Genomic DNA, 72,089 nt, shown 5'->3' with positions numbered 1-72,089 from the left:
TTGCAGCCAAATTTGCTGACAGTACAAAGATAGGTGGGAAAGCAATTTGTGAGCAGGACATAAGTCTGCAAAGAGATATAGATAGGTTAAGTGAGTGGGTAAACATTTGGCAAATGGAGTATAATGTGGAAAAATGTAAGGTTATCTATTTTAGCAGGAAGAATAGAAAAGCAAAATATGATTTAAATGGAAACAGTATACAAAATGCTCCAGTACAGAAAAATTTGGGTGTCTTCATACATGAAACTCAAAATGTTAGCATGCAGATACAGCATGTAATTAGAAAGGCAATCAGGTGTTGGCCTTTATTGTAAGTGAGATGAACTATAAAAGTAGGGAAGTCTTACTATAACTGTACAGAGCATTGGTGAGATCATACCTGGTGTACTGTGTACAGTTTTGGTCTCCTTATTTAAGGAAGGATATACTTGCATTGGAGGCAGTTCAGAGAAGGTTCACTAGGCTGATTCCTGGAATGAGGGTTTGCCCTATGAGGAAAGGTTCACTCATTGGAGTTTAGGAGTATGAGAGGTGATCTTACTGAAACAAATAAGATTCTGAAGGGGCTTGACAGGGTAGATGGTGGGAGGATGTTTCCCCTCGTGGGGGAATCCAGAACTAGATGACATAGTATAATAAGGGGTCTCCTATTTAAGATGGAGATGAGGAGGAATTGCTTCTCTCAGAGGGTCATGAATCTTTGGATTCTCTGACCCTGAGAGCTGTGGAGGCTGAGTCATTGAAGATATTCAAGGCTGAGATTGGCAGATTCTTGAACAATTGGGGAGTCAAGGGTAATGGAGAACAGGTGGGAAAGTGTTGAGGCCAAGATCAGATCAGCTGTGATCTTATTGAATGGTAGAGCAGGCCGTATGGCCTACTTCTGTTCTTAGTTCTTATGCACTTTTCAGTTTCTGGATGTTTTTCTATAACATCTTTGAGTAAAGATTCCATTATCTATCCAACCACTGATGTTAAGTTAATTCATCTAAAGTTCCCTGGACTTGTTCTAGCTCCCTTTTTAAATATAGGAATCCCATTAGCTGGCTGCCTGTCCTCCCATATTATTCCCTTCTCGAAAGAATTTTTATATATATGAAAAAATTGCCTCTGCTATCTCTTCCCTAACTTTTGTTAATATGTGAGGATACTGACACTGCGTGTACTTTAAAGAGTAGCATAGTAGCATAGAGGTGAGATTGCACATAATGGGCTGGATTTTACTCAAAAGCCGCAGGTCCCGACATGAGGGTCATGAGCGGCTGGCCGCACACATTTGAGCGGCAGCCAGCCAAATAAGGTGAATGAGGGGAGGAAGCCGTCCAATGCAGTAGACAGTGGCAGGGGTAGAGGCATGATGCCAGCATCAGCTGATGCTGCAGCAGGTGCTGACATCATATTTAAAGGGCTGCCAGCCCTGCATTCAACATTTCATTGCCAGGTATAAGGAGTTCTTCGGTTCTGTTCCAGGCTGCCAGGGAAAGGTGGGAGATACTCTTCCCTAGGGACAGGAGTAGGAGGCTGGCCACCTGACCAAGCAAGTCTGACTGCAGATAGGGGAGAAGGTCAGCAGCCATGGGATCACATCAAGGACATGGATCCAGTGCCACAACTGGCTCAATGACCTCAAGCAGGCAGCAAAAATGAATATCTCTTAAAGCCTTCAGCTCTTGAGCCTTGCATTTGTCAGAGGAGGAGGGTGCATTGGGAGTACCCACCCAGACATGAGCAAAGAGTCAGGGCGTACAGACAAGCTGCCTGATGCACTGAAAAGCAGCTTTTTGTCATTGGACACCCTCACAAAGTCCCTGGAAAGTGTCCACATGCAGGTGACATCTATGTACCCATCAGTAACCAATGAACTACACCAGCATACGTCTAGGGTTTGTCCCCATTGGGAGACTAACAACATTCATCTTTGTGCCTGCAGGAGAAGATAGCACACAATCGCAGAAAGCAGGCCAAGAACAGTGGTGAACTGCCAAATCTTTACTTCCTGAAGCCGATGGAGGAGGAGACCACTGAGCTGGCATGGCCACAAGACAGGCAGTGCATTGCAGATGGAGAGACGGGGGCACCTTCACAATACAGTGAGTAAGATTGCCATGGGGCACAAGGGTGCATCAGCAGTGATGGAGCCATGCTGCTCATGAGGCATACGGTGCCTACAGGGGTCTCCATTGTAGGGGTGTTTGCTATTTTGGGAGGTGAGGCCCTTGAACCTCCAATGTCTCTGTTCTCTCATGCAGGTCATGCAGAACATCCACAAAGAGCCTCTGAGACTGTTGGAGAGACTGCGACCTCTGAGGGAGGGGGTGGAGTCTCAGAGGATCCATCATCACCTCATACCATGGCACCCTCCACAGTGCTGATACTCTCACATTGGTGGGTAAACACTTTCTGTTAGATTTGGACACACAACCTGGTGGACACAGCATAGATGCTCCCGAGCAGCTGACAGAGGCTGTGACAGCTCAGGCCTTTGACAGTCGGAGGACTATAGGAAGCCAGTCCGGGCTGAACCCCAGCCTTATGACATGCCTTTGCTATGGCCAGCATCACTGGAAATGATGCAGCTGCAGCGAGACATCAGGCAACATCTGGCGGAGATGCCAGAGGCTATGCGTGCTCAAGTGCGGACAATGGAGGATTCTATCCAGGCCTTGAGTGTTGTACTGTCTCTGACTGGTGTATGTGTGGCATCCTCCATTGAAAGATTTGCAGCTCTCTTGGAGAGCCACATCCAGCAGGATATTCATGCACAACTGCATACCCTCATCTTGACCATGAGCTCAAGGCAGCAGTGGCAAGGCGAGAGGGGGACTATGCACCTGGAGTCACCACAGGTCCTCTGCACTCTCAGGTCAACAGGGAGGCAGACGTCTACCTTGCAAGGAAGGAGGATGGCTGCCAACCGCAGCTGGGGGCTCCTCTCAGTGTCTTCCTGGTTCAGGTAGCAGTTCCTCTGTCCCTCTGACAGTGTTGCCAGATCCTCCTTCATCCCTGACAACAGAGGGTAAAATTACTTCTGTGCAGGAGGCCTTGAACCTGCCAGGACACTCCAGGCCTTAGGCATCCAGAGAACGACCACCAAGGTCATCCCTAGCCAAGGGGCAGCAAGACCAGCAGCCTGCCTCCACTTCAGCTAACGACACAGGGGGAGTGCCACGTAAGAGTGGACACAAAAGAATAAAGAAGAACACCTAGAAGCAGGGGAATTCTCAGGTGAATGTGTAATGTAAATAGAAAGGGTAGCGCTTGGCGTCAAGGATAATAAAGATTATTTTCCAACACACAAGATCTCCTTCCTCTTTTTTATGGCCTTTGGTGCTTCATTTCAACTCTGCCTCTGTCAAGGTGCTTGAGGTGAGGGATCATGCTGCGAGGGGTCAAGTCTGGAGTCTTGTAAGCTGAGTGCCATGCACCTGAACATTGAACAATGGGCTCCTGAAGGAAAGAAGACGACAACAGGGCAGCATAAAGGTAAGTCTTTATTGGTCAATCGACAACTGGCAGTAAGAATCAAAGAAAACACAAATATATAAGGGCATCATGAGCCTCCCTTGCACATATCTCATGGCGTCTCTCCTGTTGTCTATGGAGTCCTTCAGCTGGTGATGCTTGGTCAGTTTCCTCCTCCGTATCCTCATCGAGGAGGCAGCAAAGTCCTTACTATCCTCATTGTTCACTGCCTCCCCTATTTTTTTTAGTTTAGAGATACAGCACTGAAACAGGCCCTTCGGCCCACCGAGTCTGTGCCGACCATCAACCACCCATTTATACTAATCCTACACTAATCCCATATTCCTACCACATCCCCACCTGTCCCTATATATTTCCCTGCCACCTACCTATACTAGGGGCAATTTATAATGGCCAATTAACCTATCAACCTGCAAGTCTTTGGCATGTGGGAGGAAACCGGAGCACCCGGAGGAAACCCACGCAGACACAGGGAGAACTTGCAAACTCCGCACAGGCAGTACCCAGAATCGAACCCGGGTCCCTGGAGCTGTGAGGCTGCGGTGCTAACCACTGCGCCACTGTGCCGCCCTCTCTGTACTGCCAGGTTGTACAGTGCATAGCAGACCACCATGATATGTGAGAACCTCAGAGGGCACTCCATTGGACCAATCTAGGCACCTGAGTCTCATACAGTCATTTACAGCACAAAAGGAGGCCATTTGGTCCATTGAGTCCATACTGGCTCTCTACAGAGCTGTGCTGTCAGTCCCCATCCCTGGCTCAATCACCATAGCCCTGCAAGTCTATTTCTCTCAGGTAGCCATCCAACGTCCCCTTGAAGTCATTGATCGTCACCACTTCCACCACCCTTGTGGGCAGCAAGTTCCAGTTTATTACCACCCGCTGCGTAAAAAAGTGCTTACTCATATTCCCCCTGCATCTTTTGCCCAAAACATTCAATCTGTGTCCCCTAGTCCTAGTACTATTTGTTAAAGGGAACGGTTCGTCCTTGTCTAACTTATTTAAGCCTGTCATATGAATCTCCCCTCAATCCCCTTTGTTCTATGGAGAATAAGCCCAGATTTTCCAATCTAACCCTGGAACTAAAATCCTCCATCCCTGTCTTTGTAAATCTTCTCTGCACTGTCTCAAGGACACTGACAACCTTCCTGAAGTGTGGTGACCTGAACTAGATGCAATACTCCAGTTGGGGCCAACCAGTGCTTTATAAAGGTTCAGCATAACTTCGCTGCTTTTATACTCAATACCTCTATTTATGAAGACCAAGATCCCATATGCTTTGCTAACTACTCTCTCAATCTGTCCTGCCACCTTCAAAGATTGATGCACATGCACCTCAGGTCCCTCTGTTCCTGAATACTCTTTATAACTGTGCCATTAAGTCTATCTTGCCTCACCCTAGTCCTTCTATCCAAATGCATCACCACACACCTGTCACTATTAAATTTCATCTGCCACTTGTCTGCCCATTCTGCTAGCCTATCTATGTCTTGTTGCCAGTGGTTCATATCATATCCTCACTATTTGCCGCACCTCCAAATTTTGAGATTCTATTCTGTATTCCAAGAGCCAAGTCATTTATATATAGCAAAAAAAGCAGTGGTCCCAGAACTGACCCTTGGGGAACACCATTCTCCAGTATGAAAAGCAACCATTTACTAAGATTCACTGTTTTCTGTCCGTACGCCAATCTGTTATCCAATTGGACACTGACCCTTCTATTCCATGAGCCTCAATTTGTTAGCCAGCCTTTTATGTGGTACCTTATTGAATGCTTTCTTAAAATCCATATAAACAACATCCAATGCATTCCCTTCATCAACCTTTTCTGTTACTTCATCAAAAATTTCAATTAGATTAGTCAAGCATGATCTACCTTTTACAAATCCATGCTGGCCATGCTTAATTAACAAAAACCTTTCTAAGTGTCCATTGATACTTTCCCTGATTAATGTTTCTAAAACCTTACCCACAACTGATGTTAAATTAACTGGCCTGTAGTTGCTAGGACTGTCCTTACACCCTTTCTTGAATAAGGGTGTAATTTGCCATTCTCCAATCCTCTGGCAGCTTCCCCCATCCAGGGTAGATTGGTAGATTATGGCAAGCCCTTCCGTTATCTCCATCCCCACTTTCTTTAGCAACCTGGGATGCAAGCTATCCGGACCAGGTGACATATCTACCCTAAGCATAGCCAGCCTTTTTAGTAACTCCCCTCCTCTCAATTTTTATCTTATCCATTGCCTCTCTCTGCTTCTACTGATATTTTGTCAGCCTCCATTTCCTTAGTGAACACTGATTCAAAGTACACATTAAGTGTATTAGCCTTGACCTGCTTCTCTAAGCATATATTAGGCTCTTTGTGCCTAATATGCCCCACTCCTCCTCTTACTACTCATTTACTATTTACATGCCAGAAAAAGATTGTTTTTATGTTGATTGTGATTCTATTCTCATATTCTCTCTTTGCCAGTCTTGTTTCCTCTTCACCTCCCCTCTCAACTAATTGTATACAGCCTGTTTCTCACTTGACGAGTTCACCTGACATGCATCAGACATCCTTTTTTTGTTCCTTCATCTCAATCTCCCTCATCAACAAAGGAGCCCTAATCTTGGTTTTCCTACCTTTCACCCTTGTTGGAATGTTCCTAGCCTTTACCTGAAGCATCCCTTCCTTTCTTCCGATACAGCTCTTCCTGCCAGTCGTTACTTCCATTCTACCCTGGCTAGACCCCTTCTCATTGCATTGAAATTAGCTCTCCTCTAATCTAGACGTTCTACCTTATTTTGTTCCTTGCTTTTCTGCAATGCTAGTCTAAACCTTATGATACAATGATCACTCTTACCCAAGTGCTCTTCCACAAACACTTGGTCCACTTGGCCCACCTCATTTCCAGCACCAGATCCAGCAGCGCCTCTTTTCTACTTTGGCTGAGAACATACTGATCAAGGAAATTCTCCTGAATACATTATAGAAACTCCTCACCCTCCTTTTACTCCCCTGCGAAGTTATTCATCTTGATTAGACCAATGGCCTGCTTGGTGGTCGCTCGCATTGTCCTGTGTCATGTGTTGTACCTCTCCTTTGCATCTGTGCAAGCTTCCTGACAGGCATCAATGCTATTATGCAATCTGAGGCATTCACCATGATCAGGATAATACGTCTGCAGAAGAGTGGTAAGCATAAACTCAGATTAAAAATCGACACTGGAGCAAGTGCAAATATTTTGCCCATCCATATACTGAAGGACATGTACTTAAAGAATTGGGAATCTATGGTACTACCCACTACAGCTAGGTTGATTGCCTACAATGTTTCTCCAATCAAATGCATCGGAACGATAACCTTAGTGCAGCTATGGAAGCTCCAAATGGCTACCACAATTTTTTCATATTGTAGACTCAACTGTACCATCTGTCACAGGACTTGCAGTATGCCGAGGTTTATGAATCATCACAATACATGAATTCAGTAATGCACCGAAGTTGGTAGGAAATACCCAGGTCAAGTGTATTATGTTGGTCCATGTAAAGAATGACACAAAGTCTGGGAGGTTTGACACATGTTACGACCGACTGCTCCTGTCAAAGTCCCCAATCAAAATATACAATTCTGGTTGTGGTGGGACCAACACATTGTTAATTCAATCCTGTCGTTCCACAGATCGGCTAACATATCTTTTAAAACTTTCCAAATTAAAGAAAGACCTAGCCAAATTGTACCATCTATTAACCCCTGAAGGAGGCTATCCAAACCAGGTGTCTTTAAATCAACAAATTAACTCTTCAATTAGAAGAACTAAATTCTTAAAAACTATGAAGATATAAACAACATTTAAAATAGAAAAAAAGAGTCCTTGCAAATTTACAGTCCAATGTTGCTTGAAGTCCTCACAGTATGTTGCTTGAAGTCCTCACGGAATGTTGCTTTCCTTCTCCAGCGAATTTCAATAATTAACGACTTGTAAACTCTTTCAATGGAATCAAACTGATTTTAGAGTTTTTGAGGGATAAAAGATTGTCACAGTCTAACTTCCCTTTCTTCAATTTAAATTACCAGAGATCTCTGTTTTGGCTTGACATTTTAGAATTTTGAGAGATAATAATTAAACAGACTAAATTCCTATTCCTTCAGTTTAAATGGTAGAGAGCTCTTTTTCTAGGTGCTAACACCAGCTGTCCTCTGGGTCTGTCTGTTAGAACAAATTGTCTTCCACTAAAAGCCAGTTCAAAACTGAATTGTAACAAATGTATCGCATGAAACTCATTCCCCGTGGCTATATGTATGGTAACGAGAATGCACCCGTCTCCAAATGGCTGTTTCTAAGGCAACAAAAATGCACTTTCTTATAACTCCCAGGGCTTGCTGGCTCTTAAAGCAATACTGATCCTCTGCAAACCTTAAAGGCAAACCTCATATTCCGAAACAAAACTATAGAACCATGACACACGATATGACCAGGAGCCTCTCCTCAGACTTCAGTTCATTGTAGCAAGTACCTGGAGGCCAGAGGGATTGCTGGTATTGGTGATATTTCCAGGCATCATTTTTCTAAGCTTTCCAAACAAGGGAAGATGTTTATGATAGCAAGATCAGGATGAATAAGCAAACCTCCTCTATGTTTTAGAGAGTGTTAAATTTGCTTACCTGCAAATAACATTTTGTTTTAACCATGTATAGTTAGTCTGAACCGCAACATCATTGTTTATTGTACATGTTTTTATCTTTGGGAAAAAGGAGGATGCCATGGGAATGACCTTAAGAACAGACCACCTTAAGGAAATGTAAGTGAAAATCACAGGAAGAAGTGATGTTGAGTCACATATGAACAGTCAGTTGTGGGTGGAGCCCGACAGAGCAAGACATGTTTGGATGTAGCTCGTGCAGTAACTGTATATATATATGTTCCAGTTAAGTTTTAATAAAACCCACACTTACTTTGAATATTGCTTGCAGTCCTGTGAGTCTTACAATAGATCACACACCAAAGGATCAAGTAATATTACAGAGTGATGAACCAGGTGTAAAGCAGATATCCCTTGTTGCCCAGCAGCCACCCTCTGGTTTGATATGGTGGCTGAAAGAATGATGGAACAGCAATCCAGTGCAGAATGAAAGCATCATGATTGCTGCCAGGATGGTATGCATTCACCAGCATAATGTGCTGAGCCTGGTCGCACACCAACTGCACATTCAGTTGCAGTACATCTGAGTATTGAGATGCAGTACCCACAAAGTTGCATGTGTGCAGTCGAGGGTACCCTGCAACATGAGGAAACCTGCTATCCTGGCAGAGCTATGTTTAAGCTCTATTTGCTTATCTCTACTCAGAGAGAACACAATGAAGTCCCCTCTCCTGGCATAAAGAACCTCTGTTACCTCCATGATGCAGCAGTAGTCAACAAGCTGGGAGATGTTAGATATGTTGCCTGCTCCAGCCTGGAAGGATCCTGACATGAAGAAATTCAAAGCCATGGTCACCATCACAGTCACTGGCAGCACCATCCTTTTCCCACTCTGAAGCTGCAGCTCAGGTTCCAAGAGGTGACAGAGTTCTTTGAGCATCTCCTTTGTGAATCGCAGGTGATGCACACACTGCTCCTGGTTTAGGTGGTGGTAAGAAAAGTACTCACAGAAGACTCTAGGTGAATAAAGCCTCCTGCACAAAACCCTCTCACCTCCTCCTCCTCCTCCTTCTGTGAGCAGCTTGTCCTCTTATTTGCTGCCCCTGCTCCCTCTCCATCTCATGCTGTAGCCCAAGGAGAATTGCAACTATAGTACCATATAGAACGTACGTTCACCTGTGCGAGGTTAAGATAGGGCATTAAATAGAGCAGCAAGGACCTAAATGGAAGTGTGACATCAAATCAACTGACCGACATCATGATCTTCCGACTATGCATGCTACTAAAGTCCATGCTAATGCCCTCACCAAGATGCCGTTTGGCACACACCACACCGAAAGCAACATGCACTGCAGATGCTATTTTGGCACTAAAGCTGCACCCATAGTGTAGTATAAGGACGTAAAGGATTAATACTGAAGAAACTGAGAGGGACACCACACACTGTATGTGTGATGATGTAACAGTCACCTGAGATCAGCTTGAGAAGAAAAAGATATAGCAGCACAAAGAATGCTAGCTTAGGTGGCTTGGAGAGAGGCTATATAATAACTGTAAATAATAAATAGTTAACCTTTACCGGAGTCTCGGGCCGGAATTATTCATTGGGTGGGGGGAGCCCCATGCACCATTCGAAAAGTCGGTGGCGAGCCCGCCTCTGCCGGACCTGGGGAGCCAGACCGGATTTTATGTTCCCCAGGCCCTTAATTGGCGTTGGGTGGGAGTTCCACCTCCTTGCCGACCAATCAGCGGGCCTGCAGCTCTTAGTCCCACCAGCGCCACCGGCAGCAATCGCCACTGCTGGGACTGCACCCAGACATCGGAAGACGGTCCCAGAAAAAAGGTAAGGTAAAAGGCCTCGCTGGGGTCAATCGATCTGGCCCCAGAGAGGCAAGGGCGGTGGGTAAGGGGGACGGGGGGAATGTTGTGCGTTGGGGGCAGTTGGGACTTTGGGAGCGTCCCTCCGTGGGGCACAGGGTGTCTAATCTGGAGGACACCCTCCAGCTCACAAGAAGGCTACCTGGTTTCATCAGGTTAGCTTTTTGAGGCCTCAGACACCTGCCAGTTAAGGATAAAATACCCATGGCAGCGGGCGAAGGCCCTTAAGTTCCTATTATTTGACCACTTAAGGGCCTTGATTGGCCTGGGGCAGGCAGGCCATTTCTCGCCACTGCCGCTCCGCTTAAATTGGCAAGGAGAGCGGGAGGGTGTCAGGAATGCCCCCCCTCACCCCACCTCCCACTCATTTTTGTGTCCCCCCCACACCCTCCGCTACCAGCCCGCTCGTTTGGGCGGTGCAAAATTCTGACCTAAAACTTTCTCTAGAATACCCTACTACACTACTAATACAAACTCAATGACTTAACATGGTGGCAACAGTGAAAGCAACCTAGAGAATTTGAAGATCTCTTTATTTTAAGAAGAAACACCAGGGGAACAACAGAGAAATTTAAAGGACAATAATGGCCGGAAAAAGTAATAAAACTACTTACCTAGAGAAGAGCTTGCCTGGAACTCCGCAGCTGTAGTGAGCCAGAGCACTGACATATAGGCTGCACAGAACATGGTCGCCTGCAAATAGAATCCAGCAATCAGGTGAGTTTTGAAAAGCTTGAAGTAATTTTCTTATGGCATCATGCTCAAAGAGAAATAAATGGTGAAAGCCCACTTGAGCTGAATGCAAGGGCGAAGAACGGGAAACCCCAAAAAAGCTTGCAAACTACCGAAAAGCATGGGAAACCCCCGAACACAGCAGGGACACTCCATTAAGGCAAGCAATTCTGAAAAAAAGCAAACTGAAGTTCTCAAAGAAAGGAGAAAACCCTAAAATAGCCTATTAAAACAGCAGAGAACACTCGAGAGCAGCTGTGAAACCGCCATTAAAGCAAGCTAGCCTGAAAAAAACAGAGTTTCCAAGAGGGGAACACTCTAAAAAAAAGTCTATTCAATAGAAAAAAGGATTCAAAATTGAGAATGCCGGATAGTTTGCAAAATCAAGAGGGACGCAAACATATTCAAAACTGGCTATCATGAAGAAAAATGTTCCTAAGATTTAGAATCGCTTCGCCACTCCATACAAAATTTGAAGTGGAACAAGTGAACACTCCCACCCCACCCCCTGTATTCATTAGGAGCGATTGCGGACAATGTACTTATCTGACAAGGGATCAATGAGGCTAACGATAAATTCGAAGAGGTATTCCAAGCCTTTGATAAATATTTTAATCTCTGTACCAATAAAACTTTGGAAAGAGTCAAATTTAATAAAAAGGTGCAGATGAAAATCTGTAGATTCCTATAATAATGACCTGCATAGATTGGCAGAAGGTTGCAAATACGGGGAATTAAAGGCAGAACTAATCAGAGACTCATCAGAGCTAATCGGCATAGTGATGAATCCATGTCAGACCTACTGCAATCCAAGGAAGTCCTTATACTCGAAAAACCCATTCAAATTGTAAGGCAGGTGGAAGTTTGCAAACAGAATAGGGTCATCCTATGAGCTGAAGACAAGCCATGGATGAGAAGGAGTCCAATTCCCATCCAACTGAGTAAGCCAAAGCCAGGGAAACACTTTGAGGAACAGAAAAAACATACAGGTGAGAAGGGGCATGAAATAAGAAAACCTTACCAATGTTGTGAAGCCAAGAAAACCCACAAATGAGAGCACTGACCACCAAGTAAAGTTGTGTGTTTTAAGTGTGGAAAAACTGGATACTATGGGAAGATGTGCCATAGCAAAATTTCTTCACTTAAAGGTACAAAGCAGAAGACCTTCACACAAACAGCAGTGAATCAAGTACAGCAATACCAATAAGAGGAAGAACCAGGAGAAGTTCTTGGGGGAAATCAGTAATGCAGTCATAAATGTTTTGAAAAATGTTGAATAAAGACTTGAGGGGAGATGTAGTATAAGGATGTAAAGGGTTAATGTCGAAGTTACTGAGAGAGACCCCTCCCACTGTACAAGCAATGATGTAACAGTCACATGAGATAGGCTTGAGAAGAAGAAGGTATCGCAGCACAAAGGATGCTAGCTTAGGTGGTGGTGAGCTGCCTTCTTGAACTGCTGCAGTCTGTATGATGTAGGTATACCCACTGTGCTGTTAGGAAGCGAGTTCCAGAATTTTGACCCAGCAACAGTGAAGGAACAGCGATATAGTTCCAAGTCAGGATGGTGAGTGACTTGGAGGGGAACTTGCAGGTGGTGGTATTCCCATGCATCTGCTGCTCTCGTCTTTCTAGGTGGGAGAGGTTGTGGTCAGAAGGTGCTGTCAAAGGATCCTTGGCAACTTGCTGCAGTACAGCTTGTAAATGGTACACACTGCTGCCGCTGTGCACTGTGGTGAAGGGAGTGAATGTTTAAGGTGGTAGATGGGGTGCCTGTCAAGTGGGCTGCTTTGTCTTGGATGGTTTTGAGCTTCTTGTGTGTTGTTGGAGCTGCACTCGTCAGGCACGTGGAGAGTATTCCATCACACTCCTGACTTCTGCCTTGTAGATGGTGGACAGGCTTTGGGGAGTCAGGAGGTGAGTTATTTGTCGCAGAATTCCCAGCCTCTGACCTGCTCTTGTAGTCACAGTATTCATATGGTTAGTCCAGTTATGCATGCAAAGAACATCAAAGTAAGCAAAGGTTGGCCTAAATATATTTCATGACTGCATCGAAGTAAAGATGCCTCAGACAAAATAATAGATCAGAAAGCCTTCTTGGGGCATCAAAATAGTTTGGTTGGTGTCTGGTCTGCGGGTATTTTGTTATAACATTGGGCCTCAACAACTTCACTCTAACTCTTTAAGTGAAGACACAGGTTCCATGCTCGTGATCACTTTTGGATACATAAGTATTTGGAATTTGCAGCATTATTGCAGCTAATTGAATCCATAAAACTAATGAACTAAGCAAATTGCTGTTTTTGATTTACCAAAATAAAAGATTCACCGCTATGTTAAAGTTATGCAGGAATTTACAAAGCAGAATCAAAACTCTCAAGTTACAATTTAATTTGCATTTGCTATATAAATCAACATTAAAATTACCACTAAGAAATCCTCCCTCCTCACTTTTTTGTTTAAGTCATTGCATCACTGTTGTAAGCACATGTATTTAGCTTAGATTTTAGATAGTGCAGAACGTGAAGTACAGAAAAGCATTTTCTTGTACGTGAGAATAGAATAAATGTTGATTACCAGATTAATCTGTTTGGTCCTAGAGCATTGGCAATATTCATATAGCAATATTCATTTCTAGTAAGTTTTCATTTGATGCAGTATGGATCGCTAAATGCAGAATCTTCACATATATTGGGAGAAAAATTTGTTTTGGCCTATTTTCGGGAATCGGCATCACAATGTACAACCACCCCATACCTGGGCCAGAATTTAACGCAACCCAGTGGGAATCACGGTCCGGGAAAAGGAAGTGGGTGGCAAAGACACCACCACCACCACCCCCCCCACCCCCCCCCCCGCTCTGACCTCAGCTACTGCCCCAATCGCATGCCAGCTATCCAATTAGCGGCTGGCCGGCAGACTTTTGTAAAAAAAAGGGATGTGTGTGTGGGCAAGAAGGTCAGTGTTGGCAGGGACAGGACAAGAGCCAGAAGAAGGTGCTGATAGACAGCTTAAAGGCCTCTGAGACCGTTATTGCAAAGACCTTTAGGTTCTGCACATAATTATCAGAGCACCAGGAAGCAGTGATAAGGACCCTCAAGACCACTCGGAGCACCCATTCACTTGCCACTGACCACATGGGCTACTCACCGGACCCGAAGGTATACCACTACTACACCTTTGGAGGATTTTAACCCACTTGTGGCCTTGGCAGAGACAATCACCCAGGTTTAGTGATGACTATCTGCGTGCCTTCCTCCAGGCTGCTGAAGTAAGGCGGGAGGTCCTCTTCCCTTGAGACTGAAGGAGACCTCACCAGCTTACTAGGAAGGCATGGATGGAGGTTGCAGAGGAGGTAAGCAGCTGTGGGGTTGTTTAGAGAACCTGGATCTAGTGCTGCAAGCAGGTCAATGACCTTCTCCGCTCTGCCAGGGTGAGTGGTAAACTGCAGTCTCCGTTGGTTCATAATCAGATGGGTGGGTGTTGAAACATGGAAGCCCTCCAGATGGAGGGAATGGCTGCAACTCTGTCATGGATCATGTGCCTTGCACATCTAACCTGCACAAGGGTGGAGCCATGTACCAGTCTAACAGCTGCAATGACAATGGCCCCAGAGACAACATACAGCAAGAGCGCTGGGCAGGTCATCTCCAAGTTCAATAATTTAAACGATTCTCATGTGTCTCCGCGGGGGCTCTGACACAAATTTTCAGATCCTCTCTGGCCACAGGAGAGGTGCCAGAGGACTGGAGGGCAGCGAATGTGGTACCATTATTCAAGAAGGGTAGCAGGGATAAAACAAGTAATTATAGACCAATGGGTTTAATGTCAGTGGTAGGGAAATTATTGGAAAAAATTCTGAGAGACAGGATTAATCTCCACTTGGAGAGGCAGGGATTGATTAGGGATTGTCAGCATGGCTTTGTCAGGGGGAGATTGTGTCCAACAAACTTGATTGAATTTTTCAAGGAGGTGACTAGAGGTGTAGATGAGGGTAAAGCAGTTGATGTAGTCTACATGGACTTCAGTAAGGCTTTTGATAACGCCCCGCATGGGAGATTGGTTAAGAAAGTAAGAGCCCATGGGATCCAGGGCAATTTGGCAAATTGGATTCAAAATTGGCGTGGTGGAAGGAGGCAGAGGTTGATGGTAGAGGGTTGTTTTTGCGAATGGAGGCCTGTGACCTGTGGGGTACTGCAGGGATCAGTGCTGGGACCCTTACTGTTTGTAGTGTACATTAATGATTTAGATGTGAATGTAGGAGGTATGATCAGTAAGTTCGCAGACGACACGACAATTGGTGGTGTCGTAAATAGTGAGGAGGATAGCCTTGGCTTACAGAATGATATAGATGGGCTGGTAAGATGGGTGGAGCTGTGGCAAATGGAGTTTAATCCTGAGAAGTGTGAGGTGATGCACTTTGGGAGGTCGAACACGGCAATGGAATATACGATGGATGGTAGGACCCTAGGGCGTACAGAAGGTCAGAGGGACCTTGGGGTGCTTGTCCATAGATCACTGAAGGCAGCAGCACAGATAGATAAGATGGTTCGGAAGGCAAAGAGATACTTGCCTTTATTAGCCGAGGTATAGCATATAAAATCAGGGAGGTTATGATGGAGTTGTATAAAACACTAATTAGGCCACAGCTGGAGTACTGTGTACAGTTCTGGTCACCACACTATAGGAAGGATATGATTGCAATGGAGAGGGTGCAGAGGAGATTCACCGGGATGTTGCCTGGGCTGTAGCATTTCAGTTATGAAGAGAGACTGGATAGACTGGGGTTGTTTTCCTTGCAGCACAGAAGGTTGAGGGGGGACCTGATTGAGGTATACAAAATTATGAGGGGCAATGATATGGTAGATAGGAAGAAACTTTTTCCCTTAGCGGAGAGGTCAATAACTAGGGGGCATAGATTTAAGGTAAGGGGCAGGAGGTTTAGAGGGGAGTTGAGGAAGAATTTTTTCACCCAGAGGGTGGTTGGAATCTGGAACACACTGCTTGAAGGGGTGGTAGAGGCAGGACCCCTCACAACATTTAAAAAGTATTTAGATGAGCACTTGAAATGCCATAGCATACAAGGCTACGGGCCAAGTGCGGGGAAATGGGATTGGTTTGGATGGGTTCTTGATGGTCGGTGCAGGCGCATTGGGCCGAAGGGCCTGTTTCTGTGCTGTAAAACTCTATGGCTCGATGAGAAGAGGGCCCAGAATGCCCAAGCAAGGACACAGACTGGTGTTGGCATTTCCCTTTTGGCCATACTATCACCTGTGGAGGAAGAGGCACTGCAACTGGCTGGTGACCAAGGAGGCCAATTCGTTGTGGTTGGTGAGGCCGGAGCACTTGTTCAGGAGGGTGAGTTCCTCAGGTTACAGGTATAGGATGAAGCAACAGATGATCATGAAGGTTGGTTGTGTGTTCAAAGTCACAGATATGTGGCCACGCTGCAGCCAAAGAAATGTCCTTCCATCTGAAGTGCTGCACAGATCTAATCTTTCTGTTTTCTCCCACAGGTTAATTACAACAATGGCCAGGCGACATCTCCAGGGGACATCCGACCACCTCTGAGGAAGAGGAGCGATACATCCTTGCCCCGCACCTAACACCAGCTCAGATACTGTCACCTAAGTAGGGCAAAGCACGTGTAGACATTTGGGGACATAACCTGGTTCTAGCACCACACAAATGCCAGACCAGCTGTTGGAGCTAGTTTCAGCCGAAGCCTCTGATACTCAGAGGACTGTGTGAGACCAGGCCTATGCTGAGCCCCAGGCTGATGATGAGCCTCTGGAGTTCTCTGTCAGGTGGCAGATGCTGGAGGTGCAGCATGAGGTGCATGAAAAGCTGGCAGAGATTCCAGAGGGTATGCATGCTCTGGTTTGGACGACTCTCATGGAGAGCCAGATCCAGCAGACCAACCAGTGACTGCCAGAGATGTACGCTGACCTGCAGACCATCACATTGTCCATGTATCAGTGGCAATGCGAGGAACACGAGGCACCTGGAGTCTCCACCAGGTTCGCATCCTTCTCAGGCAGCAGGGAGGTCCAAGTGTGCCTCACAACGCCAGAGGAGCAACTGCAGTCTGCATCTGGGGGCTCCTCTCAGGGTGCTACTGATACGGACAGTGGCTCTTCGGCCCCTCTGCCAGTGGCACCATGCCTCAATTTTCCAGGAGGACAGAGGGTGCTCCTGGGACTCTTTAGGAACACCTCATTATGTTGGGGCCCTCATGGCTTCAGACAGCCAGAGGACGGCCGCCAAGATAATCCCAAGCCAAGGAGCAGCTTGGTCTGTAGTCTGCCTCCAAAGCAGCTGGTGGTGAAGGAACACTCGAAAAAGAGTTAAGAAATCACTGTAACAGCACTTGGGCTTCACAGGTGTGAATTTGATTTATGTGGATTTCTGATTCGTGTGTTGAACCTTGTGAATGTCTCAATTCAGTGATGGTGTGCACTCAGATATGTATGTGTGTGATGTGGCGACTCAGGAGGTTGTAGTGGTGGACCATGGTATGTTAGCTGATCACATGGGCCATTACCGAAGTGCTATGCACTAATGGTTAAGTGTTTATGAGGTTCCAGCAGACGTAACTGCCTGCAGTGAGATACCCTTGATGGCAGATACTGAAGGATGCCACCCGAGTTGTTCAGGCACCTAAATCGCAGAACGATGGTCAGCTCAGTAGTGGCTCTGGTTGTGGCATGGCGTTCCTCTGCCTCAGTCTGTGAATTCCTCACAGGTGTCATCGGCCATCTCTTCCTGTCGCCAAGTATCCATCCTTGCAGGCATATAGGGGGGTTGAAAAGTGGTGGCACCTGGGAGCGCCGGAGAATGTAAGCGTCATGACTGCTCCCAGGATAACGAGCAACCACCTGAAATATACTTTTGTGGTGATCACAGACAAGTTGGACATTGAGAGAGTGATATCCCTTCTGGTTTATGAAGGCCCCTGGCTGGGAGCCCTGATGGCCACATGGGTACCGTCACTAACTCTTTGTACCATGGCATTAATTGGTCCTACATGGTCCAAAGTGGCAGATCGTGTACCAAATCAGCATTAGGGACTGTTTGACATCACAATCTGCCCATTCTGCATGCTTCCGGCACATGCACGGCAGACTCAAGGTAGTGCACTGTGCTGGGGGTGGCCGGAAGCATTCCAGCTGCCATTGTTTCACTTTGGGGCCACTGTAACGATGGCACCAGCAGCAATATGAAGACCAATTCCATGGCTATTCTGTGTCAATGAACTGCTTTCTATATTCCAGTTACCTGTGTGTAGTCTTCTGTTGAAATGTTGAAGCAAACAAGAAATGTGACCCTTATAGACCCAAAACACTTAAAAAAATGTGTGCAGAGGTGATCTTTCTGTCTATCAGACATTAAGGTCCTTTGCTGCTGGTACTGTCCTCTTGCAACACACAGACTTTCTGATCTCAGAAATATGACTCACAGCTTACAGGACATTAAGCCACCCAATCATTATGTTGATGATCCTTTCACACCTTGACAAGTAGAAAATGAACTTAGTTTAAAAAAGATGGGTAGGTGGTAATATAAATGGGCTGATCAGAAAATTGCAACAGAGACACACAGAAATCCTGGAAAGATTTCTATTTAATGTGAGGTGGCCTTTATCATTGAGGTATTATTGAGGAAAGTGCCTATCTTTGGCACAACAACACTCCAGTCACCAAGAAACAGGCCTAGGAGGATATAACAAAGTGCTGGAATAATATAAGGTATATAATCATGATAACAGAAGGGCTATGAAGACATAGGGAGGATAAGCGAGAGCAAGAAAGTTATTTCAATGGACAATTTTCAATCTTAGAACTATAGAATCTTAACAGCACAAGAGGAGGCCATTTAGTCCATCATCTCTGTGCTGGCTCTTAAAGAGTTATCCACATAGTACATTCTTTTTATTTTTCAAAACATTACCCACTTCATTTTTAAAAGATATTATGGATTCTGCTTCTATCACTATCTCTGTTATCTAATCCTTTATCCTAACAACAATCTGCATAAAACAATTCTAACCTGACCCTTTATTTTCTTTTGGTGATAATCTTAAATTTATGCCTCTTGTTAATCATCAATAGAAATAATATTTTTTCATTTACCTTCTTAAAACCCTTCATAATTCTGAATACATCAATCTGATCACCTCTTAACTGTCTTCATTCTACTGAATAGAGCCCCAATTCCTCTTGTCTCTCCTCATAACTAAAGCCTCCCATCCCTAATATTATTTAAGTAAATCTCTTTTGCACCCCCTTCATGGTCTTGACATCTTTCCTAAAGTATCACATGTAAACAGAATACAATACTTTAACTTTCCTAACCAATGATTTGTATATGGTTGTCATTACTCTGCCTTTGTACTTCATAGCCCTGTTGATAAAATCAAGGCTCCTATATGATTTTTATATCTTTATCCACTTCTCCAACATTTAAGATTTGTGTATCTGAACCCCTAAGGCTCTCTGCTGCTCTTCACCTTTCAAAGTTTTGTCCTTTAGAGGATATGTTCTACCCGTTTTCTCCTTCCAAAATGTATCACTTACAGTTTTCCACATTTTATCTGATACCTATCTGCCCAATTTATGAACCTGTTTATGCTCTTTCGAAGTTCAGTTAACCACCTTTCCAATTTTTTGTCATCTGCAAATCTTGGTATTATGCCACCCCCAATTCCAGATCATTTACTATTTAATGAACTTCACGATACGTGTTTATATATGAATTGAGAACAGTAATGGTCCCAATACTGACCTCTTGTGGACAGTACCTCCATTCACCCTGTTTTCTGTCCTTCAGCCAACTTATTATTTGATGAAGGGTACACATCTGAAATGTCACAGGCTGCCTTTTCTCTTCACAAACGTTGGCTTCCTACAATATTCTGAATTGCATGCATTAGGACCTTGATGCCTTTTCTATTTTGAGTTCTTTTTCAGTACCACTTCTTTATCTACAGTTATCCCATATAGTTGTTACATCTCCTATTCTTGTACCCTTTCATTTTTACTATTACACTTTTCTGTCAAAACAAAGGCAAAGTATTTAGTATCACTGGCATTCTTTCATGCTCCATAAGAATAATTCCTTTTTCACATTTGATCAGCCCTACTCTTTGTTTAACTATTCTTTTACTTTTTAATGTTTTTATAAAATCCTTTACTATTTCCCTTTATATTACCTGCCAGTTTTTCATTATACCTACTCTTGGCCTTTCTAATCTCCTTTATTGCTTTCTCTCTATATCCTCTATATTTGGATTGATTTTCTTTTGCTTTATTCACCCTAGGTTTGTCATATGATTCCTTTTAAAATCTCATTTTAATTTCTCTGCTCATCCAAGGAGCTCCAGCTTTTGCTGTATCACCTTTACTTCTTTAGGGAATATATCTATTCCATACCTTAATCAATCTAATATAATAGGAAGACTCAAGGGATCTAGAGTCAGAGCTGGTAAATATAACGTATAACTGCTTCATGACCCAATGCATCAGTGAATCCATGAGAGGCAGCGTTCCTTTCAAACTGGTATTCACAAATGACCTAGACCTAGGTACAAAAAGTGGAAATTATATAACCCTTGGGGACAACGACCACAAAATGATTACTAAATATTAAACACCAAGATTCAGGTGTATCATTTTAAAAGGGTTCATTTCAAATCAAAGAGATGAGGGAACGACTTAAGCAAATTGATGAAGCAAGTTGTGAAGAGGACATAAAGAGCCTGCAAAGGGATATAGATAGGTTAAGTAAGTGGGCAAAAATTTGGCAGATGGACTATAATGTGGGAAAATGTGAACTTGTCCACTTTGGCAGGAAGCATAGAAACATTGTATATTACTTAAATGGAGAGAGATTGCAGAACTCTGCAGCACAGAGGCTATCTGGGTGTCCTGGTATATGATTCACAAAAAGTTAGTATGCAGGCACAGCAAGTGATTAGGAAGGCAAATGGAATGTTGTCATTTATTGCAAGGGGAATGGAATATTAAAGTAAAGACGTTTTGCTACAGTTGTACAGGGCATTGATGAGACCACATCTGGAGTACTGCATATAGTGTGGTGTCCTTACTTAAGAAAGGATATAATTGCAGTAGAAGCAGTTCAGAGAAGTTTCACTCAACTGATTCCTGGGATGAAAGAGTTATTTTACAAGGAAATGTTGGACAGGTTGGGCGTTTACAAGAATGAGAGGTGATCTTATTGAAACATATAAGGTCCTGAGACGACTTGACAGGGTGGATGCTGAAAGGATGTTTCCCCTTGTGGGACAGACTGGAACTAGGGAACATAGTTTAAAAATTAGGGGTTTACCATTTAAGACAAAGATGACAAGACATTTTTTCTCTCATACAGTTGTTAATCCGTGGAATTCTCTTCCCCAGAGAGCTGTGAAGGCAAGGTCATTGAATATTTTTAAGGCTGAGTTAGATAGATTTTTGATTGACCGGGGAATCAAAATTTATAGCAGATAGACAGGAAAGAAGAGTTGAGGGAAGAAGAGTTGAGGCCACAATCAGGTCAGCCATGATCTAATCAAATGGTGGAGCAGGCTAGAGGGACCAAATGGCCTAGTCCTGCTCCTAATTCGTATGTTCGTATGTATTATTGGGGGAAGCTGCTCAACAATTTTTCAGAGCTGGAAGACTGCAACACTTTTAAAAGTACATAAATACAAACCTAAACCTAACTAAATTTACACTAATTGTGATTCTAAAGGTGTGATACTAAATGGATTAATAAACAAATCAAAGGTGAAATAAAGACAAAAGATTATTACAAAACTCTAGGGAGAAAGGTTCACTGAGATGAATGTAAGAACATGCAGAAGCACATTAAAAGAGTAGTTAGACTGGAAAAAAAGCAGAGCTATAGTACAAATATAACAGTAAGATATTCTTTCACTATTTCAGTAGAAAGTGGGCTGTCAGGAAAGAAGTGAGAAACCTAACAGATGCAAACAGACTTGGAACAGGAGCTCTGGATTGTAAAGATTCTGAATGATTATATTTAATTTGTGCCCACAGGAGAAATTCTAATGGGGGCATGTGGGCAAATCTTTTCACCAACCTTCCAACATCAAAGATCAAGTTTAAGGGAGTTCCTGGGCTTCTCCACGATGCTTTTTAAAAGCCTCAGAGGAGAACTGGTTTGAGTCCCGATGAAACTCCAGCTCAACTTGATCATCCTTCCTCGGGAAAACGATGCTTCAGTCTCTTGCTGTCAGCTGCACTTGGGATCTATCTAAATGGCCCAACCTACCTTGTTCCAGCAGTCGTGGACAACTACTTTTCACGTGTCTCATTGCCAGATTTGCCAGCAGTGTTCTAGTCTGTTTGAGAAAGGTACTGGTTCTTAAAATAAACAGGACAGAGTAGCAGTGGAAAGCTGATTTAATGTCACTCTTCCAATACCTATGCAGTAAAATAAAAGCACCTTTAAAAGTGTGTGCTTGCCTGAAAAGTTTGGTCTCGCAGTTTTGCTTCAAAACCCTGTTTTCATTGTCATTTGTCAATGTCCAGTACTGATATTCTATCTTTTGAAACTTTTAGAACAAAAGCATCAGGAAAACAGGCATATGAATGCATGATACAGAGCTAGTGGTCATTTTCTGTACTATAAATACTATGTAATATATGATGCTATATCGATAAAAGGGTCCTATATGGCATTGTAGGCTTAGCTGATGACAACATACAGCCATCCTGTAAATATCACTGGACATCTCATGCTGTGAATCAAAGTCCATTGGTACGTTGATGTAGTATGATGCCCTTTCAAATAATAATCTGTCATAAAAACAAGAAATGCTGGAACCACTCAGCAGGTCTGGCAGCATCTGTGGAAAGAGAAGCAGAGTTAATGTTTCGGGTCAGTGACCCTTCTTCCGAAACGTTAACTCTGCTTCTCTTTCCACAGATGCTGCCAGACCTGCTGAGTGTTTCCAGCATTTCTTGTTTTTATTACAGATTTCCAGCATCCGCAGTATTTTGCTTTTATTTTAATACATCTGTCATGTTGCATACACCTCTTTGTGCAGCAGATCCGGGCATAATGCTGTTGTCTGAATTTATAGCCTGAAAGGGTCAAAGGAGGCCGTTCAGAGAAGGTTCACTAGGTTGATTCCTGGGAATTCCTGAGTTAGACAGATTTTTGCTCTACAAGGGAATCAAAAGTTATGGGGGCAGACAGAAAATGGAGTTGAGGCCATGATCAGATCCACCATATTGAACAGTGAAACAGGGTCAAGGGGCCGAATGGCCTACTCCTGCTCTTATTTCTAATGTTCTTATGTTCTTATTTTGAGGTTTACAGTTATAGTGACCTTCACTTTAAGTAAGAGTGGGGAGCAGTTAGTGGGACAAGGGGCAGGGTGGGGGTTGGTGGAGAATGTCAGGAGAAATGACCACTGATCTTTCACAGGTGCTGTGCTCACATTAGATCTGGCAGGTAACAGAGGTGACCACAGCAACAACAGATACACTCACAATTACAGTTTCTGGCCTCAATATGTTTGTATCTATCACTCACTACACTCAGGCTATTTAGCTTGGTGCCCAAACCAATGGGGAGGGAATCATTGTGAAAGACATTATAGGCAGTAGAGACCTCACTTACATGTTTGAACCCTTCAGTAGACAGGCACTTTCCTGTTACGGTGGATTGGGGAGAAGAAAACTTCAGTGGTACGTTATGGCATGTTTTTCCACCACCACATGGTCCCACCTTTCCTTCTACAGTCTGAGAAAACAGGATAGGCCAGGCCAAAATGTCTACTTTGCTCTTTGGAAATATCAGCTGCTTGTTGATCAATAGGTAATTATGGTGCTGCCGAGAGAATATAAAGTAACTCAGAGCAAGTGGAATTAAAGAGAATTATAATGAAGAAAAAAGCCTAAATTAAGAAAAATAATAAATTCACAACTGTGCATGCTATAATCCCTACTTACGTCAAATGTTATTATCACAATTATGTTGCAGTCCACATTTGTAAAGAAGTCCCTTTTTAAAATCCTTTACTTTCTTGATTGCCATTTTATGAATAATGAATGGATGTATAGAATGCTTTATTCATTTCAAACAATAAAGGTTTGCAATAACAAACATTTTTCAAAAGACAGGATTTATTTTCATCAATGTACGATTCCAGATTAACCCTGCGCCACATAGTAGAGAACAAAATACGTACATGTATTAACATGTAGCTCAAAGGTTCACTTACAAGATATGAATTGTTTTCAGTCTAGTTGTGTTCTGTTACTTTCATATCCTCATTAATGTGTACTGTGCTGAAGATATAATCAAATGATTCATTCATACTGCCTCAACTCACCCAAAACTGGTTTAATTGGAGGAATTGTGTGCAACCTGACAATGACTCCAGAATGATGTAGCAATCAGTCTGCAGGTTTTAATGAACTTATGCCACTCTTTTCTACTATTTCCGAAGTAAAATATATTTTTATTATTTGCCTATGGGTTACAAGGAACATATTTTTCCTCATTAATCTTTCATTCCTTGTCTCTTTGGTGGCATCTGCATCTTCCTGCCTTCCCATCTTCAATGGACAGTGTTGTATATTACATCTGCCAACCTCCTGTGAGTTGAGACTATTCATTTCCACCTACCCCTTTCATATTGCTTTTACACAAATCTAATTATGTTACAGCTTGAAGCATACTTCTACAGTATTTCTTTCAACATCATTAGAGGTTGTTATCCTAATTAGGGCAGTCATAGTCTTTGATTCACAGCTAATATTTGGCACTCAACTTCAAAGGACAGAGATCTGTCAAAATGATAACAGATTGGCGCTATGGGGTTCAGAAGGACTAAGTACCAAAACCCTCACATCATTGGAACATAGGTATCGGAATAGGCCATTCAGCCCTGGAGCCTGTTCTGCTATTCAATTAGATCATGTCTGATCTGTAGCTCAACTCCATTTACATGCCTTTGCTCCGTATCCCTTGATACTCTCACCTAACAAAAAGCATATTAATTCCAGTCTTGAAAATTTAAATTTGAGCCAGCATTTATTGCCTTTTGGGGTAACAAGTTATAGATTTCCACTACCCTTTATATGCAAAGTGCTTCCTGATTTCACTTCTAAATGGCCTAGTTCTAATTTTAAGATGATGCCTCCTAGTTTTGGATTCTCCCTCCAGAGGAAATAGTTTCGTTGTGTCTACCTTATCATTTTAAAATGATCTCAATTAGATCACCCCACAACCTTCTTAACTCCAGGAAATACAAATCAATTCTATGCAATCTGAATAATAATTAAGCCCTATTAGCCAACTCCTACTGGAGACTGGCATCCTTTGCTGTTTCTTAACTCTCTCCATAGGTGGAATTTTAACTCCCAAAAAATGGGTAGATTTGGATCAGCTGAGATATGAAAATTTTAAAAATCTCAAACCGGCCTCCAACCTGCCTAATGATGATGGGACAGCAACAGGGACCCAACCTGCTCTCAGGAATTGGGTTGTCCATTTAAACACTAGAATGAGGCTGTTGCTTCACAGTGAATTCTGTTTGGTTTAACCCTGGTTTCCCAGGTTTTCCTAGTCCTGGGAAACCCAGCAGCTCAAGGGATGCGAGGACAGCTTCAGAGAAGAGGCACTGCTTGTGGGCTAGGAGGAACAAGAGTGTTTTCTCCCAGCCCATCAAGCTACTTGGTTCCTTGTCATTGGACACCCCCCCCCCCCACCATTGGAATCCCCCCATACAAAGACCCCCAGGGTGGGGATCAGACATCCCCATGGGTTGGGTGCCAACCCCTGACTGGGAGCCAAGCCTGTCAGTGAGGCTAACTTCTAGGCAGGGATTCAGTCAAAAAGAAAATGCACACAGTGGAGTCAAAACTCCACAGCACGCAGGGAGGATAAAAACACTTCCCCACTTCACCTCCTCCAAGCCATACCCGGCTTGGTAAACCCACCCCTGTCAATAGTTGGTATCGGGGCCAGAGTATTTCCAATGCTTGATCACTCTTACTGAAATTCTTCTTTCTCCTGGTGAAAATGTGTCATTTATCAATATTGCTACTAACATCAGAGAAATGAAAGATGCACCATCATTTTATACCTTGGTAATGTTTCAATAGTTGTATCCAGGACCGTGCTTTTAACTCCAGGCAGATGGTTGGGGTATGAAATAGAAACTTGCATATTGCTCCAAAAATGAAAGCCTTAGCTATTTTAATACCTGGCTCTCATTTAAATCTAGATGGTCAACTTTCCATCCCAACATAGGAACAGCAGTAGACCATTTTGTAGCCCCTCGAGCCAGTACTGCCATTCAATGACATCATTGTTGATCTGCAACCCTAACTATACAATACTGACTTTATCCCTTTATCCCATATCCCTTAATACCTTTGGCTAACAAAAGCCTATTAATCTCATGTTTAAATTAACAGTTAACCTAGTACCTAGCATCAATTGCCATTTGCGGAAGAGAGTTCCAAAATTCTACCACTCTTGGTGTGAAGTGTTTCCTAATTTCACTTCTGAAATGTCTAGCTCTAATTTTTTGACTATGACCCCAGTCCTGGATTCCCCACCAGAGGAAATAGTTTCTCCCGATCTATCCTATCTGTTCCCCTTGATATCTTAAAAACTTCAATCAAATCACCTCTAAACCGGCAGCTCTTGGAGGTGGGACTTCCTGCCTCAGAGGACCAGTAAATACAGTATACTATATTGAAAGAAGTACAAGTAAATTGCTGTTTCACCTGGATGGAGTATTTGAGGCTTTGGATGGTGAGAAGGAAGGAGCTAAAAGGACAGGTGCTGCATCTCCTGCGCTTGCATGGAAAGGTGCCTTAAGAAAGGAAGGCACTGACTGAGGAGTTGGCCAGGATATCGTGAGGGAATAGTCCCTTTGAATGCTGAAAGAGGAAGGGAGGGGAAGATGTGTTACATAGTGGCATCATGATGGATGTGGCAGAAATGGTGGAGGTTGATCCTTTGAATACAGAGGCTGGTGGGGTGGAAAATTCGGACAAGCGGAACCCTATCATGGTTCTGGGAGGGAGGTGAAGGGTTGAAAGCAGAAGTGTGTAAAATCGAACAGACACAGTTGAGAACCTTACATGTATGGTGGGGGGAAATTCTGAGTTGAGGATAAAGGAAGACATATCAGAAGCGTTAGTATGGAAGGTTGCATGGCCTGAACAGATGTGACAGAGACAGAGAAACTGGGAGGATGGAATAGAGCCCTTACAGGAGGCAGAGTGTGAGGAAATGTAGTCAAGATAGCTGTAGGAGTCAGTGAGCTTATTGTGAATATTGGTTGACAACTTATCACCAGAAATGGAGACAGAGAAGTCAAGGAAAGGAAGGGAAGAGTCAGAGATGGACCATGTGAAGGCAAGAGAAGGGTGGAAATTGGAAGCAAAGTCGATGAAATTTTCCAGTTTAGGGTGAGAGCAGGAAACCACACCGACATAGTCATTAATGTACTGGAAACAGAGGTGAGGGAGGGGGCCTGAGTAGGACTGGAACAAAGAACGCTCCATATATCCCACAATGGTGATGGTTCTGCTTTTCCCATTTATACCTCTTCAAGATCCATCTTCTGTTTCTTTACTTTTCCCATTACCATCTCCTTCTGCCTGTAGCATCATCACTTTTGTCTTTTGATCCGTCCTACCCTCCACTCTATCACAGCCCTTCCCTTTTGTTCGTTCCCCCTTCCCCCTGCCTTTCCTGCCTCTCCTCTTGCTTAAAGCCTGTAGATCTCTAACTTTTTCCAGTTCACACAAAGATTTTGCCATGGGCTTCGGAACCCCAACATTGAGACAAAAAGGGTCTCCCGAGGCCGCACTTGCCAGCAGCAAGACCGGCTCAGCAATCTTCTGGGAGGCAGCCTCATAATTCACCATCTTATTAAGGACAGCGGGCAGGCTCTTGATGCTGCAGACCCAATCAGAGGGCTGGCAGCTCTGGAGCCTTGGCAGCCCCAGCAGGAGAGGTGGGTGCTGCTAAGGCAAGTCGGGGACTGCAAGGGCACCTCAAGATGGAAGCACCCATGCTGGACTGCACAACAGTGCAGAAATAAGCAAAATTTAGGCTGGCAGGTCTGTCGGGATGGAGGGGAAACCCCTCTGCTGGATCAGATATGGCCGCAATTGCAGTCTTTCTCGTTCGCAGAGCCATCAATGGGGCATGGAGCCTCTGGCAGCAATGGGCCCCCAGCCTTCTGCAGGGAGTTCGCCTCCATTGAGCTGAGCCCTCTGCACTCAGAGGGGGCGGTGGGGGGAGCAGCTGCTCCACTGGCAGAAAAATGCCGGTGATGCTGCAAAATCTCCCCTGATTTGGTCCTCAACAAGTGTAATTGTCGCCTGCCTCTGTGGAGCGGGCAGCTGATCCAATTCCCAGCCTGCCCCAGGAAAGTTCCCCAGCAGTGGATTTTACTGGCTTCCCTGTATCCAAGCCCACCATCACGAAGGTGGGAAAATTTAGCCCATTAACTCTGCTTCTCTCTCCACAGATGCTGTTTAATCGGCTGAGTATTCTCAGACTTTCAGTATTATTTCAGATTTCCAACGTCTGTAGTATTTTGTTTTTGCTTCAGGAGAACACCCCTGCTCTTCTACAAATAGTGAAGTTGGGGCCTTGGTGTAATGTCTCGCCCAAAAGTCAACAGCTCTAACAGTATAACAGGCCTCCTGTTATAGCAGCAGACTAAATTATATGCTCAAGTCTTTGGACTGGGGCTTGAATTTACAATCTTCTGACTCAGAGGCAATAGGGCTGCCACTGAGCCAAGGTCCTGTAACTAACTACCCTTTAGCATTTCTATCCTTCTTGCTCCAGTAAAGGCCCTCACCACATTTTTGTTTTGAAACTAACTGATCACATACAGGATTTTGTTCACCATTTTTTGCCCACAGGAGACGGGGGCTTGGTTCCTGATCCATCTCTTGTCTGGGTGCTGGCCAGAAGGGCTCATAATCAATGTTCCAACTGCTGAGAGAGAGTTTAGTTTAGTTTAGAGATACAGCACTGAAACAGGCCCTTTGGCCCACCGAGTCTGTGCAGACCATCAACCACACATTTATACTAATCCTACACGAATCCCATATTCCTACCACATCCCCACCTGTCCCTATATATTTCCCTACCACGAGGGGCAATTTATAATGGCCAATTTACCTACCAACCTGCAAGTCTTTTGGCTTGTGGGAGGAAACCGGAGCACCCGGAGAAAACCCACGCAGACACAGGGAGAACTTGCAAACTCCACACAGGCAGTACCCAGAATTGAACCCGGGTCGCTGGAGCTGTGAAGCTGCGGTGCTAACCACTGCGCCACTGTGCCGCCCTGTGTCACAGTTGATGTGGCTTGAGTTAACTAGGGGGTGACAGAGTAACCCCAGTGAAAGCTTGGCCAATATGGAGGAGCGTTATTCAGGGTTGGGTACAAAATTGTTAAAGATAGCACAACTAATTCCAAAATTCAATGAAGAAGGTGTAGAATAATTTTTTTGTGTTCTTGAGAAACTGGCAAGGCGGCTAAACTAGCCAGCTGAGACCTGATCTCTTTTACTACAAAGCAAGCTAACTCAAATTACGAACGGACAAAAAATGCTATCCTCGGGGTATATGAATTAATACCCGAAGCCTACCGCCAAAATTTTAGAACCCTCAAGAAGCAAGATAATCAAACTTATCTGGAGTTTGAAAGAAGTAAGCAGCTAGTTTTTGACCGGTGGCTGAGGGCTCTTAAAAGTACAGCTCAGCTATGAAAATCTCAGGGAAGTAATTCTGTTAGAGGAATTTAAACACTCTCTCCCACTCTCCATAAAGACACATGTAGAGGAGCAGCGGATTCAGAGAGCCCGGCAAGCGGCCGTTCTAGCTGATGAGTTTGCTTTAATTTAGAAGTCGGCTTCCCAGGAGAGAAACCTTCCTAATCACCCCCACAAATCCGAAAAGGACAAACAGTGGGAAGGTGATATCTGCCCAGGCAGTCCTGGGAGAGAAAGGAAAGCAGGAGACACATGGGGCCCTCCTCTGTCCAAAGAGGAAGTTGTTGTGAGCAAGAGTGAGACCCAGAGACCTGTGTGCTTCCATTGTAATAAGGCACGGCATTTAAAAGCTGACTGCTGGAAACTAAAGGGAAAGCCGGTAGGGTTAATCAGGGCACACCCGCTCAGTGAAGGAGAAGGGAGCATGATGGAAAGCACAGCAGAACAAGCTGTGGCTTTAACTGCAGTAAGAGTGAGACCCAGGAAGCTTACGACTGCAAATGCAGGAAAATTTGATAGGATTCCTGAGGGCTATCGGGGTTTTGTGTCTGAAGGGAGAGTAAGCCAGTACTCCTTGAGTGGGGCAAGCAAGCCAATGGTAATTATTAGGGACACAGGGGACACTAGATCTCTTTTATTGGCAAAAGGCCTGACCTTTCCCCCAGAGCGTGCAGTGAACACCAAGATGGCGGTGAATGGTATTGGAGGGCAGCGTATGCCTGTACCTGTACACCTAGTGCACCTGCAGTGTGACCTAGTTTTGGGACCAATGACTATAGGGATTGTCCCTAGTTTGCCTGTGGACGGGGTTGACCTGCTATTAGGTAATGATCTGGCAGGGGTAAAGGTGGTTGCCCTTCCAGTAGTGAAAGAAAGACCGCAGGAGATCAGAGAGACAGGGCAGTGGTAGGAGACAGCACCCTACAGTTTCCCTGAATGTGTAGTGGATCAAGCCGTGATCAAGCCAGTTCCCCCAGAGAAGATTGCATTGGCACTGCAGGCAGATGAGAGGTCTGCCTTTCCGAGACTTTCTTTGGAAAGTTAGGAGACCCTGGGAATGAATTAAATGGATGTTCCCTAGGTGAGGCTCAGTGAGCCGACCCAGCATTACGAGTTAGCACAGGCTGTCCCATCTGAAAGTGAAGCAGATGGAGTCCCATATTTCTACTATTTAAAGAATGAGGTACTGATGAGGAAATGGAGTTCTCCTCACAGACCTGAGAGCAAGGAATGGACAGTAGTTCACCAGTTCAAAGTGGTGCCGCTGAGGTACCGGGGAGAAATATTAAGAAGTGCCCACGAGACTACAGTGGCTGTACATGCCGTTATATGAAAGACCAAAGACCACATAAGACAGCAGTTTGACTGGCCAAAACTTCACAAAGATGTGATGGAGTACTGCAGGAGTTGCCACATGTGCCAGGTTGAGGGGAAACCCCAACCTACAGTGACAACTGTACCCCTAAGTCCTGTACTGGTGTTAGGACAACCCTCTAGCAGAGGGCTGGTGAACCGCTAAGAACAAAAGGGGCAGTCAGGCACACGGCTGGCAAAAGTTTAGAAAGGTAAGGGAAAAAGCAACCAAGAGGGCAGATTAAAGGAAGTCTGGGAGGAATCTGAGATAAAAACCCCTACTGTTCGGTCAACCAATCCTGGAAAATGTGAAAAGTTAGACCCCACATCCTGCTATGTAAATGCAGACACTAGAAGTGCCCCATCAGAGTTGCTAATTGCATTTACAGGAACCTGCAGAGACAAAAAAAGACCTCTGGTGGGGGCAGAGAAACTGTGAGAGTGATGCTTCACCTAGCTGAAGTGCCACAGGGGAGTGCAGTAGAGTCTGCACAAATACCTTCAGGCAGGAGTGTCCTCTAGGACAAAGGGGAGATTAGCAAAGAATCCTCCCCAACAGTCAGAAAAAAGAAAACCACCCATTCCCCTAAAATCAAAAGCCTTTGCATAACTCAGCAAAGCACTGAAGGAGAGTTCAGGATCGACCTGCCCACTACTGACTCTCCTGAAAAATAATTACCTCAGCAGGAACAAAGACCCTAGGCAGCCATGGAAATGGGCAAACAGAAGAGAAACTTCCCCAAAAAAGAACCACATGTTTATTGGGATGCCAAAAATGGGTGGTTTTCATAAGTTTTAGGATTTGTGAATGAACCTGTATCTTATATTTTCTCTCGATCCTTTTAATGAAAAGCGTTTTTTCTCAAATCGTGTTTCATTTCATTGGGTGTGGAGGTGTCATGCTTGGCCCCCACCTGCCAAGAATGAGGCACATTAATTTTGTATGAACATTGATTTTAAACTGTTACTGAAGTGAAGAAAGGACTTGTGAAATAGATCAGCTGTGGCTGGAAAAGACATTTGCATATTAACATTAATATGGTGATTAGAAGGAAAAAGGACCATTCCCTGACACATTCAACACAAAATGGACCTTGATCACCAGGTATTGTGTGAAAGAGGAGCATTCCAGAGACTGCTAAGGTGATACAATCCAAGATGTGGTCAAACCAGTTAGTCACATGATTAACCTGCTTGGCAACCTGGGGTTTTCTGAATTGTACAAACAGTTCAATCGGAGAGTGTCTGTTTGCTCCTGGACTGAGAAGATCTCTCCTATCTGCTCCCATCTCTTTCTCACAAGCCTCTGAATCCATTGAAGACACATGAACCCCAAGAGAGAAAAGTCTCCTACAGCGATCAACGTTTAAGAAGAATACTGGGCCCCAATGAAAAGCAAGATTTACTTACAATCAAGGACTCTACAGTGAGCTCGGAGAACTGTGACAAAAACTCTTCAGATATTACCTCAAACATTTCCACTTTATTTTTCTTCTGCTCTTTTCTGTCTCTATTTGCATGTGTGTATCGCATATGCATGCTAGCGTGGGCACGTCGTGTATCCATAGGCGTTAACCGAATTAAAGATTAAGTTTAATAAATTTCACTTTTCTTCTTTAAACCTAAGAAAGCCTGTTTGTGCTGGTTTCTTTGCCTTATAATTGGAAAGCGGTGAACAAGGATTCACCAAGGGGGAGCTAAAAACACGGTGTGTTTAAAATTAAACCCTGTTATGGTAAGACCAGGTGAAGGCTGAAAGGGAACTCTATATCTCTTTTTCACCGGGTCGTAACACATTTCTAACTTTTCCCAGTTCTGATAAAAGGCCACTGACCTGTTTCTCTCTACACAGATGCTGCCAGATCTCCTGACTATTCCCAACATTTTATATTTTTATTTCAACACCATTGTGGTGGACAGTTAAACAACTAACAGAAGGATGAGGTTCCATGAACATCCTCAGCACATGAGTCCAAAGACAAGGCTGAAGCATCTGCAACCATCTATAGCCAGAAGTGCTAAATGGATGAACCATCTTGGCCTCCTCCAGACGTCCCCACCATCCCAGATGCCAGTCTTCAGACAATGCGATTCACTCCATGTGATATAAAGAAATGGCTGAGCGCAATAGACACAGCAAAGGCTATGGACCTCAAAAACATTCCAGCTATAGTGCTGAAAAGTTGTACTCGAGAAGTAGCCACACATCTAGCCAAGTTATTCCAGTATAGTTACAACACTGGCATCTACCTGACATAGTAGAAAATTGCCCTGTCCATAAAAAGCAGGAAAAATGCAATCTGGCAATTAGCGCTCCATCAGTCTACTCTCAATCATCATCAAAGGAAGTGATGGAAGGTGTCATTAACAATGCTATCAAGTGGCACTTACTCACCAATAACTTGGTCACCAATGCTCAGTTTGGTTCCTCCAGGACCACTCGGCTCCAGACATCATTACAGCCTCAGGCCAAACATGGACAGAAGAGCTGAATTCCAGAGGTGAGGTGAGAGTGTCTGCCCTTGACATTAAGGCAGCATTTAATTGAGTGTGGCATCAAGGAGGACTGGTAAAAGTTAAGTCAATGGGAATCAGAGAAAGTCATACCTAGCACAAAGGATGATGCTTGTATTTGTTGGAGGTCAATCATCTAAGCCCCGCAACATCACTGCAGGAGTTCCTCAGGGTAGTGTCCTAGTCTCAACCATCTTCAGCTGCTTCATCAGTGACCTTCCTTCCATCATAAGGTCAGAAGTGGGGATGTTCGCTAATGATTGCACATTGGCAACTCCTCAGATAATGAAGCAGTCCATGCCTTTATACAGTAAGACCTGGGCAACATTCAGGCTTGGGCTGGTAAGTGACAAGTAACATTTATGCCACACAAGTGCCAGGCAATGACCATCTCCAACAAGAGGGAATCTAATGAACTGTTCTTGACATTCAATGGCATTACCATCGCTGAATCTCCCATTATCAACATCCTGGGGTTACCATTGACCAGAAACTTAGCTGGACCAGCCATATAAATACTGTGGCGACAAGAGCAGGTCAGAAGCTGGGAATTCTGCAGTGAGTAACTCACCTCCTGACTCCCCAAAGCCTGTCCACCATCTACAAGGTACAAGTCAGGAGTGTGATGGGATACTCTACACTTGCCTGCATGAGTCACTTGCCCCTCCAAATCACACATTATCCCAACTTAGTTCTGTATCAAAGTTCCTTCACTGTCGCTGGGTGAAAAACCTGGAACTGCCTTCCTAACAGCACTGTGGGTGTACCTACGCCGCTTGGACTGCAGCAGTTCAAGAAGGCACCTCACCACCACCTTCTCGGGGCAATTAAGGATGGGCAACTAATGCTGGCCTTGCCAGCGATGCTCACATCCCCATGAAAGAACAAAAACAAAATTACCATCACTGATCCCCCCCACCCCCTCCACCAAACATGCTTGGGGTCACCATTGACCAGAAACTTAGCTGGACCAGCCACATAATGTTCTACAGTGATTAAATCATCTCCTGACACCTCAAAGGCTTTATGCCATTTACAAGGCACATCAGGAGTGTAATGGAATACTCTCCACTTGCCTGGATGAGTGCAGCTCCAACAACACTCAAGAAACTCAACACCATCCAGGACAAAGCAGCCCACTTGTTTCAGACCCCATCCACCACCTTAAACATTCACTCCCTCCACCACCGATGCACAGTTGCAGCAGTGTGTACCATGTACAAGATACACTGCAGCATCTTGCCTAGGCTTCTTCAACAACACTTCCTAAAACCACGAGCTCTACTGCCTAAAAGGACAAAGGTAGCAAGCCCATGGGAAACTACCACTTGCAAGTTCCCGTCTAAGTCACACACTATCCTGACCTGGAAATATATCACCGTTGCTGGGTCAAAATCCTGGAGCTCCCTGAACAGCACTGTGGGTGTACCTACACCACAAAGAATGCAGCAGTTCAAGAAGGAGGCTCACATCCCCACTTCTGACCTTATGATGGAAGGAAATTCATTGATAAAGCAGCTGAAGATGGTTGAGACAAGGACACTGCCCTGAGGAACTTCTGCAGTGATGTCCTGGGGCTGAAATGATTGACGTACAACAAATACAAGCATCATCCTTTGTGCTAGGTATGACTTCCCCTGATTCCCAATGACTTCACTTTTACCAGGGCACCATGATGCCACACTCAGTCAAATGCTGTCTTGATGTCAAGGGCTGTTAGGCCCACCTCCTGTGAACGAATAAAAACTAACTCCACTCCTACCAGTGACGCACTGAACACATTCTTTAAGAATTTATGCCTGCTGCATCTGAAATGTGACAAAAACTATTGTGAGATCAGGCAAAAAATCTGCTTTGACAATCCAGCTTTAGGCAAGTATTACGACCGAGGCGGGAGGACTGCATTGTCTTTTCTAGTCCCACTTCTCCACAAGTCACAACATATATTTAAATGTTTACCTGGTTACCGATACAGCCAATCATATACTTTATTTTTTATCCCAGAATAAAATACACCAACCAGGTTTCTTCAATAAACAACAAAATTATCAGTTTATTATGAAACAAGACTTAACCAGTAATGAACCAAAGCATTAACACACAGATTGAAATATGAAAGTTTCCTTTTTAAATTCCCCAATTACACTCACACGCACACTGGAAAAAATGAAGAAATTCTCTCTGCAGAGGTCTGTTACAAAAAAAAGGACAAATAAAGACTACTTTGGCCAAATACTTGCTAATTATTGATGGAAAAAAAGAGAAGATTTGGAAGGATGTCTGTTGTCCCTTTTTGCTCTGGTGTTCGGGTATACAGAGACAGGTCACTGGGATTGTTTCAGAAGCAGCCTGTTCTGGAGTTGTCAAGAATTATTCTAGTAGGCTTTCTAGGAGAAATGTGGCATCAGGATTTTCCAGCAGCACACACTGGAATCGCAGGATTTTTCCCAGCATCTCAAGAGCTATGCAACACCAGGGATTTTAGCTTTCCCACGCTGGATCTTTGTAGGATTTCTTCAAAGGGGTAGAGAAAGAGGTGAGCTGGGTGGTTTCTTTTTACTTGGCAGCAAAACAATAACCATCTTCAAACAGTTCACACCCAACTAAACTGAGAACAATGTCCAAACCCCAAACAGAGAGTCGACCTCCTGACCTCCATAAGTCTTGACATGTGGTTTCTCCGTAACCACTTTTCCCCAGGTAATGAAGGTTTCTGTTGTTGGCTGAGCTCAAAGCACATGACTTCCAGCACAGGTGGTTTTCAAACCACATCTGAAGTGTCCTTTTGGTGAACTTGGTAAAAAAAAACACATCCATGGAATCTTTTTAGTTTTAACACAAGTCCTCAAAATTTTTTTTAAAATGGAAGCACTTTCGTAACAGTAAGAGAGAAGTAGCAGGATGAACCTCATCAGAGAGCCACAGCTGATGGTGAGGAGGAACTGGGGAAAATATTGGCAGCAGCTCTTCAGATGGATGGTTCAATGGAATTGTAATCCACAGGATGACAATGACAATCCAGTAATAGTGGCCAGGATGCTGTGGAACAATAAAGAGATATTTTTCTTTATTCAGAATAAATTTAATATTAGGTGATAAAAACAGAAAATGTTAGAATTACTCAGCAGGTTTGGGAGCATCTGTGGGTAGAAAAAAAGCGTTAACATATCTGATCGATGATCTTTCGTCAGAACTTTAATGTTAGGTGTTATGTACAATATAAAATGAATATTTTAGCTCCAAAAATAATGAATTATTAAATGTATTTAAATTAACAAACTAGTGACTAATGAGAAGGAGTTTGCTTTATCATGCTTCGGCCTCAGTATAAGAGACCCTTAGGACTGAACCTGCAATATAGCAATCCGTAGATTGTTTGTTTAGCATCGAAATTCAGACAGTGCTCCTAGACTGTGAAACTCTATTAGGGGTAAGTGGCTACCATCTAGCCAATTAAAATACATAGTTACTGACATTTCGTACATTGGTACATTTCATTTGGGTGCTTTCACTTAAATGCCATAGCTTTCATTTAAAAAATCTGGTTATATGATGAAAACCCATATTTTTTTTATAAACAGTTGAGGTACTGGGCATATTCAGTATTTAAGAAAGAAAAATTTATATTATATAGTGCCCTTCCATGACATCAGGACATATCAAAGCACTTTCCAGCCAGTGAAGTACTTTTGAAGTGTAATATAGGAAACATAAATGTAAGGCTTGAAAATAATCTCATGAAGTGTGTAGAACTCAGAAGTTTAAATAATATTTTAAAAAGAGAGACACATACCTAGAGAATAATAAAAAGCAGTGAGTTACTAAGCAGCAATTCAATTGATTAATTCTATATTGCTTACATTGAGCAATCTATCAAAGTGGAAAGATAATGTAAAAATGGAGAAAGAGTTATAGGCCGGAATTGCTCGTTGGCTGAGAGACCCCATCCACTGGCCGAAAAGTTGGTGGCAAACCCGCCTACGCGGGTCTGGGGAACTAGGCCGATATTTGTCTGTCCCCAGGCCTTTAATTGGTCTTGGGAGGACTTCCACCTCTTTGAAGCAGAAAGTCCCGCCTAATGGAGCTGCCAGCCAATCAGCGGACTGGCAGCTCTTAGTCCCAGCAGCGCCACCGGGAGCAGAGGCCACTACTGGAACTAGATGCAGCCGTTACAAGCAACAGGAAGGGCGACTCCGGAAAAAAGGTAAGTTTTTAGGGCCTCGCCGGGGACAATCGGTTGGGTCCCGGCAAGGCAAGGGGGGTCGGTTGGGGGTGCTGGCAGGGGGAATGTTGTGTGCTGGGGGCATTTGGGGCTTCGGGGGCTGCCTTCCATGGATCACAGGATGCTCAATTAGGAATGCCGCCCCAGCCCGTAAGAAGGCTGCCTTGTTTCACCAGGCGGGCGTTTTGAGGCCTCAGCCACCTGCCAGCCAAGGGTAAAATACCCACAGTGGCAGGCAGAGGCCCTTATGTGGCAGTTAATTGGCCACTTTAGGGCCTTGATTGGCTTTCGGCGAGCAGGCCATTTCTCGCCACCCCACATAAAATTGCAACGGGAGTGGGATGGGCCAGGAACCCCACCTCCCACTCAATTTTACACCCCCCCTGGCACCCAACCCCCCGCACCCGCACCCTCCCATCGCCCCCCCCTCCCCCGCCACCAGACTGCTTGTTTTGGGGGCGTAAAATTCCGGCCATAGAGTCGGAGAGGAAGGAGCAGAGGCAAAGAGGGGAATTTAAACCCCCACATCCAAAATGCATAGGTATGGGTCCAATGGACTGTAGAAATTTTAAAAATTTCAAACCAAAAACAACCCACCTTGGTTTTAATGATGGCAGACAGGCAACCAAACTACTCATTTAAGCATGTTTATGAGACTGTGTGCCTCAGATTTTATTTCCATTTTAGTTTAACCCGGCAGCTAAAGGAAGGCAAGGACTGTTTCATGGAAGAGGTAAGCGACTTTCCAGCATTGCTTGTGAACAAGGAGGAGCAGGAATCCTTCCCAGAGCCCACCAAGCTAACCTACGTTTCTCTCTGTGATTGGACTGCCTCCCCACTATCAGGCTTTGCCCTCCAGCCATCACCTATCCCCTATTATTTGTGGGAATTTCTTGCCCGAGACTGCCTAAAATGGAAAAGAAGCATCCGCGAAGGTGCCAGGCAGTTCGAACAATGTCAACATGCCCAGGCAGCGACCAAGTGTAAGCGTGCCTCACAAAACACCACCTGCCCCACCTGTGGCAGAGTATGTGGATCCAGAATTGGACTATTCAGTCTCCTAAGGACCCACAACCCTGGAGTGGAAGAAAGGTTCAGAGGGACTGCTTAAGAAGAAGAAGATCCACTCTGTCTGGGTTGTGGCCTCTGCTGCAGCGTTTGCAGCACAACAGGGAGCCAAGCCCATCAATCAGGCTGGTTTCTGGGCAGGGATCTTGTTTTAAAAAAATAGGCACATATAAACCTAGACTTCCAAAACTGCTTCTCCCCTTCTCCCTGCCACTGGCTTGGAAGTCCCACCCCAGTTAAAATCAGGGCCTGTAAGAGAAGATCTACCCAGTACAGAAACAGACAGGAGCTCAGGAGAAAATGAGAAATTATAAATAGCAACTCACAGTCGGTGGAGTTGGGGGTGGGGCAGTTAATTTGTTTAATGGAGAATTATAGGTCAAAGTCCATTCCACCACCAAGGGAGTAAAAAGTAGAATGGAAAATCAAGAAGTGGAGATTAGATGACACCTAGTTTGGATTTTCAAAGTCTGTAGATCATAGGAATAAGGGAGATAAGTGGACATATTAATAAACAGCTGCAGCAGCAGCAAACTAGACTCCAAAACTACACCATTACATCAGTTGACGGTAAGCCGACATGTGCCATACAGCATACACTTATCTCTACTGATGATAAAGTGTAGCAATTTTCTTTTACATTTGTTCCTGGGATGTGAGCATCACTGGCAAGGCCAGCATTTATTGCCCTCCCTAAGTGCCCTTGAGAAGGTGGGGGTGAACCGCTTTCTTGAACCGCTGCAGTCCAAGTGCTATAGGTACACCCACAGTGTATTTAAGAAGAAAGTTCCAGGATTTTGGCGCACTGACAGTGAAGGAACAGCGATTTAGTTGCAAGTCAGGATGGCGTGTGACTTGGAGGGGAACATGCAGTGTTCCCATGCGTCTGCTGCCCTTGTTCTTCTAGGTGGTAGAGTTTGCGAGTTTGGAAGTTTGGAAGGTGCTGTCGAAGGAGCCTTGAAATGTTGCTGCAATGAATCTTGTAGATTCACACTGCTGCCAATGTGTGCCAGTGTTGGGGAGAGTGAATGTTTAAGGAGGTGGATGGGGTGCTGATCAAGTGACTGCTTTGTCTAGGATAGTGTTGAGCTTCTTGAGTGTTGTTGGAGCTAAATAGTGGACAGGCTTTGGGGAATCAGTAGATGAGTTACTTGATGCAGAATTCCAAGCATCTGACCTGCTCTTGTAGCCACAGTATTTTTATGGCTGGTCCAGTTAAGTTTCTGGTCAATGGTGACCCCCAGGATGTTGATGGTGGGGGATTCAGTGATGGTAATGCCGTTGAATGTCAAGGGGAGATGGTTAGTTTAGTTTAGTTTAGAGATACAGCACTGAAACAGGCCCTTCGGCCCACCGTGTCTGTGCCGACCATCAACCACCCATTTATACTAATCCTACACTAATCCCATATTCCTACCAAACATCCCCATCTGTCCCTATATTTCCCTACCACCTACCTATACTAGTGGCAATTTATAATGGCCAATTTACCTACCAACCTGCAAGTCTTTTGGCTTGTGGGAGGAAACCGGAGTACCCGGAGAAAACCCACGCAGACACAGGGAGAACTTGCAAACTCCGCAATTCTCTCTTGTTATAGATGGTCATTGACAGGCACTTGTGTGGTGCGAAAGTTACTTGCCACTTATTAGCCCAAGCCTAAATGTTGTCCAGGTCTTGCTTGGACCAGTAAATGCTAACGGATGGCTGTCTGTAGAAATAATTTTGGTCAATTGTTCAAAAGCGCAATTGTTACATAAATTACATTGGGCTCAGTTATTGCCATCCTATTGGTCATCCTGATTTGATCCTATCAAGTTATTTTTGTGGTACCAAACATCTAATGACGTAGCCATGTTAAATATGGGCAGGACTGATATTATTTTCATATCTACATTATGTATATGCAACTTTGAGCTTATCTGCTGATACTTACAAGAATGAAAATATTGTAAATATAATTAATCACAATGGCAATATAACAAAATGTATCCTTGCAATTCAATAAGACAGAGCAGCTTATTAAAATTATAATTTCTTGTTTTCTCTCTTTTCCCCATATCTTCATTTTTTCTGCCAATTTATGCCATTGCAACACAAAAGGTTATTCCTGTATGTAGGGTCAAATCTTTTGTTATGCTGAACGAGCTTGTGTTTACCACTGTATTTAATTTGACTCCACTGAAAAGAAGAACACTGAGTTTGAACACTGTCGCCTGGATTTTAGCCTGGAGGCGAGTTTTGTGCAGGGGAGCTGTTCTGGGGTTGGGTAACTTTGAAAAATGAGTTTCTTGAATGTCCTGCAGAATTGAACTATAGGCTGATTTAAGTGGGGTTCCTGCCCAGAAGCAGACTGATTGACATGCTGGAGAACCTTTTGGATGGAAGTCTGCTTCACAGGGTCGAAGCCTATGACAGCAGGTAGGTGGGGGAATGAGAGAGATTTTGGGGGCGGTCCAGATCGCGCGGTCACACGGAGGTTGAATGGCATTCCTGGGGGTCCCGATCGCGGGGGTGTGGTGGAAGGTCGGACGTTGTTCTGGGTGCAGGGTGGGGCCCATTGTGGGGGAGAGAGCAGACAGATCACGAGTCAGGGGTTTCCTGGACAACTTCTTGGGCCTGGAGGAAGCACTCCTGTTTCTCCTGGCCCACAACCACTGCTGTAAAGGCACTCACTTCATGGATTCAGCCCTTCTCACCTCCTTTAAGCTGATAGGTTTCCTGAGGCCTGGGAAACCTGGCCACCCAGGATAAAAAATAGAATGACTGTTAAAATGAAAGCATGTAGCCTCATTATAATATTTTATAATATTTAAATGACCGACCCATTTCCTGCAACTGGGTTAGCCGCTTGCCCCACCTCCGTTAAAACTGGAAGTGGCAGGTTTGGTTTTTCAGATTTTTTGCATTTTAACCTCTGACAGGACCTTAACCAACCCATTTTTTTGGAGTTAAGATTCAGCCCTATATGCCAATATTGTATTAAAATGTTGCTTATGCATTGATAATAAATAGGTTTCAAAAGTAACCCATTGTATGAACCATTTTGAGATATGTTGGGCTGGAATTTGTGCTCAGTTTGGAGGCGGGTTCTATGGTGGGTGGGGGGGAGGGGGGCGGAGAATTGGCACAGATTTGTCCGCCATGGAACCCAACACCATAATGCCGGGTTCCAATTTCCTGGGAGATGGCGAAGTTCCATGGTGGCACCTCTGACGCTCTCCGACGGGACCTTAAATATGTTAAATACCATTTTGCATGAATTATAATGTAATTCACTGCGATCCTACTAGCCGTTTGCAATCTTTTGCATGACGTGCGGCACTCACGTGCCTTCACTTTCCCATTTCTGAAAAGCTGGTGTCACCGAGGTGAGAGTCCTCAGTGCCTGCAAAGGTGAGGTAAGTTATGCTTTGTTATCCTGTGCAGTTTATTTTAACATCGGACATTGCCACTAGGTTACTATGCAGATGTGAGGTGTGGTTGGAACTCTGCAAGTGGATACTGTTTGGAGGGGGATGGGGGGAGCTTTGCAAGTGGGTACTATGGGGTGGAGGGGGCGAGGTGCAGGGTTGAACTCTGCAATCCAATATCAGGAAACACCGTAAGTGGCGTCGTCAATGCCACCCCTACCACGTGATTGGGGGGGGGTCAGCCGCCATCATTATGCTAAGTGGCCGTCTGCTGCATAATCGCGGCAGTGAAGCCAGGAATGTCACAGGCGGGACGGCTGACATTTTGTGCATCTGCCGCTGCTCCCGGTGATGCAATAACAAAATCCAGCCCTTTGTTCTGATAAGGCTGTGTATAAATTCAAATATTATATGTATGTTTTGGAAAAAACTGAAACTTTGATGAGTCCTAGACTTTATTTCGGATTATAATTTTTTGGGATTCATTCTACTTAATTTAACATTATGCTAATTCCCCATAATTCCCATAGTGCAACAGTGTCACTCTTTGCAAGCACAGAATACACTTTATGGGACACATTAGCCTGTGCTTTAAAGATGTGGGAGCAAGGCTTACAAACAAGTCATGGTGCGGACTATGAATGGCGAGTCTATCACTAAAAAAGTTCAGGTTCTTTAATAAATTCATTTTTTGAGGTGTAGAACAAATGTCTTCTGTTGGAGGAGATAAATCATCATAAAATTTCCGCAAGGGTTCCTTGATTGTCTGGGAAGATTGGAGAAATGGCCTTAAATGTTGATAGCACAGTTTCTCTGGGGTTTCTGCCAAGTTCAGTCGATAATTGGGAGATTTCTGGGCTCTGGAAATAACTGGTGCAGTTTTTAAATTATGACAACAAAACCTGTCATTCACAGTAAGTACCAACACTATCTCTTTATAAGCCATGCCCCCTCCCTTCCCCTCCTTGTTCTGGTAATGGAAATCGTCCTACAGAACTGAAGGCAATGTTTAAAATTCAGGGAAGCTGTTATTGCACAGGATGAATGCTGTAAGACTTTTTTATTTGTTTTGCATAAAGTAACAAAACATAATAAATCAAAATCATTTGAACTTTTTCTAAGATAGCATCGACAAGAGAAACAAGGTGGTTCTACACAAGGACTTGTAATAGAAAATACAATAACAGTAGTTATTCTGGGTCTCTCGCCTGCTTTTCAATCTCAATCTGAACCCAAGCTGCCAATTCCATGAAATGCTGTATAAATTCCTCATTGCTGATGTTAACATGGGCAGGATTTTCATCCCGATATGGGGAAGAGAATGAGGCGGGAAAGCATTTAAGTTTGCACTGCCAGCCGGCGTGCCGGTTTGCTGGCACTCTCCCGCCCCCATGCAATTTTGCTGGAGGCCAGCTGGGGGCGGAAGGGCTACCCATCCACAAGAGGCGGGTAGCTTGTAAGGATAATTTAAAGGCCAATTACCAATTATCAAAGGAATTTTCAGTCAGCCTGCAGCACCTCCATGGGACGTGGCTCCTGCCTGAAGGTGGCCTTCCAGTGCAAGACTGGGGTGGGGATGGGGGTGGGGAGCAGCACTCCAGGATGTTTTTGAGGTCCCACCACTTCTGGTTGCCCACAGTTGCAGCCGCAGACCACCTGTGGAGGGGCTTCCTCCTCCACAATGGTGGCCCAGCACCTGTGGCCATTTTTTACTGTAAAAGCTTTTAATGTTGCTGAGAACACCCTTCAAGATGGAAGTCCCCTCTCTCTCCCTTACCTGAAATGGCAGGCTGCAGCTCCTTCCATGCTGGAGGGCCTCCTGTTGGCCCTCCAGCTTTGAGAGTCTGCCCGCTATCCTTAATTGAACGGCGAGCACGTCCTCTGGCCACAAATTGGCCAATTCAGCTAAAACCACTGTTGGGTGCCTGCTCCCAAAATAGCACGGGGTCAGAATGCCCATTCGACCCCTCAGGGTCCCGACTCAAAACGCAAAATCCTGCCTATGGCCTTACTAAAAAAAAAAAATCAATCACATTTCACTAATATTAGCTGCTACATTTACTTACAGAACAATTAGTGATTAAACTGGAAAGAATGGTTTTAAAGCACTTTGGTGGCATTCTGAAAAAACCTATCTAAAAACAAATTATTTTTCTACCAACCGTCCACCACTCTTTACTCATTTCTAATTTTTGAAACATTAGCATATAGAGGAGAGTATAGCATCTATTGTTCTTATTTTAGAGCATTAGATAACTGTATAATTAAATTAGTTAATAACTATTTATATATCTCAAGCTGCTTATTAGACAACCATATTCTTGTATCAACATCAGTTATTCTATTAAATCTTACCTACAATTTACTCATAGTTTCTTTATAATGTCCCTTCATAAAATTATCCAACCAGAAACTCAGTGTAAAATCTTATAAGCTGGAGGTAATACTTTACTTTTATCTCTGAAAGCTTTCCCAGCCAACTGTGATCTTCAGAAAATTATAGCCCCACTAAAATATATCTGATGTTGTAAATAAATTCCCTGATGCTAAAATCCTAAATTTGATTTTTCGTAGCTACAGCAAATCACTGCAACAAATCTGTAAGTTGTAAATTTGCTGCATACAAAATCCTTCACTTAACTTCCTTTTATTGAATTCTTCACATACCCGGACTAATCCTTGGTCTGTCTAGAGCACTATCAAATTATGATCAACATTATGGGGTATATTTTCCTTAGACAAAAGTAGCCATGAGTAAAAAATGCTAATGCTGCTTTATACTCGCATCTACCTTCTCTTCAAAATTCATAGACTCTTTGAGATGGAGATTATTATCACATGGACCAGGGGCATAGAAAGTAAACAAGCTAATATACCTTTTATACAATTGAATACTAATATGCAGCAAAAAAAACAACAAACACTGAAAGTACCACATATTTTATATATCCATCACATTGGGTGCAAATTGAGTAAACTGTCTGTTAGTTCAATGGACAAAGTTCAGTTTTATTCTCATCTTTTGCTTTTTGAAATCCTGTTTGCCCTCAAATCGGGCTTTCTTCTAAGATGCTTCAAGTAACTGTGCTGTTTCCAGCTTCACCTTTTAACCTCTAAGGTGTCAAACCAACAATTTCATGAATTCCTTTCAAATAGAGCTTAGATAAAATTAATAGTACTTTATACATGTACACAATAAACAAAAAACTGATGCCTTAAATACTGTGTTGAATATCATGAATGATATGAGTGCTTGACTGCACCAAACATCTAAATCTATGCAATGCAGCAAACCTTTCACATGACAGGCACATGGTTACAAATTCAATCAAGAAAACACACCTATTTGATCTTTGGATCAAAGAACACAGTCTGATCTTTCAGTAAATGAAACAAGTAATTCAAATTAATAATATAGCCCTTACAGTCTCTGTTCTGTTTGATTCTGTCTCAGCTAGTCTGCAGGATCCAATATCTGATGGTGTACTGTGCATCCTAATTACACAAGAAACCTGTTTTGAAGTCCTGGTGTACAAACCCAATTTCAACCATACAATCAATCATAAGGAGTCAGACAAGCATGTAATGCAGGCCTGTGTAGACAGAGGAGAACAGAGAAGATAGAAAATGTTTTCAGTTGCCAGAAGCAAAACGTAATGGGTGCTTAAGAACAATTCCCTTGCTGCTGTAAGATTAGAAATATTTCAGTGCAAAAAAAAGAGGACAAACTAAATACTCAGAAACTATGCAAATAATTGAAAGACAATATTGGAATGGGAAAAGTGGAAATACACTGGTGTAATAGAGTGGAAAAGTTGTTTTGTGCTGATAGGACTTTATTTTGATTTCTGAATCTAAGCTGTCTTTCAAAATCTAGGAAATAATTTATGAAAATCTCCCGCAGCATTTTTAAAGCAAGGAATGTAGAATATTAAATATCTAGTAGACTGGTAAAGACTCAAAATGATAATGCAAATGGCATCATGTACTGTGGCAGAAAACCTCAAAAGGTTTCTGAACGTTATCTGAACCCAGATGAAGGGAATTCAGTTTTTTCCATTAATAATATAAAAATGTACAACTTTAGCAGTTACAGATTATGATTTCTTTGTATTATACCATGCATATGCTCGCCTGAGCACTGTTGCAAGAATTGTGCACTGTGTCACAAAGGAAAAAATATCATAGGTGACTGGGATGTTTGATCTGACATGCTTCAAGCACTGTTGTATTTTGAGTTTTTTTTAAGGACCGAGTTACATCAGAGACTAAGATGCTCAAACAGAATAGAATTTGCTCAGATATGACACCACCAGTGTTATTCACCAGCATCATCTAAGCATGATCCTTTGATCTAGATCCAAATCACCAGCAGCAAGTTAAAGAGAAATGCTACTTGGCTAGTGAATAAATATTCATCAAGACATTTCAGTGTTCCCCTTTTAAACTTTCATGTTGGCACTTCTGAATTATAGCTATGAGAAAAGGCCTCTTCAATGATATGCAGACAATACATGCAGGGTATTTCCAATGTAATCTAAGGACAGAATTTCCTCCAGAGTTATACTAGTTCTCTGGCATTCTGTATAGTCTCCAGTAAGGGTGCAGAAGATCCAAGGCTGAATTTTATAATCTCGCTGCTGAAATCGGCGGTGAAAACAATGGCAGTCTGCCTGCACAGGCTGCATGTCGTGGAGCTGCCATGGTCCTAAGGGCGGCAGCTCATTTAGATTGCTGTAGCAGGCCACCTCCCCACCCCCCCACCAATCAACTGGAGGGGGCGGGTTGTCTGTCCCCAGCAATGGCAACAGCTGCCTGTGCGCAGGTGCTGAGGCCAATTTTAAGGGGCTTTGAGCCCTACCATTATATTTAAATATTTAAAGCGCAAAGACATAAAAATAAATAGACATTTCTTCTGCCCCCTCTCGAACCCTGCCAATAACAATTAAATTAATTACTTGCCCTTCCCCCCACAAAACATTTACCTTGTCCATCTCACCTCCCCCCGTCCCACAAAGTGCATAAACTTTAACCTCAAACCCTTCCCACCATCCTCTACACCAATGATGTTACTGTGACTCTGCTCCCCCCCATCCCCCGCACTGAGAGACCTACCTCTTCCCTTCTCCCCGCAAGTGTTCGGCCTCGTTTCCCCGGACGGGGTTCCGAAGGCACGGGAGTGCCGGCCACTGGGCCAAAGATCGGACTGGGAACTCAGGCAGCGATGTAAGTATAATTAATGCAATCATTTATATTTATCTGAATATGCAAATTGGTTACCATCGCCGAGCGGCAGGGGGGCGGCTACGAGTCCTCGCCGTCGCCATCAATATGGGGCTGGGCCCTCCTGGCATCGGGGTGCATGGCGGCCCTCTCCCGGTGGCATTTTCTGCCTGCACCCCCACCCCCATCCCGCCACGAAACCTAACGTCAACGGGTCTGTAAAATCCAGCCCCCAGTGGGGAATTGTATTACCAGCTCCCCACCTCTAGCTCCCACTTCTGGGATCATCTGCCAGAAGTGACATTGGGCAATCACTACATCTGCCCAAATATGGGTAAGTGTATTAAATAATGTGCATGATAGAATTGTCATATTAACATTGGATATCAGGAACACTGTGCAATAGCTTCAAAAATAATTTACTGCAGCTGCCGACTAGGTTACCTTCCTGCAGGCTATCAAAGCCAACAAAGTAAACTTCTTCTCTCTGATGAGGTGAGCCTTCCGAATCAGGCAAGAATCCTGTGGAGAAATGAGGAATTTATTATAATGTGCCTGATGGTAGGAAGTCAACTATGCAAGGAATGCAGGTGAGAGTGGCTGAGTGGAGCATTTAAAATGCAGGTGTAAGCAACTGAGTGGAGTGTTTTTAAAAAAAAGATTTGCATTTATATAGTGCCTTTTATGACCACCAGACATCTCAAAACACTTTACAGACAGTGAAGTACTTTTTGAAGTGTAGTCACTCTTGTAATGCAGAAAATGTAGCAGTCTGTATGCACACAGCAAACTCCCACAAACAGCAATGTTATCATGACCAGATAACTTGTTTTTGTCATGTTGAGTAAGGGGTAAATATTGGCCAGGACAATGGAGATAGCCCCACTGCTCTTCTTTGAAATAGTGCCAAGGGAGCTCTCACATCCACCCGGGCAAGCAGATGGGGCCTTGGTTTAACGTCTCATCTGAAAGACAGCACCTCTAATAGTGCAGCACTCCCTCAGTACTGCATTGAAGTGTCAGTCTTGATTTTTGTGCTCAAGCCCTGGAGCGGGACTTGAACCCAAAACCTTATTACTTGGAGGCAAGAGTGCTACCAACTGAGACACAGCTGACACTCAGGGTTGAATTTAATGAGACTGTCGCGGGTCCCAGTGGCAGACACGGAAATGGGCGCCGTCACCACTTGTCAAGTGGTGGTGATCACGCAGCGGCCAGCCCATTTGACTGCAGGACGCGTGAGGTCTGTCCAATTGAAGGACGGGGCGGGCGGCAAGATGCCAATGGTGTCATCAGTGCAGACGAACACAGGTGCTATCAGATTACTTGTCCTTATGGTGTATGATCTGTTGTAAGACTCAGAGGACTACAAGTAATATCCCAATAAAACGTGGGTTTTATTGGAACTGAACTAGGTCCTATATATATGTACACACAAAGAATTACTGCACGAGCTAGATTTGACACTTTTCACTCTGCTGGGCTCCACCCACAACTGCCTGGCCATGTGTGACAATACATCGCTTCCTCTGGTACCCTTACTTGTAGCTCTTAAGGTGGTCCATTCTTAAGGTCATCACACAACAGGTGCTGATACCATATTTAAAGCGTTGCCGGCCCACTTAAACTGCTGCTCCACTAACTGACTTTGCTGCTGCTTTGCCTTTGCTGTTGCTGTGCTGCTGTACTGCTGTGCTGCTGTCCCCTGCCTGGAGAGTCCCTCTCCTGCTGTACTGCTATGCTGCTGACTAAGGCCTCAAAAGGCCAGGAGCTGTCCAGAAGTCAAGAGGGACCAGGTCAGGCAGAGGACTTCAGGCAGCCCCACGGTTCAGCAATCCCTCCCTGGAGATTCTCTTCCAGGCTGTAAGGGGAAGGCAGAAGGTCCTTTTATCAAGGGATGGCAAGAAGAGGCCCTCGCACTTAATGCAGGAAGCCTGGATGGAGATCACAGAGGAGGCCAGCAGCCATGGGGTCACCCAAAGCAACTGGGTCCAGTGCAGAAAAAGAGTCCATGACCTACTTCATTCTGCCAAGGTGAGCACTCCGTACCTCTCTCCTCTTTGGGGCTTGCTTGCGGCTCAGTGGGAGGCAGCGTGATATGGGGATGGAGTCACACAAAGGCGACGGCAAGTGAGGTAGGCATCCTGTCAGATGCACGGATGCATCTCGACGACAGGTCACCTTCTTTCACATCTCAGCTAAATGATGTCCCCTGAGAGCAGACATGGGGAGGACCCATGTAGGAAACCCCATCAGGGGACAAGGGCATACACTAGCAGAACTGTTCTCTTGCTCATCCTGCAAAGTCTTACTATGTCCCTATTTCCACTCGCAGGACAAATAGGCCCATAATGCCAGGGAGACCTCATGGACTGGTGGAGGAATAGCTGATATCTGGCCTCTTTCCACGGCTGAGGAGGAGGCACTGGAGTTAGTGGAGACATGGCCGAACCCACAGATGTTTGTGTTCTCTCATGCAGGCTATTATCTGCAGGATGGTCCAGCTGAATGGCCTCAACCTTTGACAGGAAGCAGCAGTCAGAGGATGCACCATCACATGACTCTCCTGCACCTTCCATCAGCATAAATACTTTCACCTCGATGGATTTACACTCAACTTTAGAATCAGGGTCACAAGCTGGTAAGAGCACTGCACACGTGGCTGAGCAGTTGGCTGAAGCTGTGACAGCCAAGGCTACTGACCGTCACACAATCACAAAATCACAGAATTGTTACAGTGCAGAAGGAGGCCATTTGGTCCATCGTATCCACGTCCCATCTCCGAAAGAGCAATTCACTCAGTTCCATTCCCCCGCCTTCTCCCCGTAACCCTGCACATTCTTCCTTTTCATATAACTATCTAATTCCCTTTTGAATGCTTCAATTGAACTGCCTCCACCGCAATCTCAGGCAGTGCATTCCAGATCTTAACAATTCACTGCATGAAAAAGTTTTTCCTCATGCCACTTTTGCTTCTCTTACCAAATACTTTAAATCTGTGCTCTCTCGTTCTTGATCCTTTCACGATTGGGAACAGTTTCTCCTTACCTACTCTGTCCAGACCCTTCATGATTTTGAATACCTCTATCAAATCACCTCTCAGCCTTCTCTTCTCCAAGGAAAACAGTCCTAACTTCTCCAATCTATCTTCATAACTGAAGTTCCTTATCCCTGAAACCATTCTCGTGAATATTTTCTGCACTCTTTCCAATGCTCTCAGGTCTTTTCTAAATTGAGGCACCCAGAATGGGATGCAATACTCCAGCTGAGGCTGAGCAAGTGTCTTATACAAGTTCAACATAACTTTCTTGCTCTTGTACTCGATGCACCTATTAATAAAGCCCAGGATACTCTATGCTTTATTAACTGCTCTCCCAACATGTCCTGCAACCATCAATGACTTATGCACATATACAGCCAGGTCCATCTGCTCCTGAGCCCCCTTTAGAATTGTACCCTTTATTTTATTTTGTCTCTCCATGTTCTTCCACCAAAATGAATCACTTCACATTTCTCTGCATTGTCCTTCATCTGCCACCTGTCTGCACATTCCACCAACTTGTCTATGTCCTGTTGGAGGACTGTGGGCAGCGGCCAAGCCCATGCTGAGCCCCAGGCTGATGACGATCCTCTGGTGCCGACAGCACAGGGCATACTGGAGTTGCAGAGAGAGGTAAGGCAACATCTGGCAGAGATGCCAGAGGCCATGCACAGCCATGAGCGGATGATGGAGGAGTGCATCCATGTCATGATTGCTGCCATGTCTCAGGCATCTGAGTGCATGGCTTCCTCTATCGAGAGGTTGGTGACCTTCATGGAGAGTCAGATCCCACAAATGCGTGCAGACCTATATGCCATCACTTTGGCCATGAGCTCAACAGAGCAGTGGCAAGGCAAGAGATGGATAAGGCTCCTGGAGTCTTCTCCAGCTCCTCATTTTTCTCTGGTCAGCAGGGATGTTCAAGTGAGCCTTGAAAGAGAGGAGGAGAGACTGACCTCCACAGCTGGGGGCTCCCCTCAGGTGGCACTGAATGTGGACACTGGCTCCTCAACCCCCCTGCCAGTGAGCCCAGCTCCAGGAGCCACCATGCATGAGGAGAATCCTGCATCTGTGCAGGAAATCGTCAGGCAGCGGGGGCCCTCCAGGCCTGAGGTATGATGGAATATAGGTATAATAGGCTTAATTAAGTAGAATTTGGAAATAGTGTATTATGCCTTTCAGAGTTAGAGATTGAATGGATGGTCAGTTTTTAGAACTCACTGACATGACCCTTTAAGAAGGTAGAACATTTCAAGGTCCCTATTATGAACCAGAAACAAGTTGGGAAATCCATTTGCCTCTCTGTTGTCAGGGGCTTGGAAGATAAACACACATTGAAATATCATGTCAGTAAGAGGTAGCAATAAACTTAATTGTTTTGTGCAGACAGGTTGGCTCCGGAGGTTGCTTTTGGGTGCCATGGAAAGGGCCATTATAGATAATGAAACAATAAATGGAATGGACTAACAGGAACAAGAGGATAAGTAAGCACAATTATAAACATTTTGATCAGATAAATGCTCACAACTTCAACAGCAAAGGAATTTCAGTAATGCATTAAGTGGAGATGGTAATCAAAAATATGGATTTTAAAAGGAAGCAAAACTCACACAGAAAGGTAACATTTAAATGCTAAAAGTCAGATGACACTTCCGAAACAATATAAACATGAGAGGTTTTTGAAGCAATGTTTAGAAGTGTTGAATCTTCAGACAATGTTTCTCAACTACAGGGAATTTAAGGTAAAAAGTTTACTTTAAATTTTGATGGATATTCTGGATATTCTAAGATATTTTTGTTGTAACATTAGCAAGGTTAAACTTTTGGATTCTATGTTAGAAATAAGATTATGTGTTACATCTCTTAGTAAGATTTGATATTGTGATATTCTTATCCACTTAGAATTGTATTGCATGTTAAATTCTTTAATAAATCTATAAAAGTTAGTAAATCATCTTATGTAGTATTCTGTATACAACTACAAGAACCCTCTCTCTGTGTCTCTTTAAGTGGAGAGATATGTAATGAAGAGAGTTCCCAGACCCTTATAATATCTGGGATATTTATGACTTAGCCATAATTATTAAAATAGGCTATCCGAAAGATGGTAAAATTCTCTGTTGGTTTTCTTTCTTTGAGGGAAAGCTAGTACAATTCTATGAGAATTTGTCTGGTTTGAACTTGATTAAAGGAGATTCATAGGGATGTATTCCTGATTTGGTTTAGTCCCTATAAGGGGTTAAAGTCATAAATCACATCAGAGGCAGCCACAGAATGGCTACCAAAGTCATCCCAGGCCAAGGAGCAACCTAATCAGCAGCCTGCCTCCATCCCAGCTGCTATCGCAGGGGTCCCACCTCGTAGCAGCACTCGTAAATGTATTATGAATAGCACTTAGGCACACTTTGGATCTCACATGTGTTTTACATTTGCCATTTGTATTGTGTTGTAACGTTTTATCGTTATTAAAGTTCACATTCATTATTAAAAATGCTTATACCTTCATGCCTTAATTGTAAGATGCTGACTTCACCCTTCTCCCTCATTGGGCTGCCAGTGTAGGCACAGCCCTCCTTTGGTAAGCATCTCAGATGTGTCAGAACACGTGGTTAAGCTGGGTGCTAGGCACGGAATGCAAATAGGGGCGATAGACCTAATACATTGAGGGGAGTCTTTACACCCTGGTTGGAGCCTTGATGGCCACATGTGTGCAGCCTTGCACCTGGGCGAATCCAGCGATGGTCCCAAATCTGATGGCCCTCTCTGTCTGACTGTCATGGTCAGTCCGGTAGTGCACATAGTCACCAGCCCTCTTGAACAACTGGTCACCTCCTTGATGCAGTGGTGGGCTGCTGCCTGGGAAATCCCACACATCTAAAAGGGCGGCACAGTGGCGCAGTGGTTAGCACCGCAGCCTCACAGCTCCAGGGACCCGGGTTCGATTCCGGGTACTGCCTGTGTGGAGTTTGCAAGTTCTCCCTGTGTCTGCGTGGGTTTTCTCCGGGTGCTCCGGTTTCCTCCCACAAGCCAAAAGACTTGCAGGTTGATAGGTAAATTGGCCATTATAAATTGTCACTAGTATAGGTAGGTGGTAGGGATATATAGGGACAGGTGGGGATGTTTGGTAGGAATATGGGATTAGTGTAGGATTAGAATAAATGGGTGGTTGATGTTCGGCACAGACTCGGTGGGCCGAAGGGCCTGTTTCAGTGCTGTATATCTAATCTAATCTTCCCGGTGGATCCCTGCATAGAGGTTGAGTGCCACTGTGATCTTCAGGGTCACTGGCATAGGATGATCCCCAAATCCCATTGGTTGCAAATGGTCCTGCAGCATGGTGCGTAAGTTAGTAATGACCTCCCTGGAGAGCCGCAGTCTTCGCTGACACTGCCGCTCGGGCTTTTGGAGGTAGCTGATTCGAGCCCAGTATGCTCTCTGGCGCTGGTGTGTCCTTCTTGGCATGGCCAGATGCTGTTGCTCTTGTCATGGAGCTTCATGGGAAGGTGCAGCTGCCTCCGGGCCCTCCCTCTATCGGCGGCGCTGTGCTATACCATGGGCATCCATAAATGAGACCCATACCAGCTGATTAGTAGGCCTCCAGCGCATTGTCCTTGAAGAGACAAAGTTGGCTTTGCATCCTTGCCTTTGCTACTCCCCTCAGCTGACACGCTAATGGCTCTCAGTTCCCACCCTTGCTGAGAGTCAGTCCAGCACCCAGTACTATGGCTATCCAACCTTCTATCCCATTAGTATGGCCACCCGACCCTCACATGCAGTATCATGGCCACCTATCCCCCTCACCGAGTACTATGGTCTCCTGACCCCCTCACCCATTAATATCACCTCCCGACCCCCTCACCCATTAGTATGACCACCTGACCCTCACACCCAGTAGTATGGCCACCTGGTTCTCTCAACCGAGACCAAGCTCACCTGTGCAAAGCGCAGAGCACTGCAGGCCAACTATGACCTCCCCTCCCTGCTCTTCGCATATCCAGTGCTCGTCATGGCTGTCTTCCTGTTGTGGCACTGAGGCCTCGCCTTGGTGCTGCAACCTTTCAACGGTCGGGGACCCGAAGGCCCATGAGGGCTGCTGCCATTCACTTATTTCCAACCCCCCGCCATTGAATCATGTTAAATTTTTATTACAATTATTACAATAACCTGTTCAGCAATTCAAATGACAGTCCCATCGCGTTGGGGCAGCAATGCCACCTTGGAGCTTTCCCGCCGCTGACTAAATCCGGAACTAATGTCAAAACATTGGATTTCCAGGAAGGCACGTCCAATGCTATTCTCTGGCACCACCCACCACCCCCCACTGACCCACCGCTTTCATTCCCACTCCAAACAGCCTCACAAAGGTCCGCCCTCAAAGTGCAGATAAGAGCAGCTGAGGAGAGTGTTTAAAGTGCAGGGTGAGGAGTGCCTGAGGGGAGTGTTTAAAGTGCAGGGTGAGGGGTGCCTGAGGGGAGTGTTTAAAGTGCAGGGTGAGGAGTGGCTGAGGGGAGTGTTCAAAGTGCAGGGTGAGGAGTGCCTGAGGGGAGTGTTTAAAGTGCAGGGTGAGGAGTGGCTGAGGGGAGTGTTTTAAGTGCAGGGTGAGGAGTGGCTGAGGGGAGTGTTTTAAGTGCAGGGTAAGGTGCCTGAGGGGAGTGTTTAAAGTGCAGGGTGAGGAGTGGCTGAGGGGAGTGTTCAAAGTGCAGGGTGAGGAGTGGCTGAGGGGAGTGTTTAAAGTGCAGGGTGAGGAGTGGCTGAAGGGAGTGTTTAAAGTGCAGGGTGAGGAGTGGCTGAGGGGAGTGTTTTAAGTGCAGGGTAAGGTGCCTGAGGGGAGTGTTTAAAGTGCAGGGTGAGGAGTGGCTGACGGGAGTGTTCAAAGTGCAGGGTGAGGAGTGGCTGTAAAACAAATGCAAGGATAATTCTGGAAAAATAATTCTGAATCTGAGAAAGTGACATCAGAGCACAGGGAGGAGCTGAACCAATCCATTAACCTTAAATAAGCAAGCAAATAAACAGTAAAAAAAAATTGAATAAGTAATTTATGAATTAATTTGAAAGTAAGCTAAATCCATCAACTAAATCGAATCTGGATTTTGGATGATTCTATGAGCTCTTGAAATAAACTACTACTAACCATAAATAAATAAAGAATAGTAATTTCAGCCCATGTGGTGTGTCAAGCCTGTAGTAAGTAGAATTCATGGGCAGCACGGTTAGGCTGGATTTTGTTGTCGGGTGCAAAAAATGGCAGCTGCCCCACACGGGAGCCCCGCCGCCATACCGCCACGATTATGCAGCTGGCAGCCACTTAACATATTGACAGTGGCCACCCCACCAATCAGGTGATGGGGGTGTTCACGGTGTCACCTGATGCCGGAGCAGGCACTGGCACCATTTTTAAAAGGCTGCCAGCAGTGCAAACAGTTCAACGTTATGCAAAGTTGACCCCTTCCCCCTATATACTAAATAATGCAGAGTTGACCCCATCTCCCCCCCAAATCCATAAAATATTGCAGAGTTGACATCTATACTCCGAATGCAGAGTTGACCCCTTCACCTCCCATCTATACTCCAAATGCAGAGTTGACCCCTTCACTCCCCCATCTATATTCAGAATGCAGAGTTGATGCCTTTACCACCCCACCTCCCCACCAATAGCAGAGTTGAGCCCTTCTATCCCGCCCCCTCCCCCCATCTATACTCAGAATTCAGCAGAGACCCCTTCCCCTCCTCAGTAGCGCCAGTTTCTCCTGGACAGGAAACCAAAGGTGTGTGGGTGCCACACATTGTGCTGAAGATCGGGAATGGATGGGAAGATTGCGGTGGATGACATGGTAATGTATGCAGATAGGTATTTTAAATATTTAAGCCAGGGAATCAGGCTCCTGTCGCAGAGTGGTGGAAGGGCCTCCACGGAGCTTTCCCATCGCCGGGAAGATTGGGCTCAGCATTCCCAGCATTGAGTTCCGTGGCAGCCACTGCCACTCCAATTCTCCAGCCCCTCCGCACCACGAAACCTGACGCGGGCTGAGAACAAAATCTGGCCCATTGTTTCAGATTGTCAAATCTGCAGGAAATGTCTCTTCTTTGAGTCACTCCAACCTCAGATCCATTGAGGTGGAGTGTGTATTGCAGACACTCCAACACATAAGGGAAGGGTAGGAATTTCTGGATAATGTTGTGATATTGCTTTAACTGCTTGAGTATTAGTTAGCATGCTGTTGAATATGTAAATAGTTCTGTACATATCCTCACAGGAAGTTATGTAAGCTAACATGTGATATAGCAGTTGGAACAGTCAACAGTCAGCATGTATATCTTACATCTCTCCTGTAAGTCTGTTATTTTGCAATAAAGAACCCTTCATTCAACTTACGATTCAGCCTCAGATTGTTTGGTATGTTTGTGATGAGAAATCAATAACACAATGTGGTGGCAACAGTGCACAACAGAATAGCAGCATTATAGAGGTGCTCATCGTGGCAGTAACGGTGTTCGACATGGGACAACGATCAGTAGCGTGACATCAAGGACAATGGTTTCTCCCGTGGAATGCTATAAAGCCTGGGACAACAGTGCAGATCATTGGAGGAAGGAGCGGCGGTGTGACATAGGTGTGACATTTTTTTTAAAAAGCAATTAAAGTGGAAAGCTCTAGCAGAGATTTCTTGTAAACAAGAAGTTTGACACCATGACCACAAAATGCCCAGCGATGAACTGGAAGGTTCAAGATCTCCTGCATGAGTTCAAACTCATCAAACAGCACATGGAGTTATGCTTTTTAGATGTTACAGGCACAGAACTCAACAAGCAAGCGATTAAGATAAAAATTGCTGGAAATACTCAACAGGTCTGGCAGCATCTGTAGAGAGAGAAGCGGAGTTAACGTTTCAGGTCAGTGACCCCTCTTCAGAACTGGCAAATATTAGAAATGTGAAAGGTATTAAGCAAGTAAAGCGGGGGTGGGGCAAGAGATAACAAAGGAGAAGGTGTAAATAGGACAAGGTCACAGAATAGCTGACCAGACGGTCGTGGAGCAAAGGCAAACAATATGTTAATGGTGTGTTGAAAGACAAAGCATTAGTACAGATAGGGTATTAATGGACTGAAAATTGAACAGCCGCAAGAACAAACATGAAAAAAACAGTGGGTAAGCAAAAGGAAGTAAGAAGTTATAGCTGCAAGCAGGCAGTGTACTCAAGCACTTGGAGCAGCAACAAACATCGGTGAGGTAGCCAAGATATCTCGACAGGGATATGTGCAAGGCATGTGGTCTAAAGAGGCACTGTGCAAGACTGTGCAGAAGGTTCAGCAATGAAGCAGTGGTCAGAAGCCACAGCAAGCGACAGCTCAATAAGAAACAGATGCCTCCTAGTGGCAAAAACAGAAAAGAGTTCGCCAAATGCCAGTTTAAACTCAAGCATGTCCATGAAGTAGGCATAGGCCTGGACAGCAAAGAAGGCACTAAAAGTGAACAAGCCTTCCACATGGTGACAATTGCACATCACATGGATGCAGTTACATCGCTGGAAGCCTTCACTATAATCGATATCATGTACCCAGACAAGGGTGGCAAGCACAAGCTACTGGGGCAAGTACCAACATTTTACTACTGCAGATACAAAAGTATATGTACCTGGTGAAATAAGAATCTAGGCTAAAGCCTACAAGAGCTAGGCTCACTGCATATAACGATTCATCAATGTGCTGCATGGGAGCACTGACAATGGAGTGCAGTGTCATGAAAATGTGGTCTGCTGAATAATGATTTTTAATTCATCATTAAACTTTAAAAAGGAAAGCTGGAACCCTAAATTCAACTTTGAAAAAGACAGCAGCTTAGATGGCCATCACAATTTGTATTGAAATACCTCACATTCCAAGGGATCGAGGTGGAGATGCATGTATGAATAAGCCCTCACCCAGAACAATGGTTTGAGCAGTTGAATGAATATTCTGATACCACCCTCATTAACAAGACATTCAAAGCCATCTGGGAACATTAACCCTAGTGGAGACAAACCTCTGGGGTAAACATTGAAACAATGAGACCTGAGAGAGATTGAAATTCTTAAACTTGGATCGCATTAAAGTGAAAAAGAGAATATGCGACAATCTCCTCAGTCTGAGTGAAAATTTGGAGCTACTTCTGAACACATCAGACAAGTTTGAGAGCTAATCAGTGCAAGACCCCAGTGCGGCTGTCTCTCTCTCTCTCTCTCTCTCTCCAGGTAATACTGTAAGTTTCAAACCCCATCTGTGAACTGCAAAACATCCAAGTCTACCACTGCTGCAGTCATAGACTCTGGGGAGAAAACCATCTACATCTCTAGCTCCAAGAAAACTGCTGCCACTGTGCATCAGTAGTGGACAGAGTGAATGTTTGTTGATGGGGTGCCAATCAAGTGAGTTGCTTTGTCCTGGATGGTGTTGAGCTTCTTGAGTGTTGCTGGAGCTGCACCATCCAGGCAATTGCAGAGTATTCCATCACACCCCAGACTTGTGCCTTGTAAATGGTGGACAGGCTTTGGGGAGTCAGGAGGTGAGTTGCTCGCCGCAGGATTCCTAGCCTCTGACCTGCTCTTGTAGCCAAGGTATTTATATGGCTACTCCAGTTCAGTTTCTGGTCAATGGTGATCCGCCAGGATGTTTATAGTGGGGGATTCAGTGATCATAATGCCATTGAATGTCAAGGGAAGATGGTTAGATTCTCTCTTGTTTTATATAGTCATTGCCTGGCACTTGTTTGGTGTGAATGTTGCTTGCCACTTATCAGCCCAAGCCTGGCTATTGTCCAGGTCTTGCTGCATTTGGACATGGGCTGCTTCAGTATCTGAGGAGTCATGAATGGTGCTGAACATTGTGCAATCGTCAGCGAACGTCCCCACTTCTGATCTTATGATTGATGGAAGGCCATTGATAAAGCAGCTGAAGATGGATGGGCCTAGGACACTAACCTGAGGAACACCTGCAGTAATGCCCTGGAGCTGAGATGACCCCTAACAACCATAACCACCTTCCTTTGTGCTAGGTATGACTCCAACCAGCGGAGACATTTCCCCCTGATTTCTCTTGACTCCAGTTTTGCTGGAGCTACTTGATGCCATACTTGGTCAAATGCTGCCTTGATATCAAGGGCAGTCACTCTCGCCTGACCTCTTGTGAAGATGTGTACCAGCAACTTCCAACCACACGACATTACCACCTAGAAGGCCAAGGGCAGCAGATGCATTGGAACACCACCATCTGCAAGTTCCCCTCCAAGCCACACACCATCCTGACTTGGAACTACAGCACCGTTCCTTCACTGTCGCCAGGTCAAAATCCTGGAACTCCCTTCCTAACAGCAATGTGGGTGTACCACAGGGACTACAGCAGTTCAAGAAGGTGGCTCACCAGCACCTTCTCAAGGGCAATTAGGGATGGGCAATAAGTGCTGTCCTAGTCAGCAATGCCCGCATCCCTTAAATGAATAAAAAAAAACTCTGACACAGGCGGCCACTTCTACCAGCCAGGAACAACAGGACCACGAATTCAGCTGAAAGGCAACTGGAGTACCAGACTCCACAGACAGTATATTATTTTTATTTTTTCTGGACTCTAATCCAACCAATCTATTCTTCATCACTCCGTTACTTATTTATGTGTGTGCATGATTCTCATGTGTGTGTGTGTGTGTCTGTGTGGAAGTTGGAGCGTAGTTTATTATTTTTACTTAGATCGGATTTTGATTTTAAATACGATAAATTTACCTCTTTCAAGAACACCTGTCTGATTGGTTATTTTATGATCATAGCACATAGAGGGTTAAATACTTACTGACTTGGTAAGCACATTCACTGTTTAAAACCCTGTTGCAGTCAGACAAGGAGAGGGGCAAGAGGGGAGCCTTTTGACCCCTCCTCACCTGATCATTACAGCAGATACGGAAATTCTGCATGGTCACTACAAGTATTTTATGGAGTTGATGCCAATGGTCCTGCGGTACCAGACTACAATCACGCAGTGAACTCCGCATTGTGGCAATTCATGATATCAGCAATGTGCCAATGCTATACAATCAAACTAATTGTGATCCCTTTGAGCCCATTCAGGATTTACAACAGAAGTATCCGCACAGATTTGATACCATGGGCAGTTTTAGAGGAGATGTTGTTGTTAATTTGAAAGACAATGCAGTTCCCTCCATGGGTCCACCACGGAAATGCAGGGCTGAATTTTACCAGCTCCCCTGACCCCCTACATCGGGGGTTGTGGCAGGGGGCCTGGAAAATACCTCCGAGAGAGGCCTGCCACAGGCCTCGATGCTGGGGAGGCCCCGCCCCATATTATCGGCAGTGGCGAGGCCTCGTGGCAGCCCCAACGCCGCTCGGCAATGGAAACTTAATTTAAATATTTAAATAAATGTTAATTGATGCATAAGTACTTACCTCATTGCAACGGCCATCCCACTCGGATATTCCAGCCAGTTGCCAGAACTCACATGCCTTCGGATCTGAGGCGGAACACTGGTGGGGAGGGGAGAAGAGTGAAGTTTTAGGGACAGGAGGGGAGTGGGGAAAACTCTTGCTATTGGTTGAGGGGATGGTGGGAAGGGGTTGAAGGTCGAAGTTAATAAAGTTCAGAGGGGAAAGTTCAGGATCAAAAGTATCCTTTTTTTGGACGGGAGAGGGCAATCTTTAGATTGATTAGTCATGGGGGGGGGGAGGTTAGGAGAGGGGATTGAAACTGCTAACAAAGTCTTATAGACATGAAGGGTTTGATGCCGTTTAAAAATGGCGCCAGTGCCTGCACGATGGTGCCAGAGGCCATTGCCCAAGATGGAGCTCCTGCCCCCTCCACGTCATTGGGGGCGACGTTCTGCCCCCTCCATGTAAATGAGCTGCCACCTTAAATATCGCGGCGGTTTCGCAGGGCAAATACCACATGTGCGCCTCGCCACTTTTAAAGCTTGCCACCGAGATCGGCAGCGAGCTGGAAAAATCCAGCCCGCAGTGTCCACATCAAGGACAAGCTGAAATCTGAGCTTGACATGATGTAACAGCAAGGGATTATTGATCGTGTCCAACAAGACACTGATTAAAGTAGTTCTATAACTACTGTGATCAAGAAAGTGGAACCATCAGAGTATGTCTAGACCCTAGAAGGTTAAAATGAGCACCCAAAAGATGTTCTAACGAAATTCCCACTTTGGAAGAGGTAAATCCGAGATTTTTGAGAGTCAAGTTTTTCTCGAAGTTGGAAGCAAAGCATGGATATTGGTCAGTTCATTGTTTGGAAGTTTCACAGGAAGGGTGATGATGAAACTCCAAAAAATTACACCAGGATAGCTGCTGCAGAAAATGCCAGCTGCAGCAATTCTACGAGTAATGTGTGAACTTGAGAAGTGAGTGTTTGAGGATAAATGTGGGTGTTCAATTTTTCTACAATCTTATAATGAAATGTTCCTGTCGTCACATTTCATTGCCACGTGGTGCAGAGGTGTCAAGAAAACATGCTATGCCAAATGAGAAATTTTAATTAAACAAAAGCAAAATACTGCAGATGCTGGAAATCTGAAATAAAAACAAGAAATGCTGGAAATACTCAGCAGGTCTGGCAGCAACTGTGCAGAGAGAAGCAGAGTTAATGTTTCGGGTCAGAGACCCTTCATCAGAACTGACAAATATTAGAAATGTAAAAGGTTTTAAGCAAGTAAAATGGGGGTGGGGCAAGAGATAACAAAAGAGAAGGTGTTGATAGGACAGGGTCACAGAGAATGACTGACCAGAAGGTCATGGAACAAAGGCGAATGGTATGTTAATGGTCTGCTGAAAGACAAAGTGTTGGTAAAGAGAGGGTATGAATGATTGTAAAGCACAGAGCACTCCAAGCACAAACATAAAAAAACACATTAAAAAAACAAAACAGTGGGTAAGCACAGTGTAAACAAACTAAGCAAACTGAAAAACCTAAAATAAAACAACCAAATAAAAAAGGAAAAAGAAAAAAAAACAAAGCTAAAAAAGGGGGACCTGTCATGCTCTGAAATTATTGAACTCAATGTTCAGTCCGGCAGGCTGTAGTGTGCCTAATCGGTAGATGAGGTGCTATTCCTCGAGCTTGTGTTGATGATCGTTGGAACACTGCAGCAATCCCAGGACAGACATGTGAGCATGAGAGCAGGGGGGAGTGTTGAAATGGCCAGCAACCGGAAGCTCGGGGGCATGCTTACGGACTGAGCGGAGGTGTTCCACAAAGCAGTCATCCAATCTGCGTTTCGTCTCCCCAATGCAGAGGAGACCATATTGTGAGCAGTGAATACTGTATACTAAATTGAAAGAAGTACAAGTAAATCGCTGCTTCACCTGAAAGGAGTGTTTGGGGTCTTGGATAGTGAGGAGAGAGGAGGTAAATGCTATTACATCTCATGCGATTGCAGGGGAAGGTGCCGTGGGAAGGGGACAAGGTGGTGGGGGTAAGGGACGAGTGGGCAAGGGTGCCACGGAGGGAACAATCCCTTTGGAATACTGACATCACGCTGGAGGTGGCAGAAGTGGCGGAGGATGATCCTTTGGATCTGGAGGCTGGTGGGGTGGAAAGTGAGGACAAGGGGAACACTGTCGCGGTTCTGGGAGGGAGGGGAAGGGGTGAGGGTAGAGGTGCAGGAAATGGGCCGAACACGGTTGAAGGGATAAATCCTCGGTTGTGGAAAAAGGAAGACATATCGGAAGCACTGTCGTGAAAGGTAGCATCATCAGAGCAGATGCGTCGGAGACAGAGAAACTGAGAGAATGAAATGGAGTCCTTACAGGAGGCAGGGTGTGAAGAAGTGTAGTCGAGGTAGCTGTGGGAGTCGGTGGGCTTATAATGAATATTTGTAGACAGCCTATCCCCAGAGATGGAGACAGAGAAGTCGAGGAAGGGAAGGGAAGTGTCAGAGATGGACCATGTGAAGGTGAGAGAAATCTTAATTCATCGATTGGAAACCTCCATTAAACTTTTAATGAAAAAAAGAGCTGGAATCCTATAGTTAGCCTTTAAAAATTGGCAGCCAAGATGACTACCACAATTTGCATCTGAAACACCTTTCACATTCCAAGGCATCAAAAGTGGAGACACATGTCTGATTAGCCTGTCCCCAAAACAATGGCTTGCCCTATTGAATGAACTACCTGAGATTGCTTTCATTAGCAAGACATTCAAAGCTATCCTGGGACATTAACACTGAAAGGGCAAACCCCTCCAGGGGAAAACATTAACACTATGAGGCTTGGGAGATGGAAATTCCTAAACTTGAATCCCAATAGAAAGTACCAGAGAATACACTGAGACAGTCATGCGACCATCTGTCCATCTCTGTGAAAGCTGGGAGTTTCCCTTGGACAAAGCAGACAAGCCAGTGACTCATTCTGTGCAGAAACCAGAAGGGCTGTCTCTCTCTCTCTCTCAAGAAGGCCTGGTGGGGCTTGCGAAGCCTAGCTGCCAGCTTCTAGCTTCAACTGTCTCCAAGGACAACTATCAACACAGAAATTCAGGACCATGATTTCAACCTGAAGACCACTAAAATCACCAGACAACACAGACCGTGTATTATTTTGTTTGTTCTGGACTCTAATCCAAAACAAATCTATTCTTCAGCACTCTGTAATCTATTTGTGTGTATGTGATTCTCATGTGTGTGCATGTGAAAGTGCAGCATAATTTTATTATTTTATTTAGATTGAGTTTAGAGTTTTAAGTATAATAAACTCACCTCTTTCTTGTTTAAACTCAAGAAAACCTGTCCAATTGGTTCTTTTACGATCACAACAAAGGTAAAAAGTAAAACACTCACTGAAGTGGTAAGCATATCAACTGTTTGAAAAGAAATAAACCCTGTTGTGGTCAAATGAGAGGAAGGACAAGAGGGGAGCCTTGTGACCCCTCCTCACCTGATCGTAACAAAAGTAACATAATAGCAGTAGAAAGAAGGGTCATTACTAACATTAAGATGGAAACAGAATCCATATGGATTGAGATAAAGGAATAAAAGGGATGATCATACTAATAGAGGTATTCTATAGATCACCTGATAGTGGAAGGCAGGTGGAGGAAGAAATATGCAAATAAATTTATAAAATTAGTCAAAGACATAAAATAATAATTATGAGACATTTCATCTACTCCCAAATAAACTGGCAAGAAGAAGTTAGGAAAGGGGAATAGGGAACAGAGTTTTTACACTGTTAAGGAATCATTTTGTACTAAGTACTTAAGAAGCCTAACAAGAGATGAATCACTGCTGGATTTTGTAATGGGAGATGAACCAGAACAGATAAGAAAAGTAAGTGTAGGGGAACATCTTGCAATTGATCATAACATATTAAGTTTTAAAATAATTATTGAGAAATACAGAAGTAAAACAAATACCAAAGTAATAGATTGGGAAAAAGCTCATTTTGGGGGAATGAGAAAGAAACTAGGGAAGGTAAAAGGGTAAAGAAAAATGACAGAGATAAAACAGCAATGGGAAATATTTGAAAAAGGTGATCAATAGAGTTCAAGAAAAATATATTCCACTAAAAACAAAAACAAAATAACCGATTATGAAACATAATGGTGATGAAATTGAAACTAAAGAAAAAAGCATATGCTAAGTCCATAGACAATAAAGAAAAAGATGACAAAAGGAAATACAAAGAGGTTAGGAAAGACATAAAAAAAAAACATCAATGAATATAAAAACAGGTAGGAAAGTATTCTACAGACACATAAATAACAAAAGGAAAGCCGTTATATGAGCAGGACCATTAAGTGATTCACAAAAATAAACTCACAGGTGATTATATGAAATGGCAGAAATATTCCTTATTATAATTCCTTTGCCTCTGTATTTACTGGGGAGACTGTTAAGGTGGACAAGACATTATAAGAAGAGAACAAAAATGATATAAAGCCATTTAATATAAAAGGGGTGGAGTTAATTGATAAATATCAAATTTTGAGTGGATAAAAACAGAAAATGCTGGAAACACTCAGCAGGTCCGGCAGCAGTGGAAAAAGGAACAGAAATTCTGGGCAGGATTTTATGTTTTGTGTCGGGACCCTGACATCGAGGTCAAATGCAAGTTCTGGTCCTGCACTGTGTTGGGTGCAATCACTCGATATTGATTTTGCCTGGATTGGCCAATTAGCAGCCAGAGGGCATGCTTTTCATCCCATTAAGGAACGCAGGCAGGCTCACAAAGCTGGAAGGCCAATAGGAGGCCCTCCAGCATGGAAGGAGCTGCAGCCTGTCCTTGCAGGTAAGGAAGAGAGTGGGCACCTCCATCTTGAGCTGTCCTCTCAGCACTTGTAAATGTTTGAAGTAAAAAATGGCCATAACTGTGGCCAAGTAGGCGGGAGAGGATACAAAGTCTTCCTGGAGAGCTGGTCCCCTGGTTTGTCACCTGGAGCGCGCTTCCAGGCAGCTGGTGTGCTCCTGATGCTGTGGCGGGCTCGTAGGCTGACTAGAAAATTCCAGTTGGCCTCTGATCAAGAGCCTTAATTGGCCTCTTCGTGACCTTAACAAGTTGCCCGCTGCTTGCAGGCTGGTGGCCATTCTGCCTCCGATCCAGCCTCCAGGAAAATGGCTCAGGGGCAGGATGGTGCCAGCAAACTGGCAAACCAACTGGCAGTGCAAAATTACACGCCCACTCACCTCCACTCCCGCCCACATATTGACGTGAAAATCCTGCTTTCTGTTTTTCTCTCCAGACCTGCTGAGTATTTCCAGCATTTTATGTTTCAAATTCAGATTTCCAGCATCTGCAGTATTTTGCTTTTGTGTTCGAGTGGATAAGACTCCAGTTCACAAAAATGGGCTCTGTAGTGCCTGTATTTTCGGCACTACATGTTGCGTTGTTGGGTTAGTATTAGTAGCGTTGTAGGGTGTTCTAGAGAAAGTCTTAGACTCCGGTAAAGGTTAATTAACAACTCTTTATCATTTACAGTTACTATATACACTTTCTGCAAGCCACCTTCTCAAGGACAATTAGAGATGGGCAATAAATGTTGGCCTTGCCAGCGATGCTCACATCCCAAGAACAAATAAAAAAGATTGTTTTTCCCCTTCCTCTAGCCTTTGTTTTGTTACAGATTAACATTACATGCTTAAGTTACTCACATATTTTGCTGAGGGAACTGTTGTTAAATTCAGTTTCAGTAGCACCTATGGTGATTGCATACTGAGGAGTTGAGTAATGTTGCTTCAGCAAAGGAAACAATTCACCAGGAGAAATGATTCACAGTGTCTTGTATGAGATAACCTCAGGTGATACCTATTTAGCTACTGAGCATGAATGAGTAGGGTTCAATCATGACATGATAGAGTTTTATCTTCATTAGATAAATAGAGGGGCTTCGTAGCAGGGCAATTGTTACTTTTCATTCGCACCAAAAGGCCAGAGTTTCCGATGGCAGAACTGTAAGATGGTGGAACTTCCGCTTCCACCTTTTTTCCCGTTTTGCTCGCAATTTTACATGCAAAGTAACAGTGCAGCAACAGTCACGGGAGATACGTTCAATCATGCAGCGAGGATGGATTTTCATTGGTGGAACCCGCCGTCACTCTGTGAAGCACAATGAACGCCATTGCCATATATCATTCTGTGTTGCAAATTTCAAGGATCAGCAGCCTTAGTGTTTTGTAAGCATCTGGTGATTTTACACAATAAAATCACTTATTTAGATCGGCGAGGGTAAGTCTTGCCGAAGTTGTTCCATTGTTTTCCTTCCTGGTTCCGTGTGTTTAAGACAGAGAGCAGACAAGACATACAGTGGAAAGCGTGAGCATCCTTGGTGCCAAACACCAAATGATTGTGCGGAAAGTTGACATCTGACATTTTTATGTGCTTCGATGTGTCGTGCGAGAGCTAATCCGGAATGAGTGATGTCGATGCATGTATACAATGGGTGTGATGCATCGTTTTGACATATCATTAAATCTGCACTGTCTCCTGCAGGATAAACACATGCACAACTAGTGGGAGTGGGCAAAGACAGGTGGAAGTGTCCCAGATATCAGAGTCCTGATACCAGCTGAGGAGGAGGCTGCAAAAATTGTGAGAGAGAAGGGAGGCAGAACCATCGCAGATGGCAAGGCAGGATCGTCACGGCTTAAGGATGAAGTGTCATCTTTAGTCTTGCAGCCATATGTACACACCAAAGGAAAGTGTGTGACCTCATGTTCTGCTGATGCCTAATATGCCTCTGTTTCTTTCTCCACTGTAGGTGACAGCACTCTAGTGAAGGAATGCAGCGCGGCCCATGATTCCACCTCTGGGAAGGATGCTGCCAATGCCCCAAAGGGGGCACCATTACCTGCCTTTTCTTCCACCTGCGCCAGCGCAGATACATCCACATAATCCACGGGGGGTGGGGGGGGGGATGCAGTTTAAGATTAGAATCTGGGTCACAAGCTGGTGTACATGACACAGACATGTCCCAGCAGCGGATGGAGCATATGCCTGCCGGGTCCCCGGACAATCGGAGGACTGCTGGGGACCAGACGCCTGCTCAGCTCCACACTGATGATGGTCCTCTGTTTGTTGCTACGAGAAGTCTGCTGGATGTGCAGCAAAGCAGTGTGGAAAATATGTCGGAGATGCCTGAGGTCATGCGTAGTTTTGCACATGCCATAGGGGTATCCATGCAAGCCATAATGTCTGCCATGTCCCAAGCATATGAGCAGATAGCTTCCTCAGTGGAGAGTTTGGCAAGCTTCGTGGCAAGTCTGGTTCAGCACTCGAGCCACATGCGATCTGATCTGCACTCCATCACTGTAGCCATGGGCTCCACAAAGCAGAATCTAAGCGAGAGTGGGACGAGCAAGCTGAACCTCCCAACGGTGCTCCTTCCCCTCAGGGTGACAGGTAGGTGCCATCATACATCCAGATGGAGGACAAGCGTATGCCAGCTGCCCCAGGGCCTTCCTCTCAAAACATCCCCAGGGTAAGCAGCATCTTGTCATTCCCCCCTGACATTGACCTCCTTACCTCTGCAGGTGTGCACACGGGGGATACTCAAGCACCAGTGCTGCATACACCTAGTAGGATGGAGCCATCAAGGCCCTGTACCTCCACAGGATGCCTGCCATGGTCATCCATAGCAATGGGGTAACGCACTGAGCCGACTGCCTCCACCTCAGCTGCTAATGTCAGGGTAGCACCTAGACGTAGTGGTAGGAAAAGGGAAAAAAAATTGATCAAGTGGTGGCCCCAGTGTTTTAACTATTGTACATAGATTAATGACATTTCAATACAGATTTATTTGCTTTAATATTTGATGCACTCTCGTAAGTCATTCGCTTGGTTTCAGTTGAAAAGGAAAATGATTTTTGGAGGTGTGGTATAAGGGTCTGAAAGGGTTAATCTTGAGAGTGTGTAAAGAATACCTCCTACCATGATGATGTAAGAGATCACATCTGAGAGAGACTCAAGAATATTTGCAACCTGGCTTTTGGACGAGTCACACAGGCTAGTGTGGAGAGTAAAGAGCTCTCATTTTTTTTTATTTGTTCATGGGATGTGGGTGTCACTAGCTAGGCCAGCATTTATTGCCCATCCCTAATTTCCCTTGAGAAGATGGTGGTGAGCTGCCTTCTTGAACCGCTGCAGTCCTTGGGTGTAGATACATCCACAGTGCTGTTAGGAAGGGAGTTCCAGGATTTTGACCCAGCGACAGTGAAGGAATGGCGATGTGGTTCCAAGTCAGGATGGTGTGTGTCTTTGAGGGGAACTTGCAGATGGTGGTGTTCCCACGCATCTGCTGCCCTTGACCTTCTGGGTGGTAGTGGTCACGCGTTTGGAAGGTGCTGTCAAAGGAGGCGTGGTGAGCTGCTGCAGTGCATCTTGTAGATAGTACATGCTGCTGCCACTATGCGTCCGTGGTGGAGGGAGTGAATGTTGAAGGTGATGGATGGGGTGCCAGTCAAGTGGGCTGCTTTGTCCTGGATGTTGCTGAGCTTCTTGAGTATTGTAGGAGCTGCACCCATCCAGGAAAGTGGAGAGTATACCATCACACTCCTGACTTGTGCATTGTAGATGGTGAACAGACATTGGGGAGTCAGGAGGTGAGTTACTCACTGCAGGATTCCCAGCCTCTGATCTGCTCTTGTAGCCATAGCATTTATGTGGCTGGTACACTTCAGTTTCTGGTCAATGGTGACCCACCCCCCCACCCCAGGATGTTGATAGTGGGGGATTCAGTGATGGCAATGCGATTGAACATCAAGAGGAGATGGCTAGGTTCTCTTTTGTTTGAGATGGTCATTGCCTAGCACTTGTGTGGCATGAATGTTACTTGCCACTTATCAGCTCAAGCCTAGTTATTGTCCAGGACTTGCTGCATATGGACATGGACTGCTTCAGTATCTGAGGTGTCGTGAATGGTGCTGAACATTGTGTAATCATCAGCGAACATCCCCACTTCTGATCTTATGATTGACGGAAGATCATTGATGAAGCAGCTGAAGATGGTTGGGCCTAGGACACTACCCTGAGGAACTCCTGCAGTGAACTCCTGGAGCTGAGATGACCTCTAACAACCACTACCATCTTCCTTTGTGCTAGGTATGGCTCCAATAAGCGAAGAGATTTCCCCCTGATTCCCCTTGACTCCAGTTTTGCTAGGGCTACTTGATGCCATACTCGGTCAAATGTTGCCTTGATGTCAAGGGCAGTCACTCTCACCTCATCTCTGGAGTTCAGCTCTTTTGTCCATTTTGGACCAAGGCTATAATGAGGTCAGGAACTGAATAGCCCTGGCGGAATCCAAACTGAGTGTCACTGAGCAGGTTATTGCTGAGTAAGTGCCGCTTTGTAGCACTTTCGACGACCCTTTCCATCATTTTGCTGATGATCGGTGTCGACTGATGGGGCGGTAATTGGCCAGGTAGACTTGTCCTACTTTTTGTGCACAGAACATACCTGGGCAATTTTCCACATTGCCGGGTAGATGCCAATGTTGTTGCTGTACTGGAACAGCTTGGCTAGGGTTGCGGCTAGTTCTGGAGCACAAGGTTTCAGTGCTATTGCCAGAATGTTGTCAGGGCCCATAGCCTTTGCAGTATCCAGTGCCTTCAGCTATTTCTTGATATCACATGGAGTGAATTGGATTGGCTGAAGACTGGTATCTGTGATGCCAGATACCTCAGGAGGAGGCCAAGATGGATCATCTACTCGGCACTTCTGGCTGAAGATTGTTGTAAATGTTTCAGCCTTGTCTTTTGCACTGATGTGCTGGGGTGCCCCATCATTGAGGATGGGGACGTTTGTGGAGCCTCCTCCTCCTGTCAGTTATTTAATTGTCCTCCACCATTCACAACTGGATGTGGCAGGACTGCACAGCTTAGATCTGAATCATTGGTTGTGGGATCACTTAGCCCTGTCTATTCCACTGTTTGGCATGCACGTAGTTCTGTGTTGTAGCTTCACCAGGCTGACACCTCATTTTTAGGTATGCCTGATGCGAGACTAACTAAGGTGGCAGCGTACCAAACAAACATATAATATGGTGATCAGCAGTGGGATCGAGAACAACAGAAGTTCTTACCATCCTGCAACCAGAAGAAGAATTTGAAGAAAATAGGTAAAAAGGCTTGACCGAGAAAAAAGAGCCAAAAAAACTGCAGATTTCAAGAAGAGGCTGAGAGAAACTCTGCTGCTGTGGTGAAAGACAGGCTGCACCATAGAACAAAAGCATGGTTGCATGCAAATCCATTCCAGCGATCGGGTGAGTTATCGTGCCGATGGTTGAGGAATCGCGTTAAAAGCCTTTGAAGGGCTTAAAGTAATTTTCTGAAGGCATCGCGCTAGGAAAAAAAACCAGGGAAAAGTCAAATCCTTCACTCGGGAAAATGAGGGGGAAGAACAGGAAACCCCTGAAAAGCATGTGCACTGTCGAAAAATGCAGGAAACCACCAAACACAGAAGGGACACTCCATTAAGGTAGTCAAGCCTGAAGAAAAACAAATAAACTGAAGTTCTCAAAGGAAGGGGAAAATCCTAGAACAGTCTATAAAAATAGCAGGGAACTCTCAAAAAGCTGTGTCAACTCCATTAAGGCAAATGCCATTAAGGCAAATTAGCCTGAAAAAAACAATGTGAGGTTCTCAGGCAAAGCATAAGCCCTAAAAAAGCCTATTAAAAACAGCAGGGAACATTCGAGAGCACCTGTGACACTCCATTAAAGCAAGCTAGCCTGAAAGAAAAAAAAGAGTTTCTTAAAGGGGAACACTAAAAAAGTCTAAAATAAAGCAACATGGATCAAAAATTGGGAATGACAGAGATTTTCCAAAGTCAAGAGGGACCCAATCAGATTCAAAAGTAGGTATTACGGAGAAAAAAGGTTTCTCAGATACAGAATTGCATCTGAATTAGACAGCAAGTCTGAAGCAGAGCAAGTGAATACACTATTATATTCTCGACTACCTCAAGTTCTAAAGAAAAAGCATTTAAGAATAGAGTGGTTAACAAAGTTAAACAACCTCCTGCAGCAGAGCAATCAAAACATTTTCTTGGCAAGAGCAATGATCCGAATCAGGCATTTTGATCTGCAGACATATATGTCAATGGACATATCACTAACTTCAAACTCATCACCGGAGCAAGTGTAACAGTCTTATCAGACAAAGAGCCGTGGCTATCCACACACTTTCTGCAACCAATGGAAATTCACCTACATGGTCCAGGAGGGGTTGAACTTGAAGTAAAGGAGAAGTTACAGGCAACACTTCAGTACAA

Source organism: Heterodontus francisci, chromosome 16 (genome assembly GCF_036365525.1).
Source record: "Heterodontus francisci isolate sHetFra1 chromosome 16, sHetFra1.hap1, whole genome shotgun sequence".
Lineage (NCBI taxonomy): Eukaryota > Metazoa > Chordata > Chondrichthyes > Heterodontiformes > Heterodontidae > Heterodontus > Heterodontus francisci.
The sequence above is the reverse complement of the archived record's forward strand: the minus strand, read 5'-3'. Positions refer to the sequence as shown.